The 70,414-nt window shown below is 43.6% G+C and overlaps 8 protein-coding genes across 9 annotated transcripts; 6 read left to right on the plus strand and 2 right to left on the minus strand.

Annotated features, from left to right (window-relative positions):
• Positions 1-6,016: 6,016 nt before the first annotated feature.
• LOC127766261 (F-box/kelch-repeat protein At3g23880-like) lies at positions 6,017-7,770 on the minus strand. The gene is made up of 2 exons (XM_052291355.1): positions 7,299-7,770; positions 6,017-6,933 (listed from the first exon to the last, which is right to left on the minus strand). Exons 1-2 carry the CDS (start codon positions 7,768-7,770, stop codon positions 6,017-6,019), a joined length of 1,389 nt encoding a protein of 462 aa, XP_052147315.1.
• A 220-nt stretch (positions 7,771-7,990) lies between these two features.
• Positions 7,991-11,491, plus strand: LOC127765643 (SWR1 complex subunit 6). Its single transcript, XM_052290584.1, has 4 exons — positions 7,991-8,193; positions 9,269-9,374; positions 10,898-11,001; positions 11,151-11,491. Exons 1-4 carry the CDS (start codon positions 8,080-8,082, stop codon positions 11,352-11,354), a joined length of 528 nt encoding a protein of 175 aa, XP_052146544.1. The 5' UTR covers positions 7,991-8,079; the 3' UTR covers positions 11,355-11,491.
• Positions 11,492-16,944: 5,453 nt separating this feature from the next.
• LOC127768579 (uncharacterized) lies at positions 16,945-20,395 on the plus strand. 2 transcript variants are annotated; one of them, XM_052294188.1, is made up of 5 exons: positions 16,945-17,111; positions 18,376-18,693; positions 18,960-19,064; positions 19,163-19,210; positions 19,942-20,395. In XM_052294188.1, exons 2-5 carry the CDS (start codon positions 18,427-18,429, stop codon positions 20,188-20,190), a joined length of 669 nt encoding a protein of 222 aa, XP_052150148.1. In that variant the 5' UTR covers positions 16,945-17,111; positions 18,376-18,426; the 3' UTR covers positions 20,191-20,395. The 2 variants fall into 2 exon arrangements, with proteins under 2 accessions (XP_052150148.1, XP_052150146.1); XM_052294186.1 differs by lacking the exon at positions 16,945-17,111 and adding an exon at positions 17,174-17,342.
• Positions 20,396-21,354: 959 nt separating this feature from the next.
• LOC127768006 (peroxidase 2-like) lies at positions 21,355-22,639 on the minus strand. The gene is made up of 2 exons (XM_052293507.1): positions 22,376-22,639; positions 21,355-22,270 (listed from the first exon to the last, which is right to left on the minus strand). The coding sequence occupies exons 1-2, from the start codon at positions 22,583-22,585 to the stop codon at positions 21,509-21,511; spliced, it is 972 nt and encodes a 323-aa protein (XP_052149467.1). The 5' UTR covers positions 22,586-22,639; the 3' UTR covers positions 21,355-21,508.
• Positions 22,640-30,427: 7,788 nt separating this feature from the next.
• Positions 30,428-31,789, plus strand: LOC127765820 (peroxidase 2-like). The gene is made up of 2 exons (XM_052290779.1): positions 30,428-30,695; positions 30,801-31,789. The coding sequence occupies exons 1-2, from the start codon at positions 30,486-30,488 to the stop codon at positions 31,560-31,562; spliced, it is 972 nt and encodes a 323-aa protein (XP_052146739.1). The 5' UTR covers positions 30,428-30,485; the 3' UTR covers positions 31,563-31,789.
• A 7,737-nt stretch (positions 31,790-39,526) lies between these two features.
• Positions 39,527-41,613, plus strand: LOC127765822 (peroxidase 2-like). Its single transcript, XM_052290781.1, has 2 exons — positions 39,527-39,807; positions 40,597-41,613. The coding sequence occupies exons 1-2, from the start codon at positions 39,598-39,600 to the stop codon at positions 41,356-41,358; spliced, it is 972 nt and encodes a 323-aa protein (XP_052146741.1). The 5' UTR covers positions 39,527-39,597; the 3' UTR covers positions 41,359-41,613.
• A 10,693-nt stretch (positions 41,614-52,306) lies between these two features.
• LOC127767682 (peroxidase 2-like) lies at positions 52,307-53,836 on the plus strand. Its single transcript, XM_052293095.1, has 2 exons — positions 52,307-52,643; positions 52,736-53,836. Exons 1-2 carry the CDS (start codon positions 52,422-52,424, stop codon positions 53,507-53,509), a joined length of 996 nt encoding a protein of 331 aa, XP_052149055.1. The 5' UTR covers positions 52,307-52,421; the 3' UTR covers positions 53,510-53,836.
• A 9,279-nt stretch (positions 53,837-63,115) lies between these two features.
• LOC127767764 (peroxidase 2-like) lies at positions 63,116-64,975 on the plus strand. Its single transcript, XM_052293202.1, has 2 exons — positions 63,116-63,514; positions 64,024-64,975. The coding sequence occupies exons 1-2, from the start codon at positions 63,257-63,259 to the stop codon at positions 64,786-64,788; spliced, it is 1,023 nt and encodes a 340-aa protein (XP_052149162.1). The 5' UTR covers positions 63,116-63,256; the 3' UTR covers positions 64,789-64,975.
• Positions 64,976-70,414: the final 5,439 nt, after the last annotated feature.

Genomic DNA, 70,414 nt, shown 5'->3' on the forward strand with positions numbered 1-70,414 from the left:
GGAGATCGAAACAGTTGCTTCGTCGTCGTCTTGGTCTGATTGATGGGCCGAACCGAGCCAGCAGACCAGCCCAATTGCTTCACATGAGCTGGCAGAGAGCTGGGCCACGGCCTTCTGGGCCGGCGTAGGGAGGAGTCTTGGGCTGGTTGGTTACGCGAGTTAGCCCGAGTATGATTCCTTCAACTATCGCCCGAGTATACTTTGATTCCTTCAACTATTGTCCGAGTATGATTCATATCCTCTAACCATAAAACCGGGTATATTGACTCCTTCAACTATCAAAACCGGTGCAAATAATACCCCTAGGTAGTTTTGGGCTGGTTGGTTACGCGAAGCGCAGGTTACAATCTGTCCCATCTCGTATTGTACGCGCAGTTCTACTCCGTACTACTACTTGCTAGATGGAATAAGTTCACCTGAGGTCCCTCAACTTAACAGCGAGATTTTTTAAGGTCCACAAAACCAGAAATGTACACCCCTAAACTTACTCAAACCATTCAAAGGAGGACCCATAGCAGTATATATGGATGGTTTTGCTGACGTGGCATCCTAGTCAACAAAATAAAAACTAAAAAAGTAATGGGGCCCACATGTAAGTGAGAAGGGAAAAAATATGGGACCCACGTATCTTCTTTTTCTCTTTCTTATCGTTTCTTTCCTCTCTTCTCTTTTTGTTCTTCTCTTTGCCACAGAGGGGAGCGACAGCGGGCTGCGACGAGCGGGCGGAGTAGGTGGGCGGCGACCAGCAAAGTGGAGTGGGGTGGCGGCGGCGGGCGAACGCGCATCCGAAGCAGCGCGGCGGCGAGCACGCGGCTGGCAGAGCGGAATGGTCGTGTTCAGAGGCACATGTGCATCAGGCACCTGTGTAGCTGTGCTGTGGATGAGCTGTCTGTCACCATCCCTTCCATTTTCCCCGTCTTCAGCGACCTCGCTCCCCAAGCGGCAGTGACCGGATCGATCCCTCAGCAGACACATGGCTCGAGTAGTTGGTGGGGAGTTCCTTGGTGGCCGCGTCTAGGGGTCAGCGTCGGCGCTCGCCTCTCCATCTGCCTCCACCACCACTGCCCCTCCTCCTCGCAAGAGCTCGTTGGGGTCCGTCCTCTCCTACTCCCCTAGCTGGTGCCCACTCTCATCGAACGGCGAGCTCGATGGTGCCAGCGCGGATCTGGGTGAGAGTTCATCGAGGCCCCTCCTCAAGCCTAGATTGGGCGCTGGTGACACGGATCGAGCGCAGCCACTGCCTGTCGGCCTCTACCCCAGCTAAAGATGACAACAATTTCCCCCTCTGCCGGATCGATTGTATATTTGATTTTTGTTCTTCTCCGACTTGATTTCTCTTCATTTTCTGCTCAGATGCAATTGGTCTTATACCATAAAGTCGATTTCTCTTTATTTTCTCCTCGGATGCAATTAGTCTTATACCATAAAGTTGCCTTTTTAGACCGGCGTTTTTTTTCTTCTGAGGTTGATCTTCTTTTTTTTTTTGTTTTTGCTTTGACCGGCGTACGCGATGAACACATTGCGCGTGGGGGATCAAGGGCGCCGCTCAATCAAACTTACGGACGAAAACTGTATGACGAAAGGAAAGTTACTAATATTTTAATTAATATATATTTTAATTAGTTAAGATTTCGTGGAGGTGGAAAACGGCCAACGGTCCCTGTAGGATTTTTGCAGTAGTCAAAGTTTCCCCTTGTGGATAAGCCAACAATAGTCATGATTGTTAACTATAGTGAATAGCTATACACAAATATCGTCCTGCGAGCATACTAGTTTCACTTCTTTAATTTGTTCTTACTTACTCCCTCAGTAAAAAAAAGAAAAGCAACCTAGCAGCGGATGCGACCCCTCCTAGTATAACGAATCTAAACAAATCTTCATCCGGATTTATTGTACTAGGAGGAGTCATATCCCATTCTAAGTTACCTTTTTTTAAGAATTGAGGGAGTAGATTTGTATTAAGTCAAACCATCGTTTAAGTCTGGCTAAATTTATAATATCAAAATCTAAAACAAAAAACAAATATATTCAATGATCGATTTAATAAAACTAATTTGATATTTTAGATGTTGATATATTTTTCTATAAACTTGGTCAAACTTAAATAGATTTGACTTAGGACAACTAAACCAAAGTAAACTTGAATACTTCTAAATTATTTCATACAAACACAACTAAGAAGGAACTCCATTCTAAATTAATAATGGGTGCTTTCCTTTGGGATTGGTTTGGAATGATTAATTTGATCTTTAGGCACCAATTGGTTGACATCCGTCAGAAACATATTAACTGGTGCTGACACCCTGACGAATCAACGATCATCTACTGTTCTGCACTGCACTGTATGTGAAAGAGGAGCTGAGCGGCAGCTACACCCCTACGTTCCAGCCCTTGGTCATTGCCAATTTTACTATCTATTGTCGTCAGCACCTTTTGGTTTTTATAGGATAATAGATTATTGGTTGATTTATGTTTCTTGTTATCGTTCAGACTTCGTGGTTGACGTCGGCGCGGTTGGACAGTCAGACGAAGACTGCTGCACAACCCATCTTTACCACCGGTTGGCAACCGTATGTTGTTATACAACCGGGACGACAAATCCAGGATTAAAGATGGATATCTTTAGTCCCGGTTGAAATAACCGAGACTAAAGATGCATCATTACCAACCAGGACTAAAGAGAGTGATCTTTAATAAAGAGAGAATAATGGTAGTCTATATGGTCCCCTTTTCTTTTTTTTTTTTCTTCCGAATCGAGTGCCATGCATATCCCCAAATCAAATCCCAAATCCCCAAATCAAAGTAACATTACAAATCCACATCACAAATCTTAAAGTTACTTATATACACAAATCAAATACATCACAAATCCTAAAAGAAATTACACACAAATTAAATACATACAGATTATACATCTTAGATCCATAAAATGAATCACAAAAATATACATATCAGTGAATCACAAATTATCAAAAAAAAAAAAAGAGAAAACGCCAGCCGCCTGCCCGCTGCCGCCGGGCATGGTCGCCGCCTGTGGCCCCGCCGGCCGCCTGCTGGATGGGAAGAGAGGAGGGGGATGAGAGGGGAGGGGAGGAGGAAGGAGAGGAGGCCGTATGCCCGCCGCCCAGCACGGCCGTCGCCGGGCATGGCCCCGCTAGGCGCCGGCCGCCTGCCGGATGGGAAGGGAGGGGGGTAGGAGAGGGGAGGCGAGGAGGAAGGGGAGGAGGGGGAGGAGAGGAGAGGGAGGCCTGCCGGATGGAGGGGGGGATAGATCTGTACATGTGAGGAAGTGGTTGCGATTGTGAAGGAGAGGATAAGTCCACCTATCAACGTCCCACAACAAGATTTCCACCACTCTTTTCATTGGTAAACAACCAATTGCCGCATACCATTACTGCATCCCCATCCAACATGCACGCACCAATGCTGAGACCCATCAAATTCAACCCATTTTGCTGCTGCCTTGATCACAAGGAAAACGAGATGGCGGCCTCTCCTCAATTGAGCATTTGTGCTGACGTTTGCTCTCTGTAAAATGGATTAAATGGCGTCCATATTATGACCAGCATAGCTGTTGAGGAGCCATACAGTTTAGCAATCTCTCCAATCTCCACTATCAAGTTGTGCCCATATATAACTCACCTGAAGGGAATAGTCTTCGTTTGTCATGTTTCGTTTATGCGTTTTAGAAGTTCTTCTATGAGATATGCATGGCACCAGGTAAGATAGATCAAAATACAATGTAATTGGTAGCTAGCGAGATAACGAGAGAGGTGGTTGATGTCTCTCGCATACGCCGGCCTAGATCGATCCTTGGGTCTGTATCACTACTTGCTGACACTTCTACAAATAAAAGGTGGCCCATGTTCTTTCTTATTTCTACTCAGATATGCAGTATCACTTCCTGTTCTTTTCATTAGTTCTTTTTCATTTGGTTGCTACTTGCTACACAGATACTATGTACTCAATCCCCACTATATGCACCTAAAGTCCAGCTAGCAACACCGTAGAATCACGGTTGCTGTGCAAACTTTTGGAATACTTGCCACTCATGTTGGCGAGGTAATGTAAGTACCGTGACAACTCAAAAGTTATGTCAACGTAGATTGATTTTTCATTATATTTTAACACCGTTGTTGTATTGATTAACCTGGAGATTTTCTGCAATTTGCAAGTGTGTTACCTTGCAAACTATAGCTTTTCTTTTTTCTATTTGAACTGTCATCCAATTTCATTGACGTGATGATCGATAATTCATGAACAGTGTGGGTCTACTCAGCTGCATCCAGCCTAATTCGTTCACCAAGAAGCAATCACCCATAGCTACTTGATTACTGTATCTTTTTTATTTCAGACCCTGCCAAGCGTGCCATTTTTGTACTTTATTCATGTATCCCGCAGCAATGCGCGGGGTACCATCTAGTTTAAAAAATAGTAATACACTCGTGCTAATCTAATATTCTCTTCGGATTGATAATACTTGTCATTTTAGACAAGTGCATGGTCTCCAAAAAAACAACTTTGGCCATTATTTTACATTATAATATGTATAAAAGTGTTAACAAATATATGATCTTATTAAAGCACTTTTTAAGACTAAACTATACATATAGTCACCATATTTGAAAGACAAATATTTTAAAAATGATTCATAATCAAAGATTCTAATGTTTAACCTTATATTTGTCCAAAACGATACTCCCTCCATCTACTTTTGATAGTCATATTTTCAAATCTAAAAAATGTATTTTTAATAGACATATTTCAATTCAACAACCTATCATCTTAATAACTTTTTTTGGATTTAATGCATGACTTTCTATTCTTCTACACAAGATTGGCTACATAGGCATTGAGAAATATAAACATTAATGAATCATTTGTTTACTAGGAATGACTAGTACTCCCTCCGATTTCGATTCTATTGACGTTTTGGACATGATCTCATTTACCAAGAAGTGATTAATTAGGTTACCTATTTCCTGTTTTACCCCTATTAAAAACTTTCGTGTAGTTCTTTTATCAAAAACTCCCATGCGCGTGGCTATGGCCTTTTTTCAAAGCTGGAGTTAATGTGCTGTTGATGAGCTACTGAAGACAAGCGTTGCATGCATGCAAGGGTATAGCAGTCCAAAGTGACAATCAAATACCAAAACGTCAATAATTTGCATTCAAAGGGCACAACCCTCAAACATCAATATATTTGATACCGGAGGGAGTAGTATGTTTAAATGGATGATAATTAGAATTACTTTTATCCTTGTTCTATGTGCCAAGATAAAATATTACTATCAAAAGTAGATGGAGAGAGTAAGTATTATCAGCCTGGAGGGACTAGTGCAAATCATGCTATATATATTTTGGCAATCTAACATATGATATTAGCATGCCCGTATTCCGCGCTAAAGCTGCAATTATATTTGGTTATATAAATATTGTACATCCAAGTCATTGATTTTCGTTTGCACCGTTCGTATAAAATGTTATACTCTCTCCGTCGTTTAGATTTTTTAAGTAAACCTTATTTAATTACGACCCTTTGTCAAAGAAGGAAATAGATCGGTAATACTTTCCATGTACTCTTAATCTCATTCTCTACCAAACCTAAACAATAATCAAGCACATCTTAGAACCAGGCTTAAAACAAGGAAGCCCAAAGCCCCAAACCCAGCTACTGCTATACTACCACAAGCAAACAATTTTGCTATATATTTATCGCAAATTTACTCCTAAAAATTTAACAGATATAATATAGTACAATCGTAGCGTAATTACACTGTAACTTGTATGTAATTACAATGTAACTTGTATATAACTTTCACGTAATTTTGAACCGTTAGATTTGTTTCAAAATTTGTACAAGTGAAGAAGGAAAAAAAGTCATTCCACACACATATATGTGAGAGTATTTGTTCCTACGACCTCCGTTTCACCGAAATAGCATGTTATGGAGAGATTTTTGAAAGTTACGACGCAATTACGTTATGATTGTATTATAATTACATATGTTGAATTTTTAGGAAAAAATTCGTTCGCAAATGTATTGGCGATCCCTCAAACAAAAGCAACGGTAGCCGCAGATGACACTCTCCTCCACAAAATGCGCCGCCCCACCGAAGCTCACCTCACGCGGCAACATGCACTCCTTGTGCGTCATCACGCGCCTCGGTGACAAAATCCTACGCCACCGCCACGCACCGTGCCCAACGTTGTACACAGCCTCCCTCATGTCGAACTGGTTGAAGAACTGGAACATGATCTCCTCCTCGCCGTCGCCACCGCCGTCGACGCCATCGGGTAGCACCTCCACCGCGGTGGTGGCCGCCGAGAACTTGTTGCGGAACGTGCGCGCGACGTTCCGGCTGCCCGGCGCCGTGGCGCGAGTAGTCGATCCTCGCTCCAGCCGCCAGCTGCTCGGGTCGGAGTAGTCCTCGAGCGTCCACATCCCCAACGCGCAGGCGCTCGGCTCGTTGACGAACGCGCACAGCTTGCCGGAGCGCCGAGCGATCTGCACGCTCTTAATGTCCAGCGGGTTGGCGTGGCGAGCCCATTGTTCGGGGGCGTCCATCAGCCGGAACTCCTCCCGTTCCATGTCGAACACCGACAGGAGAGGCCGTGCCGACAACGAGTCGACCAGCCAGTGCAGGCAGCCGTGGAGGATGACGGGTGGAGCGCCGCCGAATCGAATGTAGTTCCTCGACTCCACGCCAGCTGGGTGGCGGATGACGATCCTGCGGCACGCGTTGTTGTCGTCCCCGACTCGCAGGATCCGGACGGTCGCCGCCGCCGCCGTATGGTTGTAGGGATAGGCGTCGTCGGCGTGGAGGAGGTGGTAGCGCGACGTGGTCGGGTGGGCGTAACCGCAGAAGACGATGCCGCGTGTTTCCGGCGCAAGCACGGTGGTGCAGGCCTTGGTGAGCGGGTTGACGAGAAACAATATATGATTTATTGAATCATTGATTTGTCACATATATCAAGTGAGATATCTTTTATGAATTAAGTTAGTAAAGAAGACATAATACTAAAAACTTTGATGGCTAAGATATTGGCGTTGTGATTTTCTATTTGTGCCCAAGATCTTTTATATTTGCAATATTTATGTTGTAATATTTGCACGTGTGAGCTTGCTTGTTAAATTAGTCAAATATTGACAATATAAGACAATATTGTTACATTTTCTATTACTTTTTCATTAAATTTGTACTCGTATATGGGATTTACGACGTTTGAAAATTTAGCTATGTGATATGTATTTATGAGTAGGACTACCCAGCGAAAAATTCCTGGCTACGCCACTGCGTATCGGTCGATGCCAGGGCGAACGAAGCTGGCGCTAGGACGGGGCACCAGGCACACGACGCCGTCCCAGGAGCCGAGGACAAAAGGACAGGTAACGAACCACATTGTTGCGGACGACGACGACGACACGACGCGGGGAGGATCAGCCGCCCCCGAGCTGTCGCCGTCGTTGTCGCCGTCGCTGTCGCTGAGAGGTCTGATGCTGACGGTGGTGCGGAATTGGGCGAGGGAAAATGCAGCAGTGTACACCACGGCGGCGGCGATTATCCTGGAACGGGCGGCGTGGGCTCGGAGGAAGTAGGGGTGGGAGGTGCGGGAGCGCCAAGCCTTGCAGACGGCGCGGCACCGGAGGATGGAACGCGCCGGCAGGCGGAGGAGGATCTCGTCGAGCAGGTCGTCCGGTAGCGCCCCCGCCGTGGCCATCTCCTTCCCCGCCGCTCCAGATGACGGCGGCGCCGCCGCGTTGTCCATTGGTGTGGAGACGACGGTCACGACTCACGAAGTCACGATCTTGTGTGCAGCGCAGGTAGTTGCGATGCGAGATTTATGGAGATCGAAACAGTTTGTTTCGTCGTCGTCTTGGACTGGTTGATGGGCCGGGCCGAAGCAGCAGACCAGCCCAATCGCTTCACATGAGCGGGCGGTTAGTTAATGGGCCGAAGCAGCAGACCAGCCCAAGTACGCACGCGAAGCTCCCCACGGCCTCTCCGCTCGAGGATCTCCACCTCTCTCGCCATCCGCCGCCGCCGCCGCCGCCGCTCTTCGCTCGCCGTTGCCGGGATGGAGGGGGAGGAGGAGGAGAACGTGGGGCCGTTCCGCCGCACCAGCGCGCGGACTCGGCGGATGGCCACGCGCATGGCCTCCGCGCTCGCCAGCTCCGACAACCGCGCGCAGGTTCGTTCCGGTCCGGTCGATGCCTTGCTTTCTTCCTCCCCCTCCTTCCTTCGATTCGACAAGCTCGATTTGCTGTCTGAGCTTCGCTTCGCTTCCGGCATTAACAGCTGCTTAGTAGTAGTAATTATCTCCGGATTAAAGCTCTTGCCCTCGTTTTTCTCTTCCGTACTTGCACTTGATTTAGTCGACTTTGGAATCCAAAGATACTATTACAGCCATTTCATTCTATATCTTGCTGTATTCAATACTATCTCTTGATTTAGCACTTCAGTAGTCGACTTGTCTTGTAACTTCTCACGGCCGTCCAGAAGGTGTGGTACCAATATTAGATAGAGATTAAGAGAAGAAAAGGAATTAGTTTGTACAGTTTGAAATGTACCTCTGTGGTTTTGTGTCAACTCTTTATTGGGGCGTTCTCTGAACATTGTGGTTCTCTTATTGCAATGAAAGCTTGTAATGGACTTTTTTTAGAGAGGTAGAGACGTGTTAATTATATCCAGGCCAGTGGCCACCGCTAATTTCTCCATATTATTTTTCTTTTTTGTGAAATCCCTCCAAATACACTTGATTATTGTTGTGAATTATAGTTGCAAAGTGGGCTTGTGTACTGAACCTTCAAAGATAACAAACGCCTGCTCCAGACTTCGCTTGATTATTGCTCCAATGTTAAGGGCCACACATTGCAGATTTTGTTTATGTGTTAAAATAGAGCAATTGAAGGCATTGGGCCATCTTGACTGGTAGGTTTGGTAAATGACCTCTGCAGATGTTTACATGAAGAGTTTTGTGTAGAATTTCTACTGCTCATATATGTGGCGAATATGCTCTGCCTTAATTATACCAGCACTAATGTTTTGCTTATGACCCTTTGTCAAAGAAGGAACTCTACAGGATATAGAGCTTTAATTCTTTCCATGTACTCTTAATTTCATTTTTACTCGTCTTCTGTTGAGGATTCAGAGTTTTCAGTACAAAAGAATTTTGCCTTCTTGTTTATCCATGGATATTTGAAATTTGCTGATTCTCAGTTATTTAGTTCTCTAATTTCTGTCGACATTTATGTGATGGCATGTAGGCTGCACTAGCTCGTCTTGAAGCGCTTGAGAGTGATAATGCTGGCCCTGAGGTCGTAGATCTTAACGATGATGATGAATATGGATCTGCAGATGAGGAAGACCATGGTCAGTTCCTTTCTCATGTCCTTATTTTCATGTAAAACAGTTACATTTTTTTGGTTATTTCAGGGAACCTATGAATGTCATATTGATCTTGAAGACATTATCTGTCATCACAATGTGAGAATGATTAGTCAATACAATGTCTAGATACATATTGTTAACAACTTTCAGCTGAATCGGTTAATCTTACATAATACTTGAACATAAAATGGCGATAAGGTGGCATTGCTCCTTCAAGTACTAATATTGCAGAAACAACCATCATTATCTCTTTTGTTTATTGCAAACAAATTAATTATCTAATTATCTCTTTTGTTTATTGCAAACAAATTAATGAATGAGATCTAGCTGATATTTCGTATAGCAGTCTTTTGAAAGTAATTTGTTCATCTCTATTACTTAAGACAAATTCTAGGTGAGGTAATGTGGTGTGAGCATCTGTAGTCATTCTTTCCTGCCTTTGTAGTGAAGTCCTAAAAAAATTATTGCAGATTAGGCGATTAGCAACTGTCTTAATTGTCAGAAAAGCTACCATACATGGATATTTTATTGTTTTAAAAATTTTTAATAAGAAAGTTCGGTGTTACATAAAGCTTCAAATGACTACAGCTGCAGTTACTCTTAAAGCTTAAAAATTGGATATAAGTATAACAACATTAGAGTGATAAAATTTGGGAAAGAATCACATACCAAAAAATAAGCACCATTTTGACCAAGTATGAAAAAAGATCATTTAACTCGATAGATTACAGAATAAAATAAGTTCTATAATAAGCTACGGCTCCCATCGGTTGCCATTTTACCCAAAATGGCTTATTTGGCTTATTAGAAAATTAAAATTAATTTATAAGTAAAACTTTTGTAGATTTGTTCGTAGCGACTTAAAAGCCAACATTAACAAAAATTACGTTAAAAGCATTCCAAAATCAACTTCAAAATCAAGTTCAAAAATTCAAATTTTGGCTTATTCTTTGGCTGTTTAGGCCAAACGATGGGGCTGTACAACTCAATGATAAAAATATATAGAAGTCCATAGGCTTCTTATGTGCAAATATTGGATAGCCAATCAACTCTACACTGTTTGAATGGAAAATGATTCATTTCAAACATGATTCTGTCTCACAGAAATGCAAAACAATGGAAAAGTTTGAGATTTAGCAAAGGCAAGCTATTACAGCACAACTTTTTAGCCCTAGCGCTAAAACATCTTAGTCTTTCGCAGGTGCTTCTATAATATTCCCACCATTTTTTTGGTTTTGGTCAAGGATTCACTTTTTGTGGTCTCATGTAGCCTATAGCAGTCTAGGTTTGACCATTTCGTCAAACAATGCACTCATTTTCCTTTAGGATAATATTGACAAATTGGAAGGTTGCAGAAGTGTTAAGCCGTTTGGACTGTGTTTGTGTGTGCAATTAGAATGCACTGTTGTCTAGAGAGCTTAAGTTTCCCAAAAAAAAGTTGATAATGTATTGATCTAGTGTTAATGTGGTAATCTTCTTTTCTCTTGTCATCTGCCTTTATACAGTTCTCATGCAGAGGAAGCAGTCAAAGAATATGAAGCGCAAGACAAGGCAAGGGAAGGCATTGGAGAAGAAGGCGGCGAGATCTTTCATGGACGTGTTACAGGAGGTACACGGAACAGCTCGTTATAGCTCATATCCTCGATGAAGATTAATAATCTTTTTGTTTCTGCAAATTTCTCATCCACGGTGTGCTGGTCGCGTCAGTAGTATGACTAAAGTAAGAGATCTCTTACTCCTGAACTGTGTGTTCGACAGGCAAACCTGGAGTCGCTGCCTCCCCATGTCCCAACGTATTCCAGGGCCGCCGTCGGTCCCCCGAGCACCTCGTCCCGGCGCCATTACTGCTCGGTCTGCGGCAGCACGGCGAACTACACGTGCGTCAGGTGCGGGACGAGGTTCTGCTCGTGCCGCTGCCAGGTCATTCACAACGATACCCGCTGCCTGAAATTCGTGGCCTGATCGATCTGCTTGCATCTCCATATGCATGTGTACTCGTGTAGCTGTAGCTATGTTCAGTGAAATACTGCTTCTGCTTGTGATGGCTGACTACAAATCTACAGTCTTTGCTGGTCAAAGATGGAGATGCTTGCTGTACATATATCGTGTAGGAGGAATGGGAAACGGGCTTGTCTGAAGATTGTTGCAGGTGAAGTTAGAATGGCAAACCGCTCAGGCTTGTTTGAATGGGCCCTAATGCTGGTCCATCCATGTATTTGGATATGGCTTAATCCTGGATTATCCATGTGGATGGGGTAGGATAGGATGAGGCCCATACAAACAAGCTCTTGGAGAGGAAAACCTGGACAATCCAACAAACTTTAAATAATGATAGGCTGCTGAATCTGACACGTACTTTGGCCCAGGAGAGTAGGAACTATGGGCGAAACGGCCATACTTGTGGGCGCTGTTCTCCCTTTGGAGCGTTGCTGTGTTTTCCTCCTCTCCTAATGGGGCCTTCAGGGGAAAACCACGTCGTTTTTCTTGTTAGAGGTGTTGTTTAGAAGACCCATTTCTTAGGGGTGTTGTGTGCTTGTTTTGTTTTTAGCAGTAGGATCAGACGTATACGCATGGTGTGGCTGTAATTTTTCCTTTTTCTGACTATAGTCTCCCAGCATTATAGACTTATTTTTTTTTCTGCTCTATCAGTAGAAACGTCGCACTATCTTGTGCAAGTTGTTTTAAAAAAAATAAATAATGATAGGGGTCTCTAACAGGACATTATTGTTGTGTTAAATATGGATGTAACAGTTCACCAATCACCACAGGAGTACTAGATAACTAGGATATGTGCGTCTATGGAAGCAGCTCATGTCAATTCACTTGCAACCCGACCAGGGCGAGGCGATGAACTCGCCTGGGTTCACCGGGCCGGACAATCCTCAGAAGCAATCAGCACAAACTTTTAACCATTAGTCTGGGAGCCTTGAGAAATATATATAAGCTATTTGTCTGAATTCCCATTTAGGGCTATTTTGAAACAAAGGAAGAGTGAAGGAATTTTGAAGGATTCAAATCCATCGGAAAATTTTCCTGCATGGTCTTTTAGAACATAGGAATGACTCTTCCAAAATCCTTCGAAATCACTATGCATGCAATTGCTTATTTTATAGGAATTTTGGAAGCAAATTAACATGAGGGTAGACTTCATGTTTTCTCTTGACTCAAAATTTCGTTGCTTTTCCTAAGGTGCTACTAAATAAATTTTTTTTAAAATCCTAAGAATTTATATTTCTTGTACGATTCATTGTGGCATGATATCTTTATTCTTGTGATTTATCTGCCCCCGTGTTTTCGGAATCCTGCGTTTGAAAGGAACACTTAATTAAATTTTAAAATACGAGGGCAAATTGTTGTACAATAACATGACATGTTATGTTGATTTAGTTCTTTCTTTTTCTTCTTTTATGGCTATAATCCCTACACATAGAACCCGAACGTGATTTCATTGTTAAATGAATTGTCAATTGTCAAAATAGACATGGACAACACAGGCTCACTAGACGCTACAAGATGCTGATCCTACTAGTACTACATGTACCTTGTGTAGTCAAGGACGGAGAAAAATGTATCTTATGTTAAGGACAGAAAACAATGATACATGTCATTAGGGCAAGTACAAAGGTAGAGACCGGTATGATCTCTACGTTAATTAGAGGCTATCACGTTACAATAGTTAAGCCAGTACAGTCTCTAACCATTAATGTACCAAAATACTTTATTACTAGTCATCTTTCCTTTAGGCAAAATTTGCCACTGGACACTCAAAAAACGTGTAATTAGCTGGTAGACATCGTAAGAACACGAATTTGCTGTCGGACACCACAAAAAACTGGTAATTAGCTATCAGACACTCGCTGTCTTATTTTATTATTTCCGAAGAAATTGGAGAGAGAAACACTTATTAAAGACAATTTTGCCCTTGGTCAACATTGTAAATGCCACAAACTTAATTTGAATGTCCCATAGCAAATTTTGTCTAGATTATGATATGATTATTGCTTCACACAAACCAGTGGATTAGATTTGAAACAAACATTAGGGACACTTTGGCCACTCGAAATATTTACTGTACTTCAATTAGCCAGATTAATCACTTCCTCTCTACTCCAGATGTTAATCCCCTTAAAGTTCGATTAAGCAATAATGATGTGCTTTCCCGGTTACACTCCATCCATCTCCTCTCTACATGTACAAACTATCTGAAGTCACCACTCCCACCTGTTCGACGTCGTACGACGTCGTCGTCCTCGTCGTACGCGCTAGCTATGGCCGCGGCGCCGCTCGCGAGCCACCGCGTCACGGGCCATGGCGCCACCCGACTGTCGTGTCCAACTCCGGCGACCACCACCACCACCAGCAGCAGCAACCTTTGCAGCTTCCTCAGTAGAGTCGTCTCCGCTTGGCTCGTTTGCGCCGTGCTCAGCTTGTTTCTCTTCAACCTCCTCTGGTTTAGTGGTTTTACCCTGTCAACGCGCCGTGGAACGCCGCGTTCTGGTCCGTCGTCACTTCCGGCGAATTAGGTAAGCATCCATCAATGGCAGGAAGAGGGGCGGAGGCTAGATGAGACTACTCGGAAGGGCGGTGGGTGGCGCCCATCGTCCTGGCGTTCCTCCTCCTCGCTGCTCGCCTCGTGCTGCCCAAGAACGCTGCCAAGGAAGTGGCTTACTCGGACCTCTTGACTGGCCTCCACGCGGGCGCCGTCACCGCCTTCGCGTTCGAGGAGGACTCCCGCCGCATCTACTTCCGCAGGGCCACGGACGACGGGGGCTGCGGCGAGGACACCGACGCCGGCGCGGGCGAGCCCCGCAGAAGCGCCTCGGCGGCGAGGTGGCCGTGCTACACAAGGAGGGTGCCGCACGATGAAGGGTTCTTGTTGGGGTTGATGCAGGACGGCGGGGTGGACTACCGGTCGGCGCCACGGCCGGCGGGGAGGCTACTGGTGTACATACTGAGCACGCTGCTCGCGCTGTGGGTGGAGCGGCGGTGTCGGGCGAGTGCTGCGATGACGGGCGAAGCGGCGGTGAGGTTGAAGGAGGCGGACCGGTTGAGAGCAGTGAGAGAAAGAGAGAAGGATAAGGAAGAAAAAAGAAAATGAAAAAAAAAATCAAAGGGTAGAACCGTACTTACACAGCTATTTCTCTCGAGATATTTAACCATTTGCTACATTTAGATGTGTTAATTAACTTTTTACCACTGGACCCACATGTCATAGATACATGTGGACCCACATGTCATTGAGATAGGGATGGCAAATAGTTATTTGCCAAATCTAAAAGTGGCAAATAGTTAAAAGCCCCATTTCTCTCTCCAATTCTTCGAAATATAATAAAATAATCCTGCGGGTGTCTAGTAGCTAATTACCAGTTTTTTGCGGTGCCCTACAGTATAAACGCATTCTTACGATGTCTCCTAGCTAATTACACGTTTTTTGAATGTCCTGCAGTAAATTTTGCCTTTCCTTTATTAGACTCAATGCAACAAAAAATTTCCTAATAAATGCTAAGAGTCGACTCTACACTGTTGTCATACGTAGCAACCATCTTTCTCTTTCCTTCTTCCTCTCTCTTCCACGTCACCAAATATGCTTGCATGACAATAAAGAGAGACCGCTAATAAAGACCATTGTACATGCCCTTAGGGGCAGACGCAAGCCTCGGCCTATCTGGAATATGGCCCAAGGTCTAGAACCAAAAGTCTATTAAACCATTCATTTTTCTTTATCGTGCAATTCAAATTTTGGCATAATTCATAGTAGGCCAAGACCAAGACCAAGTTCATTATGCCGACACCAAATCTAAAACCACTCACAAGCATTATCTTTGGATTTCACAGAATCCATTGATAAACCGACAAAAATTAATGAAATTTGCAATTCTTGTAAAAAATTAAAATTCAGTTTGATTTTTTTTAACTTGACAAAAAAATATTGGTTTGTGTTTTTTTACTCAGTCCAAAAAATCCGTGAAATCCAGACTAGTTTCCACTGGTGTTGTAAACCCTGCATCACAATCAGGTTGGGTTGCTTGCTACCCACATTAAACAACACCAGCTCTTTTGTAAAGCATTGGCAGGAAAGATCAGTGTTAAGGCCTCCTTTGAAACATAGAAAACTCAAACACACAAGAGTAGAAAAAAAATAGGAATCAAGTGACATGGATTCTCAATTCCTACGAGAATTGAATTATAGAAAAACTTGAAAAGAGATGTTTGATTGCAATGCAGTAAAAACATAGGATTGTAAGAGACAAATGATTAAAAACATCAGCTATGACCTCTTGATTGTCTTCCGCCAAAACTATCGTAGAATTATCCATTCCATAGAAATTATAAAGGAGAAAATAATATTCAATCCTTTATTTTTTTTAAAAAAAAGTTTTCATACGAATGTTTCCATATAAGTAGAATCCTCCAATTTTCCTACGTTAATCATCCAATTTAAAAGAACCGAGAAATGGGACAACATCCTTGATTATTCTCATGACTTAGGGAAATTTTTAAAAGAGATGAACATGAGAGCTCCCTAATATGTCTAAACTCTAAACAACGCTATTGTTACTTCATAAAATTAAGGAAGAAACGCATACCGGATATCGGTAGAGACGGTCTCTTCGTATATAGTTCATAATATAACGATACTCCATAAAATTAAGGACCAAACGCATACCTGGATACCGGTAGAAACAACCTCTTCATATATAGTCCCTAATATAACATTACTCCATAAAAATAAGGACGTAACGCATACCTAGATACCGGTAGAAATTGTCTCTTCATATATAGTCCTAATATGATGTTACTCCATAAAAATAAGGATGAAACGCATACCTGGATACCGATAGAAACAATTGCTTCATATATAGTCTCTAATAGTTGGCATCTAATACACGCCACGATAAAAGGGGTACCACGGATGCAAATCCTCTACTTTACTGTACCTGTAGTAGGTGTAACTGATATGTGGGTCTCACATGCTCCGGGCCCACATACCAGTGACACCTACTACATGTATAGTACAACAAATTAAAGGATTCCTCTCGGGTACAACGGACCCATAACCATTTTATTTTATTTTTACTTGCTTCTATGTATGGCAACTTTTCTACATTGCAATCAATTAATTTAGCTCTACAATGAAAGTTTTTTTAAAAAAGAATTAGTTTAATTGGTTAGATCCATTACAAATAGATACGTCCATCTCACAAGAAATACTACTATATGTGTCTATGTGATTAATTGGTTCAGTATAATATCACCATCTACTACACATAATGAGGGACAAATCTTTCACCATTATAACATGAGAAATGGAACAAAACTTGCCCTCTATCAGCACAACACTTCGAAGGAGAGAAAGACGCGGCGGCGGTGCATCACCAAAACAGAGAGACCGAAACCGCAGGAGCATCCGGTTCCAGAGAGACTTCACCCAAAAACCTGCAACAAAACCAACCAACCATCCCAAACCAAAATACCAAAGCCGGAGGCGCCGCGGCGCAACCCCGCAAACGTTAAAGATAAAAAAGACTTGTGAGAGACTTTGGTTTCGCGACGCAACGCAACGCAGCGCAGCCGTTTCCTCTTCCCCTTCCCCTCCGGCTTATCTCCTCGCGAGCCACGAGGCACCTGCTCGGGGCGCCTACAGGTGGGCCCACGCCCCGGGGTCGCTGTCAAGCGGGGCCCACCTCCCCCCCCTAATCGTCTCTCTCGGCCGATGAGGTAAGCCGCCTCGCCGCGGCGATCGATCCCATTTCAGATTGCGTCTTTAAGAGGGGGGGGCGGGGGGGGGGGGGGGGGGGGGGGTCGGATGGACAGTTGCTAACCTCACCTCACCTCACCTCGCTTTCGATTCTCCGGTCTTCTCTTCTCTTCCGTTCCATCCACTTCTTCTGCTGGAGCGCGCAAAGGAGCTTGCTTTGCTTCCGCCGTCGCCGTGGTTGCCGCGCCAAGGTGAGAGAGCTCAGGGGGCCAAGCTCCGGGGGACGAGGGGTTCTTGCTCGGTTTGGTTGATTCCTGGAACGATTTGGAGGGGCTATGAGGGGATTTTGACTTTTTGAGGCACAAAGGTGCCGATTTTTTTTTGGGGGATGTTGTTCTTACTGTGGCGATTCCATGGCTGCTGCTACAATAATCGAGCGCCTAACCTTGCGCGATGAAGGCTTTCTTCTTGATGCTGCTCCTGCTACGAATTTGGCTAGTGTTGTTGTGTCTACTGTGCTTTTGATTGTGCTACATTCGTTGTATGCTCGTGTCATGTCTGCAAGTCATTTCATAGCTTATGATTCTTTTAATCACTTCTCAGCTTATTTGTCGACAGAAATCTTGTTAGGTCGTTAGATTCTAGAACGCCGAAGAACGCATGTTTCGGTTGTTTTCCTTTACTAGCGAACCATTTTCCTTCAGATAGATTTTCTGTACTTGGGAGCTGTCTGTAACAAGACAGACATGCCTTTCCTTTCAGAATTTTATTATATCGGTGTTCCTGTTCGAACCTACTGCTTGCGTGCTAGTGTTTTTTTACACTGATTTAATTAAGAGTTTGATTATCCTGTAGATGCGATTGATCGTTTGCTTGCCCAAGTTTTGCTTTTCCTGCTAAGTGCTGAGGGCGACGTCTCTGCTTCAATCGGTTTCAGACGGTCTAAAAACGTGGCTCTGCTGCTTCGCGGCGTTCTGCTGATCACACAATTAAACAACTACTCGAAAGCACCTGTTTATTTTTAGACAATGACATTTGCTAAATCGTCAGCGTTACTAACTGCTCAAAAGTAGTACTACTTGCATGTTGTATGTGTCGATATCTCATTCTTGGGAGGTCGGCACTGTCAGCAATCAGCAGTACATTTTTGTTTAAAAGCAACATTCTCCCATAGCTGGTTTTAAGGCTCTATTTATTGTCCTTAACTCCTTATGCATTGCTGAATTTTCAGGGAACTGCTTGCCTTTTTACTGATAATCTGATGCTTCCTCTATCTCTATGCAGATTGTGGGACTACATATTTTCCTTGGTCAACTTTGTTTCATAACCGGATAGATGGGTTCTGAAGGACCTTCTGGCGTTACCGTTCACGTTACTGGATTTAAGAAGTTCCATGGAGTTGCTGAGAATCCGACGGAGAAGATTGTGCGCAATCTTGAGTCATTTATGGAAAAGAGAGGGTTGCCTAAAGGTTTAACACTTGGAAGTTGCACTGTTCTTGAGACTGCTGGGCAGGGTGGGCTTGGTCCGTTGTATGAAGTGTTTGAATCAGCCATCGTAGACAAAGAGTATGGATTGAATGATCAGGGGCAAGTGATTCTGGTCAGTTCTCATCTTTACAGATTACTCAATTGTACATTATTAGACAAGTTTCATTTGCCCTTAAATGTAATTGGATGCTATAGTGAAAACTTATTTTGCAGCCAAATTTACTGTTTGATAAGAAAATATGAAGCGCTTTTATATTCTAGTTTTAAAGGTCCGTCAAGGTTCTATTTGTCTAACATTTGTGCGTTGGAAAGAATTGTTTCTCTTTACCTTTTATTATTTTGATTGAAACCAATTACTTCTATGGATTTTTTTTTCAGCTCCATTTTGGAGTCAACAGTGGCACAACAAGGTTTGCCCTTGAGAATCAAGCTATAAATGAAGCTACCTTCCGTTGCCCTGATGAGCTGGGATGGAAACCACAGGTTACCTTAATTGTCCTTTTTACCTTTATGGTTTCATGTGCATATATAAAAAGCCCTTCCATTCTTATCTGTTCCTTTTCCCTTTTTCAACTTTGCAGAGGGCCCCTATTGTGTCATCTGATGGAAGCATCTCAAATTTAAGAAAGGTAGAATTTTGCTGTTGTTTCCTGAAAGTATTTCATCATCGAGTTAATGTACCCGTCCTGAAATATAACTTCAATCTACCTTCAAATACTCCCTCAACCCATAATATAAGTCTGTTTTGGCTTTTATTAACTTAACATTTGACTGATTTTGTATCATGATGTATTACTAAAAAATTAAAATTATATAACATGAAAATATTCTGCAAGAAAAATCCCATTTCAATTTATATACTTTAAGCATGTATTAATGATCAACATTTTTACATGCACATGGATCCTAGATGAACTTTTATAGTGGGATAGAGCAGTGCGCCAGTGCCTCTGTTGTTAGGTTACGCCTTGCCATGCCACAACATTTGCATTCGAGGATTTTCAATTACTGTGTCATCGTAGGTTAGGTTTGGTTCATAGTTCATCGTTCCATGCCAAATTGTTTTAGGTGTTTATTTTCAAACAAATTTGGTGGTCGGTTAAAATCTTTTTAACTTGAACTGAAGAGTTCAGTGGCAAAGTCTATTGCACACAAAGTATGTGGAAAGAATTGCTAATTGTGGGTGGCTTCTGTAAGCATGTGACATGTATTAACAGCACCTCATCAGTCCACGCTATGCTGTGATGGTCACAATTGTTTCTTGTCTAAACTCCTTTTGTTTCGTACTATTTTTTTGGGTAGTCTTTACCATCTTAAGTCCTTAACCACAACTTGTCCTTATTTTTGTATGATCAAGCAGACCACTGTGCCTGTGAATGAAGTGAACAAGTCCCTACAACAGATGGGCTTCGATGTGGCGCCTTCGGATGACGCTGGTCGATTCGTATGCAACTATGTCTATTACCAATCTCTTAGGTTCGCAGAACAGCGCGGTATCAAGTCTTTGTTCGTCCATTTCCCCCTCTTCACGACGATTAGTGAGGAAGTTCAGATGAACTTCGTCGCTTCCCTCCTCAAAGTTCTTGCTTCCCAGAACTATGCACAGTAACCTGATGGGGGGCAGGGTAAGGTTTCTTCTTCCAATTTTATTAGGAAGTTGCCAAGTGACAAAACCTCTCTAGTGCTCTGTTTATTGTCCGACTGTAGGCCGTCGTCGCCTTTGCTGTGAAGATAAAGTGGAGTGAATAAGATTGTAAAATCATTCATGACATTGCCTGTGCTCCAAATTGTGTATAAAAAGGCTGGTTAGAGCTGTTCTTGTGGTGATGTGGTCCGCTTGTCCAAATACCTATTGCTGCTTTATTTGTGGTGGATGTTGCACTTAGAACATGGATAATACTAATCTGGATCACTGAATACAGCTGATACCTTAGTTGGCTCTTTCCACTTGTGAAATCAAATTCTTTTTGCTTTTGTTTAAATGCATGCCAGTTCTAGAATCACAAGGAACAGGAATAATTCTCAATATCACTACATACAGCTGCTAGGAGTTGGCTCTTTACAGAAATGAATTTCTTTTAGCATGAAAAGTTTGCTGCATGTCAGTTCTGTAAGATGTGATTCTTGTCAACACTCTCCTGTACCTTCTTCTCTTTGTTAAGTAGGAGTAGTTTGCAGTAAAGTTCTTCCGACAATTTCCTGTAAACTGGAGTATATTTTAAGCCGACCGAGTACACGGGATTTCATCTGAATTAACGAATAACTCCTAAACTTTGATAAAAGAACGTCTAGCATATCTTTCATATTGGAGAAAATTTCACAAAATCCAGGTTTTACAATTTATTTTAAGGAATCCTGGATTTTGAGATTTTTTTTTTCACAAAACTCTACATTAGAGGCTGAAAATACACATTGATATATCTACTCTATTTCCTTCCCGCTTCTACAATTCATGATGGAAAAAGATGAAAAATACAAACCTTAGTGGCAGCATCAGTGCATCACACAAACGAATTACATGAAGCCAAACTTAATATAATTTGTAACCCGATGTTTTGTTGAGAAAGTGACAAATGTGTGCTATGTATAAGTATAATAGCCAAACGAAAGATTTATGCATGAATTTAGGGTTGTTATGAAACATTTTTGGCTTAATACCTGAGGTTTCTTGAAACAGCTTGCAAACACATGAGGAGGTTTTAGGTTACGGATGCCTTAAACATATAGTTCTGTGAAATATACTTCAAAAATATATTCCAATGTTATTGCATGATAAAGTGCCGTATTACACAATTACATAATCGGAGGACATATATAATAATGAACACAAAATACACTACACAAAAGAATGAACGAATAAATACAAAAACAAAACGTAGCAATGAGAAAATTTGATGGAACACACGTTGAATTCAATATATAGATGATTAGTTGACGACCCTGCAGTGCCTCCTGATCTCGCCGGGGTAGCCGGTCTTGACACCGACGGATGCCATCTTGACGAACGCCTTGGCGAACTTGTCCTCCCACCACCCGGGGATGTTGGCGTTATCCGACACCATCTTCGCCGTCGCCGGCGACGTCAGCAGCGCCGCGTCCGACGCGAAGAGCACCTTGTGCGCCTCGACGTTCTTGTAGTACTGGTTGTCGAACGCGTTCGGGGTCACGGCGTCCTGGTTCACCGTCGGGTCGTTGCTGGAGGTCGGGTTGGCCGGGCACCTCTGCTTGAGGAAGTTGGCGAAGCCGCCATTGATGTCGGAGGGCGCGGCGACGCGGTCGGAGACGAAGGAGGAGCAGTGGGAGCGGCCGACGGTGTGGGCGCCGGAGAGCACCACCATGTCCTCGGCGTCGAGGCCCTTGGCGGCGAACGCGCCGATGAGCTGGTTCACGTTGAAGTTGGGCGGCGGCAGGTTGTTGAGGGCGTCGGAGTCGAGGGAGCGGCGGCCGTCGAGGCGTCCACCTGGGACGTTGATCTTCACCTTGAATCTGCTGAGGAAGTAGGCGGCGTCGCGGGCGGCGAAGGCGACGATGTCGGCGCAGGAGACCACTCCTGGGCAGACCTTCTCGACGGCGTCCTTGGCGGCGTCGATCACCTCGAAGCCGCGGAGGCTGGGGAAGTTGGGCGGGCTCAGCTTCTCCGGCTTCGGGTTCGCCGGAGTTGGGTCCAGGAGCACGGAGCCATCACATCCCTATCAACAAACACATACATGCATATGATGATCTGTCACGCTCACATTGATCTCACTGCCGCCATGGATTGCAAATTTGCAATGCAGAAATGCAATGCGACATACCTCGACGAAGCAGTCGTGGAAGACGAGGCGGATGAGTCCCGCGCCGACGCCGGCGTCCTTGTAGACGAACTTCTTCACCTCGTCCCTGACGATGGCCTCCACGCGGGGGCACGACTGCTTGTAGTAGCCCAGCTGCAGGCCGTGGCACGCCGACGCGAGCGCCAGCGCGCACGCCACCGCCACGGCGAGCTTCATGGCCGATGCTGCCATTGCTCGTTTCAGCTCCTGCTGCTTTTGCTCTGAGATGATGATGTGATTGTTGGTGTGAGATCGATGGATGAAGTGACACGCTAAATCGAATGGATATTTATAGATAGAGAGATTGATTTAATTATGTGGCGTAGCTAAGGAAGGATGGCGGATTCGATGTTGCTACTGCGATTCGTTAGATTGGCACACGGCGTATGGAGAAAAATCGATCAATCATTATGAGAAATCTTAGCTGGCATGAACATGGCTGTGCCCACAGTTAACGAACTACTAGCTAGCTGAGCGCGCGCGGCTTCTTGATTTGATATTCTGCATGGATGGAGTTTCCTTTGTGAACTGTACTGATTTTCCTTTGCCTCTTCCAGAGAAAGTGCCATCGCATGATTTGTTGCAGGTAAGTCCACTTGCTTGTTGTTTTCTTAGAATTGAGCTGTGTAGCATTGCTCATTATTTGATTTGATTTATAAATTGAGTCAAAATAGTCATATACTCTTTAATTTTTTTTAGAATGGAGCTGTAGCATTGCTCATTGTTCGATCCATAAAATCAAAATATCCATATGAATAGCTTTCTTTTGCCATCTCTCAGTCCATATTAGATTTAGAGTTTGTAAGTTTAACTAGGCCATGTTTGGGAGGAGAGATTCCCCATGCACGAAAATGGGGTTACTTATTAACATATAATTAATTAAATATTAGCTAAACAAACTTAAAAATAAAAATAGATTAATTAATACGATTTTTTACGACAACTTTCTCATAGAATTTTTTTTTAAAAAAACACATCATTTACTAGTTCTAAAAGTGTGCACGCAAAACACTAAGGTGCGGGGGTTGGGAACCTTGAGTTAATTAAGAACAAAACTTTATAGTAGTTTATAATTCTATATTTTCTCTAAAATAACTCAAGAACAAAACTTTATAGTAGTTTATAATTCTATATTTTCTCTAAAATATAAACAAACCGATTCATCTAACTGTCATCTTTGTAATCACCTATCCAGATCTCTATGGATTTTTAGAGCTAGGAATAGTCAGTTCACTACTATAAAAACTCTCATAGAGAACGGCTCATAGGTACCGGTTCATTTAAAACCGACACCTATGAAGCTTTTCCCACCTCTGTACAATGGAAAAACATAGAACCGACACCTATAAATTTTATAGGTACCGATTCTAGTGAAAAAACTAGCACTTATACTATAGATGCCGGTTTTTATAAAAGAACCGACACCTATAATATATTTATAGGTACCAGTTTTTTTAAAAAAACTGGCACCTATAGCTTTGAGCCGAGCCGGCGAGCCGACCCTACAAGCACTGCACCACCGCGCGTCCTTATCAACTCATCTATCGGCCTTATCCATCTATTCCTACCTCTCTCCTCTCTCTCAGCTCTCGCGTCTCTCTCCCTCCCCCCTCTCTCTCACATCTCGACAGTGGCCGAGCGGCGAAGACGGCGAGCCCCCTTTGCTGGCAACTGGCGGCGGCAGCCACGCCCTCCCCTCCCACCGGGAGGCGGCGGGCACCTGATGGGCGGAGGCGGCGGCGTGGAGGGGAGCCTGTGGGGGAGGGCATTTGGGAGGCGGTGGGCTTCGGCGGTGGCCAGGTGGAGGATGCGGCAGCGGCCGCGCCCTCCCCTCCGCCGGATCCGGCCGGAGGGGAGGTGGTGGACCTTCGGGGACGGCCAGCGGCAGTCTGGCGGCGGCGGCAGCCACGCCCTCCCCTCCCACCGGGAGGCGGCGGGCACCTGATGGGCGGAGGCGGCGGCGTGGAGGGGAGCCTGTGGGGGAGGGCATTTGGGAGGCGGTGGGCTTCGGCGGTGGCCAGGTGGAGGATGCGGCAGCGGCCGCGCCCTCCCCTCCGCCGGATCCGGCCGGAGGGGAGGTGGTGGACCTTCGGGGACGGCCAGCGGCAGTCTGGCGGCGGCGGCAGCCGCCACCGCCGCGCCCTCCCTTCCGCTAGATCCGACCGGAGGGGAGACGGCGGACCTCAGGGACGGCAACGGCGGCGGCCGCGCACTCTCCTCCGTCGGATCCGGTGGGAGGGGAGGCGGCGGGCGGCGGTGGCGCCCAAGGAAGTTTTTTGCAATGATTTGTGGATTCTTTTAAGATGTTTTTTGATTTGTGGATGATTTTCTTGTTGAATATATTTCGATCCGTAATTTGTGGATGATCTGTGATGTGGGGATTTGGGGATTTCGAATGTGATTTGTGGATGATCTGTGATGTGGGGATTTGGGGAAAGTGGGGGCATGGCGCAGTGGAGGCGACTGTGAGTTCGGCTCGATTCAAGCCGGCTCTTTTTTTTTTTTTTGGCTCGTGCAAATCTATGGGTGCCGGTTCTATTTTTGGTATAGGTGCCGATTGCTTGTATTGGTGCCGACCAATAGGTATAGCGGGTTGGGAACCGGCACTTATCATGGTTTTTGTACTTAGTGTTAAAAGAATTTTGGATGTGAAGTTGTTTCAAGCAGGCCAGTGTAAAAGAACCTTGGATGAGAAGTTGGTTCAGACCAGTCTGGCACTGAGCTTAGTTGTTAAAAGGCTTATTTCCCGGGAAAAGTCATAAAAAATAAAATGACTAATAAAATTTAGTTTCAAAAATAAAAAATTGAAACCAATTTAACTAGTTCCCCGTTTGATCGAGTTAACATTGTTTGGTCCAAACCGCTAAATTAGATCTACGACGACCCCAGTTTCTGGAATGTTTCATTTATTATGGTCAGATAGGGATTAATTATTAGCTAATGCCGAGTACGATTAAGATAAGAGCAGATTTCACTATATATATCTAAAAAAAAGAGGAAAAGACGAGAGAGCAGGTCGTCGAAGCTTGTGTGCTCTATTCTACTTTATACCTGGCATTGCACACCAACATTCATTCCAAGCTGGGATTCGATCATTCATTTCTTGGGCCGTACGCAGGGCAGTCTCTCCTACCCCTCCTTCGCATGTGGTCTTGTAAATCAGGAGATTGATAGTTAGCTAATCCTTGCTTAAAATAATTCTGCATGTACCTAGGGAACGTGTCCTCCACAAGCTAATTTTTTAAAAGAGAAATTAAGTACGCCCCTCGATTTTTTTTTCGCGAAACTCAATTTGGTTCTTCACATTTTGGTTACCTTCTTACTCTGTCCGTCTCATTTTAAGTGAATTTATGGATTTTCGTGTTTAACGTTTGACCGCTCATCTTAATTAATTTTTTTATAATTAGTATTTTTTTGTTGATATTAGATGATAAAACATGAATATTATTTTATGCGTAACATATTTTTAAAAGAATTTTATAAGTTTTTCAAATAAGTTAAACGGTCAAATTTAGACATAAAAACCTACAACGACACTGTGAATATGTGATGAAGGGGAGTAAGTTGTAGGTCGAAATCTTCATCGTATTCACCAAACCACCACGTGGACAAGCGGAGGCTAAGCACATGCACGCCAGGACAAGATTGAATGAAGGATTCATTTAATGCAAAGATATAGTACTTCTCACATTTTGCAGTCTTTTTTGGAAACGGGCCGACCGGATACAGTAGGGGTTCATTTTTCTCACTTGAACCGTAATCGGTAATCCGGCAACAAATATAAGAAAGATTTGCTGGGAAAAAATATTAATAATAAAGATTAGATTTCACAAAATCATTCGAGTTAAGAAAACCATGGAAAATTTGACGTGTGCCACAATCCGACAGGTAGCGTAACTACCCAAAATCCCACTCTCTCTACAGATTTTAGTTTATGCTAACATGCATGTTGGACCACTTTGCAAATTGACGTGGTCTATCCAACCTTGTCATCCAAGCTGCGTAGGCCAGCAAGCGGTCTCACATGTCAGTATAGCTAAGATCTGTATAGGGTGAGGTTTAGTGAAACTGTGATTGTAATATACATATGGTTGTGTGACTTAAAATACTCGTAGATTTCTGCAACTCGGATAATAAAATCCGGGGTTTTGCGGAATTTATTTTTTTTTCTAATTGCTAGCTATATTCTAGTATATATATGACAAGAATTATCTACTTAGTATCATTGCATTCACGACGTGCTGTCTAGTTTTGTACTGGTATGTGTGATCCAAAACTGCTTTTTTACATGCAGTTTCTAAGGAAGATCACATGTGAAAATAGATCGATTTTAGTAGACATTCATCTTAAGCCACCAAATCTGAAAACTGTTGTTTTTGGATGCAAACTGTGTGTGTGTGGGGGGGGGGGGGGGGGGGGGGGGCATGCACCACTGAAAAATATAGGGCCGACCCACCTACCCGCGAACAATAAATTAATATAAGTATAGTCAGTGGCGGACACAGATGGGGCGGAGAACGGAGATGTTCACTTGATAAGAGCAGTCAAACACAACATATATCGTATTAATAGTTCATTCATATAAGTGTCTCAATCTGTTGGGTGTTTATACCTTGTTATACTTAATTTTGATAGTTCATGACTACTATAAGGGGATAAGGGGGTCGTGAGAGTGTGGGGCGACACGAGTCGTAGCTGAGTCGGTCGACCCACCCCACCTAATGGGTAGATTCACCCCTGAGTATACACTACTGGAAAAATGATCTGTCCTGGGTCGATCCAAAACCACAATAGTCCCGGTTCCAAAAGAACCGGGACTAAAAATGATCTTTAGTCCCGGTTGAAAACCCCACAGCCATTATATGATCTTTAGTCCCGGTTGTTGTTACCAATCGGGATTAAAGATGGTTTTTAGTCCCGGTTCATTCCCTGTCAGAGGCATGTCAGGGGGCGAGGATCTTTACTCCCGGTTGGTGACACCAACCGGGACTACCGGGATTATAGATCGCCACTTTAGTCCCGGTTGGTATATTACCAACCGGGACTAAAGATCATCTAGATCTTTACTCTCGGTTGGTATTACTAACCGGGAGTAAAATTCAACACATAGTATATAATCCCTATCCCTTATCCTCTCCTCCACAATCACAACCACACAGATCCTCCCCTTCCTCCTCCCCTCCCCTCCTCCTCTCCCCTGGAGACGGACGCCAGCCGCGCCGCACGGACGCGCGGTGGATGGACGGACGCGTGACGTGCGGTTGCAGGGTGCGCGCGGCTGTGACACGGTGTGCTGAGTAGTAGTAGTAGTAGTGGCGTCGTGATTGGAGCTTGTTTTCTCTCTTTTTATATATATATTTTGTGATTCACTAATATGTATAATTTTGTGATTGATTGTACGGGTCTGAGATGTATAATCTGTGATGTATTTGATTTGTGTGTAATTTTTTTAGGTTTTGTGATGTATTTGATTTGTGTATATTAGTAACTTTAAGATTTGTGATGTGGATTAGGATGTTACTTTGATTTGGGATGTGCATGCCACTCGATTCGGGAGAAAATAAAAAAGAAACAAAAAACAAAAGGGACCATCTAGACTGCCGCTATCCCCTCTTTAAAGATCTTTCTCTTTAGTCCCGGTTTTTGCTACCAACCGGGACTAAAGATCCATCTTTAGTCCCGGTTATTTCAACCGGGACTAAACATGGGCATCTTTGGTCCCGGATTCCTACTCCCGGTTGGAAACCCAGGACTAAAGGGGCATCTTTAGTCCCGGATTCCTACTCCCGGTTGGAAACCCGGGACTAAAGGGGGGTTATCAACCGGGAGTAAAAAAAGGTTTCTCCACCAGTGATAGTACTTACACCCCTCTCCTTTATCCTGTCCTACCACCCTCGCCTGCGTGCTCTCTCTCTCTTCTCTACTCAAGACACATATTCAATACTCACCAAAATAACCACACCGATCATAGGTTGTTCGTTTTAGTGCTCCGCATGTGAAAAATAATTTTCTCAAAGGACCTTCTAATTTTTAAAGAGCCATATATAAAAATTGATTTTCGTTGGCCGGTGTATTATCAACCAAATGACACCACACTAAAAGATTCATTAAAACTGCCAACATATTTTATGCTTTAGGAGTGTTTAGATTTTAGGTGGGTGTCACTTTTCTAATCTCTTGAATTCTCTTGGATGCACTATAGAATAACGATTTTGTGGATGCTTCTCCTTTTATTTTACAAGCGAAATATAAGAAATTATGATAATGGTGAGAGGGCCTTATATAGTTTAAAACAACCTATGAAAATTAATTTTCACTAGAGATCACTAGAACCGCCTATGAAAATAGGACGGCTTTTACGGACGCTTCTCTTAAGAAAACACATAATAGAACCGCCCTTGGAAATACAAGCAATACTTTTTTGTTTTAGAAAAAATCGTAACTCTTTCATATGGAGTTGAATGATGATAAATTTATAACAACAAAACTGTAGTTTTAATAACTAAAAGTTACACATTGCATAGCACTATAATTTTAGAATTAGTGATGTGCAATTTTAGGTGACTGGAACATAGAAAATATGTCTAAAAATGAAATGTAGAAAATATCTTTCTGTTTAATTATTATTGCCGAAGTATATTTCACTGCAAAGAACCCGTCAATTGAAAGATCGCATTGCTCTAGAGGAACATGGCAACATGCCAAAGTAGTTGATTAGGCAACCGCCTGGATTAAGATGCTAAAACCATTTGCGCGACGGCGCAACAAGAAGCAAAACAGCATCACCAAGCCCAAGAATCCCAGCCAGTAATGTTATCGTTGGAGTCTTTGCCAGCTAAATACAGTGTTTCTAGCACTTACAGCCTTTCACGACTTATTGATCATACATATATGTTAATCCATTATGTAAAAGAAATATATGTTAATCCCAACTTGGTACTAATAATCCCAATTGGACCATACCTAGGAGGAAACAGCAATGCAGCTGCCTGTAGAAACAATAGTTTTCCATTGTCCCATGACAAATAAATAATAAATAGTTTATTAAAGGAACAAAGTGAAGTCAGAAAATCAGAATACGAGGCGAATGTTGGCTGGCGATAGCCGTTACCGGGTTTGGTTATTAGGACATTCCCAACCCAATGACTAGAATGATGTCTATAGTATTAAATAAGTTGTCAACTAGAAAAAAAAATAATGTGGCAAGTGAATAAATGAGAAAAGAGAAGGAAACCATGTCTTGCATGAAACATAGTTTCTACATAACATCCAAGACATCATGTGAGATAAGAGGCATTAAATTTAAGTATGAAATAGTAGTGTTTGCATTGGAAAAGTAGTGTCTAGTACTAGTTTCTTGATGATGTGGAGTTTATAGAAATCATGTCTAGTGTTTTGGGTTGGGAATGGCCTTAGCAATTTGGCAGGTGTCAAACACTGATGTGTCACACACATGGTTTTCTTATAGATTAGTACCGTGTGGTTTACTCAGTAAAATTTGGTCATATACAATTTTTCTTTTAGCTGTGTGACCACGGATAGAGGCCGGAGATATAATCCAGTTTTATTATCTAAAAAAAATACAATTTTCGTTTGCAGCGGTCAACATTTTTCTTCGGTAATCAAAACCGGGGAACAAAAATGGTTCAGTTTTTGTTTGTTTCAGCATGAGCAGACTGAAGCTAAGTTGATCACTTCACGAATCCAATAGAGATGGCATGCAGATGGTCAGCATTCAGCAAGCACAGCAAGTAGCAACTGATTCGTCACGAGGTAGTTACCAACGACTGAAATCATGGAAGCTTCTGCAGAGGAGAGATAAGAACTGAGCAAAGTCAAATGCTAGCACACACATAATTGCGTCGTCGACCATGTTCCATCTTCCATGACAGCTAGATTAATTTCTGAGCCCCTGATTAGTTGCTCGTTCTCCATGATGATCGTTAGTTCGAATCCACCATGGATCAGCCCATGCATCAACATAATCTCAATCTCTATAAATAGCCATCTCTGTATTCGATCAACAGACAGCAGAAGCAGGCAGTCCATCGATCATCTCTTCTCTTCCAGCAAGGAAGCAGCAGAAAAGACAATGGCAGCATCGGGCATGAAGCTCGCCATGGCGGTGGCGTGCGCGCTGGCGCTCGCGTCGGCGTGCCACGGCCTGCAGCTGGGCTACTACAAGCAGTCGTGCCCTCGCGTTGAGGCCATCGTGAGGGACGAGGTGAAGAAGTTCGTCTACAAGGACGCCGGCATCGGCGCCGGACTCATCCGCCTCGTGTTCCACGACTGCTTCGTCGAGGTATGTCACATTGCATTTCTGCATTGCAAATTTGCAATCCATGGCGGCAGTGAGATCAATGTGAGCGTGACAGATCATCATATGCATGTATGTGTTTGTTGATAGGGATGTGATGGCTCGGTGCTCCTGGACCCAACTCCGGCGAACCCGAAGCCGGAGAAGCTGAGCCCGCCCAACTTCCCCAGCCTCCGCGGCTTCGAGGTGATCGACGCCGCCAAGGACGCCGTCGAGAAGGTCTGCCCAGGAGTGGTCTCCTGCGCCGACATCGTCGCCTTCGCCGCCCGCGACGCCGCCTACTTCCTCAGCAGATTCAAGGTGAAGATCAACGTCCCAGGTGGACGCCTCGACGGCCGCCGCTCCCTCGACTCCGACGCCCTCAACAACCTGCCGCCGCCCAACTTCAACGTGAACCAGCTCATCGGCGCGTTCGCCGCCAAGGGCCTCGACGCCGAGGACATGGTGGTGCTCTCCGGCGCCCACACCGTCGGCCGCTCCCACTGCTCCTCCTTCGTCTCCGACCGCGTCGCCGCGCCCTCCGACATCAATGGCGGCTTCGCCAACTTCCTCAAGCAGAGGTGCCCGGCCAACCCGACCTCCAGCAACGACCCGACGGTGAACCAGGACGCCGTGACCCCGAACGCGTTCGACAACCAGTACTACAAGAACGTCGAGGCGCACAAGGTGCTCTTCGCGTCGGACGCGGCGCTGCTGACGTCGCCGGCGACGGCGAAGATGGTGTCGGACAACGCCAACATCCCGGGGTGGTGGGAGGACAAGTTCGCCAAGGCGTTCGTCAAGATGGCATCCGTCGGTGTCAAGACCGGCTACCCCGGCGAGATCAGGAGGCACTGCAGGGTCGTCAACTAAGCATCGGATCAATCTGACTGATGCGAATTGCAAACCATCTATACGTTCATTCGTTTGTTTTCCAGGACTTTGTTCTTTTGATCGATTCGACATGACGTACTACATTTCTTGGTTCTTTTGGCCGTTGGTGCGCAGTATCCCTCTAAAACCACCATGACAATGAACTGTACTTGAATAAAATCATCTCCCATAATTAATAAAAGCCTCATCTCTTTTTGATTGGTAAACCTAGTGTTAGATTTGTGTGTGTTTGCTATGCCTTGAGTAATCAGAATACTAGTCGGAGTCGGCCGGACATTTGAATTTGGCGCGCAGAGTGGCATTTTTTTGGGTGAAGAAGAAACGAATGAAGACTCCGAGTCGGATCATGTAACAATCACCATAAGTAGTAGCGTGCGTCGCTCCGAATTCTGTCATTTCCACCCATCGATCGATCAGCAACCGGCAACGGAGAAGAAGATCGACGTCATCGCGATGGAGTTGCAAGGCTTGGAGCAAGAAGCAGCAGTGCAACCTCCCGCCTCGGCCGCTTTCCCTTCTTCCGCGGAGGAGGCGGCGGCGGCGGCGAGCCCGACGAGCGGCGGGAAGCGCATCGTCCTCCGCATCAGGCTCCCGCCGGCGTGGACGCCCGAGGAGGACGCGTGCCTGGCGCGCCTCGCCGCGGAGAACGGCTTCCGCCACTGGCGCCGCGTCGCCGAGGGCATGGCGGCGGCGCGCTCGGGGCGCCGGCCCCGCCGCTCGCCCGGGCAGTGCCGCGACAGGTGGCGCGACCACCTCGCCCGCGACGTGTACCACCGCCCCTTCACCGCCGACGACGACGCCGAGCTCGCCCGCCTCCTCCTCAAGCGCGACGGCGACGGCGAGCGGTCGTGGAAGGACATCAGCAGGGCGGCCTACTGCCGCACGTCGCGCGGCATGAGGCGGCGGTGGGGGGAGCTCCGCGACAGCGACGCGTTCCTCAGGAAGCTGTGGTGTCCTCCTCCGCCGCCGATGCAGCCGTCCTGCTGAACAAAGGGCGGCGCGCCGCCGCACGCCGACATCCTCGCCACCACCGTGCATGGGCAGGGCACTGATTGGCAAGATTTTTCAGTTGCTACGCAGAGTCAGTGTGTTGTAGGAACTTTGTCTCTCTTGTAAATTTTGTGAATCTTCTCTTTGTGGGGGATTAGTCTTGTAAATCATTACTACTCCATTGAGAGAAATATCTGCTGGAATCGTTGTTACATCAGTTCATCTTCGTCCTAAAACACAGGCTTACAGGCTAACAGAGACAGTGACTTCCAAACATTTTAGCTGTAACATGTCAGATGATGCACAGGGCTTCTGCTTCAGTGATTTCTGATTTTTTTTGAACGACTCGCAGGAGACGGTACGAAGATCTATTGATAGAGCAGGAAAAAATTACAATATTACAACCTGGAGGGTCGTAACCAGGAAAAAAGAAAAAAATAAACCACCACCCACACGCTGACAGCGCCAACACACAAGCCCGGGAGAAGACTACACCGGACCGGCCGCCGCTAAGCGTGACCGACCGCCGCTCGACCAGCAATCCACCACCCCTCAACCTTTGCCGCCATGTGGAACCACTGCACCGGCGCCCCCCGCGGGCCAGCCTTCGTGCGCCAAAGACCACCCACATCCATCAGCAGCTCCTCGCGCCGAGGTCGCCTCCTCCACCGCCGGCCGCGCCTCTCGCGTCAAGCCGGCCTCCTCCACCCGACGCACCTCTCGCGTCAATCCGGCCTCCCTCCATCGGCCACGCCTCTCGCGCCAAGCCAGCCTCCATCTCCACCGCTCGCGCCTCTCGCGCCGAGCCGGCCTCCGCTGCCATCGGCTGCGCCTCTCTGCGCCAAGCCGGCCTCCAACCCCTCCTCCAAACACTACTGCGCCGGCCGGATGCGGCCGTCTGCCACGCCCCTGGCTAGCCGTCTGAGATTGCCATGCCCTCCCTACCATTGTGACGGTCGCCACCACCATAGCCACTGCTGCCCTTCCATCCCCGCCGCCATCTCACCATCCTCTCGCCCTTTCTCGCCGTCGTCGAGCTTCGACAGCACACGACGCAGACCACCCACCATGGTAGCCCGAGCCACCGTTGCCGCGAACTCGTCGCCACCATCATCGCGACCACCAGACTCCTCCGGCGCTGGATCCGCCACCGGCGTAACCAGGTTCGCCTCACCGACACCATCCCCTCGCCACCTCCACCGCCACAACCACAGCCACTGCTGCCCTTCCATCCCTGCCGCCATCTCGCCATCCTCCCGCACCTTGTCGCCGTCGTCGAGCTCCGACGACACACGGCACAGACGGCCCGCCGTGGTAGCCCGCGCTGCCGTCGCCGCGTACTTGTCGCCACCACCGTCGCGACCACCAGACCTCTGGGAGCTAGATCTGCCGCCGGCGCGGCCAGGTTCACCTCACCGACGCCATCCCCTCGCTGCCCTCGCCGTCATCGCCATCCCTGCCACTAGACGACGCCGCCGCCGGCCACCGTCCCGCCAGCCGCCGTCCAGGCGCAGATCCGGCGGTTTCCTCCACCGCCGCCAACGCCTCGACGCCGCTGCCACCACCACCAGACATCGCCGCCACACCGCTCAGCCCCGCCGCCGGCTGCTCCACCGCCAGATCCGGCTGGGCGGCACGAATCTGGCCGGTTCCAACGCCCCCGAGCAGGTCCTCCTCCCATGCCCGAGCGCGAGGACGAAGCCCCGCCGCCGTCCCCCTTCCCTCCTCGTCCTCGCAGGTCCTCCTCCCATGCTGGGCGGCGGCGAGGCAAAGGAGGAGGGAAGGGGGAGACGAGCGCCGGCGAGGTCGTCGCCTCCCGGTCACCCGTGGGGGAGGGGTGACACGAGAAGGCTCGATAAGTTGGAATTTTTTTGACGCAATGATGCGCGTGGGTGATTTCTGATTGAACACTTGGATTTCATCGATTAATAAGCAGACAATTATTTGAAACTGAACCAACTGATTTAACCTGCCCCATGGTTGGTCCTTTCATCTGTTGCAGAAGAGCCTCTGTTTTTCCCCTGCTTCTGAAACAAAGTGGCTGCAGGGCAGGCTCGATCCTGGAATTGCCTTAAATGGCTAAATTGGTGCGTTTTTTTTTTCCAAGCTCAGTCTGCATCCACCATAGTCCGTACAGTATAGCCCAGCATTGTGAACCAGCCCAGTACATTAGTCATTCTGCTTTTCTATTTGGAATAAGTCTATTTTGCGTCCCTCATATCTTGCTCCAGATTGAATCGCCTCCCTTTAGGGGTGGGCGTTCGGTCTAACTGAAAATTTCGGTCTCGGTTTTTGGTCTTTCGGTCATTTCAGTTTTTGAAAAGTCAGGATCGAATTTCATCCAAAAAAAGTCAGGACCGGTAAATTCGGTCTTGGCTTTTTCGTTCTCGGTCTTGGTCTGACCGAATTTGGATGAGCCGAGGTGGAGGTGCGCTGGCTGGAGACGGAGGCGCCAAGGTGGGGTCGGCTGGAGGCAGCACACGCTAATGCGGCGATGGTCGGTGGGAGTACGGTGGTGCCGACGCGTCATGGCGGAGGTGGAGGATGGATCCGGTGGCCGGCGCGACCGGCGAGGCTGTGTGGCACGATGCAGGCGGAAGGCGGAGATGGCGCCGACGAGATGGAGGCGAAGGGCGGAGGCCGGTGGCCGGGGTGGAGGCGGCGGCGCGGCGCAATGGAGGCGGAGGTGGAGGCGCCGCGGGATGGATGTGGAGGGTGGAGGGTGGAGGGCGGAGGGCGGAGGCTGCGGCGCGGCGTGATGGAGGCGGAGGCAGCAGCATGGCGCGATGGAGGCGGAGGCAGAGGCGGAGGCGGTGCGGGATGGATGGGGATGTGGAGGGCGGCGCGATGAGGATGGATGGGGATGTGGGTTGGAGCGGGTGACCTCTAAGGTTCAGTGGTGTATTGGACTTATTGAGCCTCCTGTACCTATTGGGGCACAATTCGGTTTTCTCAGTTAATTCGGTTAACCGAGCCCAATGACCGAATTACCCGAACAAATTTCGGTCTTTGACAGGCGGAGACCGAATTACTAACCGAATTTCTCGGTCTCGGTCTTTTCTGTTCGGTTCTTTGGTTCAGTCTTATTCTACCCACCCTTACCTCCCTTAACCATAAAACTGGGTATAACATCACCCCTATCTTTAAAAACCAGTGTAAATTGACTTTTCCGGTGGTTTAGGAAGTGGTTTCTACAGATATTACTGGTTGACTCGCTCATTCAGCAGGTGGGGCCCATATATCAATGACTTCCTCCTCATTTCATTTTCTTCCTCACCACCCCCTCCCTATCTCTCCTTCTCCATATCTCTCTCGCCAGGCAATGGTGGGAGCTTAGCAAGGCCGAGGCCCCAAGCAACAAGACGCCGACGGCAACCACGCCATCCCTCTCCTCCCTTCCTTTTCCCCTCCCTCTGCATGACTAAATCAACCACTGGCAAGACCTCGTCACCCCGTTAGTTGGCAACGGTGGAACACGTGCGGAGGGTATCCCATGGGAGGAGCAAGGTGGTGCCCGCAACTGGTGAGGGCATTGGCAGAGCTTCGGGAAGAAGAGAGCTTCGGCCGGGATGTCTCCCATTGCAATGTGGCTAGAAGATCTTCGGTCGGCGTTTGATGGAGTGGTGGTGGTAGCGGGGTGAGTGACAACAACAGCAACATCTTCGTCACTCCTACCGTCCGTGGCAAGGCTTAGCTCTCCCTCTTCTTTCCCTCTTTTTCTTGTCAAGCAATGAGACACGAGATGGACGAGCTCCCATGGGTGGCGGCGATGGAATCATGGTGGTCAGCAGCAGCGGCTGGTGGTGGAGCCCAAGTTCCACCATAGCGACGGTAGTGCAAGCCGTATGAAACCATCGCCATCCACGACGCGGAGCGCCGCCTAGGTCGTCAGCCTCAGGTCCGACTCGCCAAGCCGCCCTCCTCAGGTCCGACTGGCCACCGCCACCACCCTCCCTGCCTCTACTACTGCTGGAAGGTGAAAGAGGAGGAAGAGCAAAGAGAGGAAAGAGATAGAGAGAAGGAAGAGGGGTGAGGAAGAAGATGAGATGAGAAGTCGATGATAAGTTGGTTCCTCCTGCTAACTCAGCAAGTCAACATCAGTCAACCTATCACGTCAACAGAAACCACTTCCCAAACTATTAAAGAAGTCGATTTACACCAGTTTTCGAAGATGAGAGGTGTTATAGCTAATTTTGTGGGTGAGAGAGGTGACTCAATCAGGAGAAAGATATGAGAGAAGGCAAAATAGACTCCCCTACCCAAGAAGGCCTTCCTTTTCCAGAGAAGATGAGAAAGCAGGCTGAGTTCTAGTCCCATTTCATTGACCCGATCTTGTACCGTTGTTCTACTGCAATTTGGAGCCACTTGTTCTTTCAAAAAAGAGAAAAAAAATGGAGCTGCTTCTTATGCTCACTGAGAGAAACTCTTCAAAGTCAACTGGATTATAACTTCTATTCACTGATTATTTATATGTGCTTGTCCTTGCATTGTAACATCCAGGCAGATGATATATGTCTTGCCATATTTAAAGTAGACTTGTTATTTTTCTTATGGATTAAAATATATATTTTTCCACATATTTAGCATTTCGGTACATGGGGTTATCATCTAGTTTTATGTTAATTGTGTCTTGACTCTTGACATGGAAACTACTTTTCTTATCATTCTAAATATATAAAGTGATTCTCATCTGTTTTCCTTCGTTTATGCCATATTGGAACAATGAGTTATTCATTTTGAGACCAAACATCTTAGCGAAGGTTAGGAAGGACGAAATGGGTATCATGTCATTATTCAAAAGTGAAGGGGCCACTACGTGAAAACTAAAGCACCCAATTTTCTATAGCACCCTACTCCCTCCGTTCCTAAAAAGCTGTTGTCTCATAAAGTGTCAAAGGCATCTAATTAAGCAAGCAATTAAAAGACTTTCATAATCTTCGTTATGTGGAGAGAAAATGAGAGAGGACGGAGCCCTACTCGTTTGATGGCTACGAATCTAAAATACAGAGTTCGTGAGAGAAAATTTTAAGATAAAAAGACAGGACGAATCGAGAAGGGAGTACTATACGCCACAAGCTTTGGCACTAGCTAATTAATATCGGAACATGAATGTTGCCAAGTCAGAAAGCTAAGCTAGGGTATGTTGGTGACAACCACGACCTGCCGCAAATTGACTTGCAAGAGATCAAATTAACAATGTGTATAATATGCTTCTACTATTAATTATATGCAAGTTGCCACAACTTAGGTTGAGTTTCTTTTGTCTACTTTCTCATCACTTCCCTCCTTTTCCACGCGCATGCTTTTCAAACTACTAAACGATATTTTTTTTAAAAAAAATTTTATACGAAAGTTGCTTTAAAAATCATATTAATCCATTTTCGAATATTAATAAACCATCATGTTTTTCGTGCGGGGATATAAAGTTCCAAACTCTACCTCCCGAATGCGGCCTTATTACTTTTATTTCTCACTACTAGATACTACCAAGTACCAAGAGACAACGTTCTTAGCTTATAGGAATATACTCGCTCCATTTACAAATAGATCGCTTTTGATTTTGAGTTATCTTGCTTAATTTGACCAACTATTTTTAAAATAATCTAACTATTTAGCCTCAAATATAATTGAAACTAACTTACTAATGCATATTATGTTGAAATCTATTCACTTTCATATGACTTAAAAAGTAGCGCTCAAAGTTTGTCTACCTCTTATCAAAACCAACAATTATAAGTGATGAAAGGGATCGGAGTGAAAAATCTTAGCTACATTGTAACATTATTATTTCCAGTAGTTATTCTTTATCATCCCGTTGCCATTAATTATAATTCAGTATTATTTTATCTATCACATCCACCCCTCACAATCCTCATTGCTGTATGTTGACTTTTTTTTGCCCGGGTCGTCTCTTGTATAATTGATGGTACATTCTCTCTTTACCCTCTATATGCCATCTAGGATCTTATATGATATGGCAATTTGCAAAGTGACAGCCTAGCTATGTATATATTGTTGAACATGCCCTAACATTCAGCTAAGAACAATAAACTGACCTGCTCTGCGTACAGATCGATTAATTGAACCTCATATCAGCCCAGCAACTCATGCAATGACCACCGAAAAAAAAAACAAAAAAAACTCATGCAATGAAACTTTATAATCATTTAGTTAACTAGATAAGAATGTGCATTGTGGGAGGTATGTATATATGTGAAGGGTTAATTGTAGAGTATTCCCGCAGAAAGCCTGGTAGAGTATTTTCAGCTAAATATCTTGAGTGAAGTACTCACTTTGTCTAAAATATAAGGGATTTTGAGTGGATATGACATATCCTAATACAATAAATCTGGACAGACTCCCTGTCCAGATTCATTGCGCTAGGAAGTAGGAAGTGTCACATACACCAAAAATCTTTTATATTTAGGGACAGAAGGAGTATTAAAGAATTCATCAGCAGTTTTGTTGATTGTTTTACTGGAGTATTTATGCCCATAAAGAATATTGTAGTATCTAGCTGCACAATCACTGTTCAAAGCAGGACACAATTAAAATGGAGTAGCTGGCTTAATTAGTCTGTTGATTTCTTTTAAACTGTCTTAAAAAAAAGGTTCTACTCCTCCACATATTTATGTAGTGACGGACCTCCAGAAGAAAAAGAAAATAAAACAGTAGGGGAGAGCAATATCTAGCTAGGTACACTTTACTCCAAAGCATATATACTCTGCTCAATGCTTTACCCAGTTTGTAGTTGGATTATGGCTTCCATGTTCATAAACACAGCTATTATCGCCCATATAATAATTATACTCCATCATTCATTGATGAGTTCAATTAAGTAACTATGAATGCCCCAAGACTTAGTCCGGATAATGCATATAACCATCATGCACATGCATCACACCTATAAATACCCATCATTACTACATACTAACACACCATCACCGTCATCTTAGCGAGCTAGCTCTTTAATTAGCAGATTAAGCAGCAGCAGCAAGAACTGATTACCAAGAGCTGCGCGCTAATGGCTGCACACACAATTAAGCTCGCCGTCGCGGTGACTTGCACGCTGCTCCTTGCAGCCGCGTGCAGTGGCTTGGAGGTTGGCTACTACAAGAAGTCGTGCCCCCGCGTTGAGACCATCGTGAGGGAGGAGGTGAAGAAGTTCGTCTACAAGAACGCCGGCATCGGCGCCGGCCTCATCCGCTTGCTCTTCCATGACTGCTTCGTCGAGGTACATACATGGCTGAACCTATAGCAAGATATATGGGCAGCTGCATTTATATTTTTTTGAAATTTACGGTTCGAGTACCAGAAATATTTTTGTTCTATAAATGTGAATTGTCATGCCACCCCTCTGGTACCCGAGTTATTATGAAATGACAATTTTTTTATATTAATGTGATAATTCCCAAAATTTTCTTACGGTTCATTAAAAATACTCGTATCTTTTTGAGTAAAAATAATTTTATGATTGTTGAGGAGGTACTGAAAGATATAATATTTGGTTAATTAATTTGAGATACCTCTGGCCAACTTTTCTATTTTGGAAAACCCCTTCAAAAAAAAATTTTAAGCAGCGGTAGACTTAAGCTTTCGGTAACGTAGGACCAATTGAAATTTAAACAAATTTTATTTAAATTAGTTTTGGTAATTAACTTAGTACCTAAACACTGAAAAGTTACTCCCTTCGTATTTTAATGTATGACGCCGTTGACTTTTTGATAGACGTTTGACCTTCCGTCTTATTCAAAAAATTTATGTAATTATAATTTATTTTATTGTGACTTGATTTATCATCAAATGTTCTTTAAGCATGACATAAGTATTTTTATATTTGCATAAAAATTTTGAATAATACGAGTGGTTAAACGTTGTTCGAAAAGTCAACGGTGTCATACATTAAAATACGGAGGGAGTACTAAATTTTGCACTACAAAATGTATTAACAAACCATAGAAAAATTGTACATATTTGCATATCAGTGAGCTTGACGCGCCACATCTGCATGTATATTTTACAGGGATGTGATGGCTCGGTGCTCCTGGACCCAACTCCGGCGAACCCAGCCCCGGAGAAGCTGAGCCCGCCCAACTTCCCCAGCCTCCGCGGCTTCGAGGTGATCGACGCCGCCAAGGACGCCGTCGAGAAGGCCTGCCCGGACGTCGTCTCCTGCGCCGACATCGTCGCCTTCGCCGCCCGCGACGCCGCCTACTTCCTCAGCAGGATGAGGGTCAAGATCAACATGCCGGCGGGCCGCTTCGACGGCCGCCACTCCAACTCCTCCGACGCCCTCGACAACCTCCCCCCGCCCTTCTTCAACGTCACCGAGCTCGTCGACATCTTCGCCACCAAGGGCCTCGACGCCGAGGACATGGTGGTGCTCTCCGGCGCCCACACCGTCGGCCGCTCCCACTGCTCCTCCTTCGTCCCCGACCGCCTCGCCGTCGCCTCCGACATCGACGGCGGCTTCGCCGGGCTCCTCAGGAGGAGGTGCCCCGCCAACCCGACCACGGCGCACGACCCCACCGTGAACCAGGATGTCGTCACCCCCAACGCGTTCGACAACCAGTACTACAAGAACGTCATTGCCCACAAGGTGCTCTTCACGTCGGACGCGGCGCTGCTGACCTCGCCGGCGACGGCGAAGATGGTGTCGGACAACGCCAACATCCCCGGGTGGTGGGAGGACAGGTTCAAGAAGGCGTTCGTCAAGATGGCCGCCGTCGACGTCAAAAACGGCTACCAGGGCGAGATCAGGAAGAACTGCAGGGTGGTCAACTAATTAAAATGATGATTCAGAAGTATCAGAATTCAGAACAACTTTAACTTTTTGTTCAATCGGATGCAACCATCCACATTATTGCTTGTTTTGATTTATGGGACTTGGGTTTTATCTTCTAGAAATGGTGTGGTTAGTGGGGATTGATTATGCGGTGGAATAATTTCTTACCGTTTTGTTGTTTCGATTTGTTGATTTATTTTGCTGTGGTTCTACGTGTGGCTTGTACGATCATTTCATGTTTCTGATGAATAAAACTGTGAGCAGTACTACTATATTTTGTTTGTTGATTTTACGTTGTGCATCTATTTCAAAATGTTGATGGTGATGAGTGATGACCGGCGTATCTGCGTATGAATATGATCGCTAGCGTGCAAAGCAATTCAGATTTACTACAAGTTTTCTCAAAAAAAAAAAGAAAAAAAATCAGATTTAAGAGTGAATTCGCGCGCACTCTGCTCTGACTCCGAGCTGTCCCGGCCTGGGCTGGGCTGTCTGCTCCTTGATCCAGGTTGCTCCCCCGGATGGGCCGTGGACCGTCTCTCTTCTGGGCCACTTCTTCTATCGCGCCCAACCATGGGGTGAAGGCCTGCCCCTTCATCTTTTTTCTATTTTTTTTATTTTTTGCAATTTCATTATTCTGTCCTTCCATAATAATCTCTTTGCGAACTTCAAATTCCGTAAATATTAATTTCTTCCTGATCTTGGTCCTGCTCCTAACTTCTAACCAGACAAAGCTAACTCCAGTCACTCTGGACATCAGAAAATCACACATATACCAACACTCCCATCTCAAACGTGGAATATAAGGATTGGTTTGGTTTGAGGTCTAAATTGGTCTTACCAATATTTGATAATTTCAATAGTGTTTAGTGTCTATTTAATTTGGAGCCAAATTTTAGTATGCCTAAGAAAATAGGCCATTTCAATAGTTAACTTAGACTATTTTGACTTTAATCCAAACATAACTTTGCCTTGCTAAAATTAACCATGCCAAAATTTGACATTGATAAAATTTGTAAGGCCAATTTAGACGATAAACCAAACCAGCCATAAGTGAATTGGCTGTGTTTGAAACTAAGGGTTCGGAACCCATTTCCCTTGACAGCTTCTAAAACTATATATAAGCAAAGCCACGATATAATGGTAAGATTTGATTTTATAATGTGCCTAAAGAAGAGTAACGGTGAACAATCGAGTTGAGGGGTGGTAAAGGGGTAGGGAAGTACAACGGTATTGCAAGGCGATTTGAGAGGCAACAATAGAAATAAAGATGGAGGACATGGTACAGGTGAGTAGAAAGATGGTGGCGGCCGGTCAGGATTTCTAAAAACTATACACATATAGGAATGATTTTTTTTATAAAATCGTAATTCAGTGGTATAGCATAATGAGTCTGTCGTAGATACTCGATCATTATAGAGTCAAAACAGGAAAATTGTTAGTCACTTTATGGTATAAAAGTTAGTCGATATAGCGGAACGACGACTAACCTTCCTGATCGCTTCACTCATTGATCACCCAAGATATGACATATGATGACACAGAAACACACGATATTTGTTAACGAGGTTCAGCTGAAGCCTACATCCCCGGGGCTCTGGTTATGGGCGCTCCTCCCTAACCAATATAGCTCCTAGCCGCTACGAGTCCATGGCCACGCCGCTATCATCTCCCTGCCTGTCTACGCTACATTGTAGTCGCCATGATTACATTGTGGTGCCTCCCTCTCTATATAAGAGTGTTATCGGGTTACAAAGTCCCGACTCTAACTCTACCCCCTAACACTTATTACAACTCCAAGTCCAATTGTAACCAAATAGAATAAGTATATTTGACACCTATTTTAACAAATTCCATCTTGGCGAATATACGCCACCTAGAAGTCGTAGAATCACCATGCCGATCCACCTATCCTCCAGACTTGGGTTGTCTTCTTTTGCAGCTTCACCGTAAGCCGCCCGACGAGCCTGCACCAAACCCGCCACCTTTAAGAGACTTTGCTATCCCTGTAATTTCTTCCTCTGGACTCCAGCTACAATAGTGCTCCACCTTCTCTCATATCATTACAGTCGTCTTGCCAAGCGAAATTGAACTCCTCCTTAGCTGTCACATCACAGACTCCTCGAAGACCATGTTCACCTTCATCTTCCATCTTTGATTTGACTTGATCTAATCCATAGCCAGATAACCGATGTCATCACCAAATAGATAAATCAAAAACTCGCTAGACATGAAAAGAACCTTTTCTTCCTTGTCGTCTTATGAACCGAGCTAACGAATTCAACATCCTCGCTTTCCCGCATCCGTAGACTGAATATCCGATAATTTGAGAAAATCACTGTTGCTTTGAATCATCCGAAGAAATTACCACCATAGCGCTTGCTCTTACTCTTCAGTGACGCAGATTCCATATATCCCTATTATGCAATCCCGGCAGATCCTGGATATATCCTGTACTGCCAAACAGCCCGTTGACGCCCTTAACGATTTTCACCCGCTGTTGCCCGGGACTTTTCTTCAGTTCTGGACTAACTCCATATATCTCAACTCCTCATCAAGTTCCAGATATATCATGTTTTCACCAGATAATTTCATATGCGACCTGACTAGCCTGTTGCCGCTAGTCTACTCGCCCTTTACACCTGTAAACTATCCATATGTAGAACCTTCTTGTCCTTCTTCTAGATCTGTTAATAAGTTCCAGCAACGAACCACTATCCGTTGAACCCGGTCTAACCGTACAAGCTCCGCAGTCTAACCAGTCCATTGGTCTGACCACCCTATCGGCCCAGTTTAACTGTCATACACACGCCTTGCTGCATTCTCAAACTGAGCCGCACCTTTGTTGCTGTTTGCTACATACATTGATGTACTACCTCCATATTTTAATGTATGACGCCGTTGACTTTTTTTTCCAACGTTTGACCATTAGTCTTATTCAAAAAATTTATGTAATTATCATTTATTTTATTATGACTTGATTTATCATCAAATGTTCTTTAAGCATGACATAAATATTTTTATATTTACACAAAAATTTTAAATAAAACGAATGTTCAAACGTTGGTCGAAAAGTTAACGGCTTCGTACATTTACGGAGGGAGTACTTGTTTAATGGCCTCACATGTACTACATGCTGACTGTGCATGCATGTGTCCACTCAACGTACAACCTTCATGCATGCCTACGAACTCAACCACGTGGGCCCATCCAAACCAAGCGGCATGGATCAAGCCTTACTGTCACGAATCGCTTGTTCACCGAGACTTCACTGAAGCTTGAGTCTTGCCGTGCCGATTACCGTTGCCGATTCAACCAGTAACCAGTGCTAGATGAGTCCAATCCATAATGGACACGCCATACTGGCCGAGATCAATTGCCCCGCTCCTAAAACCCGTGTCCGAGTCGAGTCCAACCTGGCCATCTCCCTGCTTCTGCCTTCGTCTCTGCATCTGAACACCAATCGTGCTCCCTGTGGTTATTTTCTTGCCCGTCGTACGTGTGCATATGTGCGTGTATAGCACGTACTCCATACATGCTGTTCGTGCCCTCGCACGCACTGCGATCGCAGCCTTCGTATTCACCATCCACGATTTCATCGTCTCGGCCTTCCACGTCCGCCGTGCCGCGCCACGCTCGTCAGCTTCACCCTTTCGTCACTGGCCTCCCTGTTGCCGCAGATCCGCGATCGCCGCGTGCGTCGGGCGCACTGTCCATGGCGCTACCCCTCCGATCTCACCGAACGTCTTCGGCCACGCTCGGCCTCGTCTTCCAGTCACGTTCCGCCATCGATCTCATCGCCACGACTGACGATCTCCTATCGATGCACGATCCCCCCTCGTGTTTCCTCTACCACATGTCTTCGTAATCCAATGCTGAAACCTTCTACTCTGATACCACATGTTATAAAAGTTAGTCGATATAGCGGAACGACGACTAACCTTCCCGATTGCTTCAGTCATTGATCACCCAAGACATGCCAGATGACGACACAGGAACACACGATATTGGTTAACGATGTTCAGCCGAAGCTTACATCCTTGGGGCTCTGATTATGGGCGCTCCTCCCCAACCAATATAGCTCCTAACCGCTACAAGTCCATGGCCACGCCGCCATCATCTCCCTGCGTGTCTACGCTACATTGTAGTCGTCATGGTTACATTGTGGTGCCTCCCTCTTTATTTAAGAGAGTTACCGGGTTACATAGTCCGATTCTAACTCTACCCACTAACATCTGTTACAACTCTAGGTCCAACTGTAATCAAATAGGACTAGTATATTCAACACCTATTCTAACACTTTATTTATTATTTTTCATAGCAAGCATATCATTTATTTAATCAATATAAGCTCACTTTGTCCTATAGAAATATGTCTATATATATGCAGTATGATACGGAGTATGATTGATGATATGGGGTATATAGAAAAATGTCTATATATAGCCAACGACTCGAATATTCTAATTTGTGTTTTTTAAAAAAAATCAAGTTAAAACAATGTACTCCCTCCGTTTCAAAATGTAAGTCATTCTAACATTTTCCAAATTCTTATTGATATTAATAAATCTAGACATATATATCTATCTAGATTCATTAACATCAATATTAATATGAGAAATGTTAAAATGACTTATATTGTGAAACAGAGGAGGTAGATAATTTTACATCATGATATAGTTTAACTTCGGTGCTAGCCACGTAACTACGTGGGCCACCCTACTACTCCCCCTATATTATAAGTTGTTCTAACCTTCTTTTAGTTAAACTTCTTTTAACTAAGTTCATAAAAATTATAGCAACACTTATAACATCATGTTAGTTTCATCACATCTAACATTCAATATATTTTGATAGTTTCTTTATTTTGTGTTGAAGATATTGTATATTTTTTATAAATTTAGTCAATTATAAAGAAGTTGACTTAGAAAAAAAAATCAAAACAACTTATATAATATTAAATTGGAGATAATAGTTATTTAATTATATGTCAACTAGGATTCAATCATGAAACCTCTCTCTCTCTTATATATACTAATTGAGTTGTGCACACTAACTATATCAACCCGAAAGTTTAAGCAGAAGAGCAAAGACGAACAATTTTCACTTATATTCCAATACTTGATAACCTTCAAAACCAAACACAACCACACAATTCATCGATCAAACACGCACAAATAGTTCGCACAAGTATACAATGCATGCCTGTAAACGGAATAGAGAGGCTAATAACAAGCTAGCTAAGCTAGCCTGAAAGCCACATTATTATTGTCTTCATTCATCTCCGATGCTGCAAACTTACATTAATTTATTTTTTTTGCCCCCTGAGAACTCAAATGGTGATGCTGTTGGGGATGCCCTTCATCTCAAGTTCCTCTGAACATTGCTAATTCCTCCACTCCCTTCTGAAACTTGCCGGATTGGCAACAGTGCCTTAGAGTGTGATCGCGGGTGCTCCGAGTCGCCGGCTAACAGCAAAGCTGTAGATTAATTGTCGCCATCACTCCTCTGTAGCCCGATGAACTCTGCATTTCCCAAGCTAAGCTATCTTTGACTTGGGCTCTCTTCTTCCTTAAGGCCCAAGCTGCTGTCGTAGCCTCATCTCCAGCCAATGTTGTTGCAGATCAGAGGGGATAACGAAGCCGCCATTGCTGCTTGCTTCTGTCCAGCATCTTTGTCCCAGATTGAGATCCTCTGTAGTTAAATGTACAGTATATTTGTCACTGACATATAGACCCGATGACCGAGATCGGATCCACATGTTTTGTCACTTGACTTCGACTAGAGAGTATCTTAACCCCTTTGCCTCAAAGGCTGACAGCGAGCAGGCCTCCGCCGCTACCACATGCCACGGCATCAGCAAAACCCACGACCCGGAAGGCCTCCAATGCGACCCAGCACTGCGTTGCGTGTGAATACTGTAAAGCACGGCCCATCTACGCTAACTGAAGTTTCAGGCCGAAATGAAAGATGGGCCAAATATGCATCGGAGAAATCCATCGAATTATATAGCCTCTGCTACGTCTTCAACGCCCATGCAGCAACCTTGTTCAAGTATCTGCATCAATCAAAATTAGTAAATTAAAACAAGAACAAGAACACATGATATTGATTGGCCGCCTACATTATCGAAAACATATAATTGTTAGTACCCCACATCAGTTCTTTTCTTATTTAACCCTGACCAACCTTCTAGCTAGTAGCCCGTAGAGGCCGGGTTTTAATTTTTTTTTTCTGAAAAAAAGTAATTAGCTGCGTAGTGCATGTTTACGCACATAATTAAGGTTTAAAAACACACGTATTATATTGTTCCAGATAGCATAGTTTGGATCATTCGTACGTTTGTTCTCGAAGGAAGCGATAAGAATGAACGCAACACCAGCTACTTTATATCATCATCATCACATGCGTTGTTAGTGCATATAGTTTACGAGCGCCGGTACACGCCTGATTAGTTAACTCTAACATGTTCAGCTAACTCAAAAGTGACAAATGATTAGGTCAAAGACGACGCAAATACTAGTAGCAGCTTTGTGACGCTTTCTGACAGTACGTTACACCTGCGGATGGCTGCTAATAACAAGTTGCCCAAAAACTTAATTATATTCCAAAGTATATTCTTGTAAGAACGAATTTCACCATTTAATTTTGGGCTAGCAGTATCTACGTACCAAACTAACTTTACAGTGAATCATGCAAATGTTGATCCATTAATTCAATCAACTAAGAGGATAGCCTGTGTATTCGTGCAAGCATGCATGCTACGTACTCGTTCCATTCACTTTTAATCGTCATATTTTAAATTAAAAACATTCAGATCGTCGCATTAGCGTGCTCCATTCAATTTCTTTTCGGGTGGGATGGAGTGGTCGTTTGTTTCCATGCAGCATTTACTCCTCCACATGCAAAGACTGCTTGTCATTGGTTCGAATGAAAACGTACTCTATAGATCCACATGCAAGGAGTATTTAACAGACTTGTGCATGAAAATTGCTATGGCCAATAGGGCACAAAACGGTATGGAAACTTTCCGGATTCCGGACCTATTTTTAAAAACGAAATCTGTCGGTCAGAATTTTTTCAGAAACGGAAACAAATTCGGAAATATTTTCTCGAAAACGGAATCGAAAATGATAAGGGCAGTTTTCGCCGGAACTCGGAATCGGTCGGAAACTTTCTCGGAATTTCCGGAAATTTTTTCGGAATTTCCAGAAATTTTGTAACTGAAATACCCTGGATTCTTTTTTTAAGAACTTAATAGTGAATACCATGGTGTTTTGCTGTATTTTTTAGAAAAATATTTGTTATGCAAATCTAAAATTACATAAATTTTTTTCTGTATTGGGATTTATCAACAGCACTACTCTCTTAAACATAGATAATTTATTCCATAGATTGTGTTTTGTGATGTACTCTTAATACTTAACAATTGGACTTATATAACCGTGTTTTATGATGAATCATTGATCATTGAGACTTGAGAATTGTATTTATCAGTTTGAGGGGTTTTTTATTCTGATAAAATTTTCGTTACCGTATTTGCGCTGGTTCGTTTTCGCTCCGTTTTCGGTTTCGATAATATTTGATTCCGTTTTCGTATCCAGGGTTTCCGATTCTGATTCCGATTCCGAAAAATATGAAAACGAAAACGATAAAGATGGTTTCCGTCCGTTTCCGTACCGTTTTCACCCCTAATCGCCAACCACAGCCTATAGATTCAGCAACGCAAAGGGCAGGTGGGGCCAGCAGGCACATGCGACATGCACAGTAAACGAAACGTTAATGGGTTTTTTGGTATCGCTGCACAACCAAAATATGACTATCAAAAATGAATGGAGGGAGTAATTTATTTTAAAAATAATTCTAACAACATAAACTGAAATTAAAGTAAGGTGTTTTCTATTTCGATTTGAGTGTTCATTGTATCTCTTTTTTCTCAAAACATCTCAATAAACTTTTATTGATAATAAATGTTCTTTTACCACTCTACCAACCCCCTCTCTTTAATTGATTCATATATATGCAATTCTTTATGCACTTGAATCAATAAAGATATATAGAAAATTTCTTTTAAAAATATGTATTGTATTTTAAATTTACTGATTGAGTGATTCTAATTTCGAATTTGTATTCAAATCAAATTATTGTTTTATTCTCAATTGTCTTTTTAAGGATTTTAAATTGTAATTAATTTCGTATCATATTGTATTTGGACTCATCTTTTAATACTTATTTTTATTATTCCAAATTTCAGATATTTGTAAATTAAACTTTTTATACTTTTATATAGACTATATGGACTCTTGATATTTTATATTCTACATGGAATCTAGCTTGTTACATTTTTTATAGTTTTATTATTTTTTTAATGTGTTTTTTTATTTAAATTGCTTGTTTTATTTTTTCTAAATTGAATAACGAACTCCCTCGTAGTTGATTTGCTTGTCACCATCGCGGCCTCACGGAACATCTCATCGACCTCCTCATCAGTGAGGCTCTCCTGATGCAAATGACATGATGTGGCAGGGCTTGGCGACAAAGATGAAGGTGTTTCCTTGTCCTTGTCGAAGACACGGAACATCTTCTTTTGCCCCTTCTCTCAATCATATTCAACTAATCATCTAGCATGTTATTAGGCTCAAGAAGTCATGGAAACTTGGAAAGTCGATGTTGGTGCTTCCGTCGGTGTCCACCTCGCTAAGGCTGTGTTCTTCCCCCTTCTTCCCAACTTAGCTCCCTCGTTTTTCGTGCGCACGTTTTACAAACTACTAAACAGTTCTTTTTCCAAAAGTTTTCTATGAAAAATTGCTTTTAAAAAACATATTAATACATTTTTTAAACCATTAACTAATACTTAATTAATCATACGCTAATGTATTGAGTCGTTTCGTTTTACGTGCGTGGGAGATTAGCTCCCGACCCCATCTAACGAACACATCCTAATATTATCTTGCAGCTTCGCCTCCATCGGGTTCAGCCCCAGAGTATGCATCATGGTTCCAAGCTCATTGGTGGTGATTGAATCTTAACTTTAGACTCACATATTTGAATTCATTCATCTTTTCGCAGTGCAAATTTTGCTCAAATATTTGTAGTCAGAACGGCTAGATTATCTAAATTTTATATAGTAAATATGGACAATATGTATCCTGAATTATGTATTTAATTATAAATAACACAACAAATGAAATAAATTTAGAAACTATCTGATTATTATTTATATTATATGTGTTAGCTAAAAAAGGAAACGTTCGCTAGAAAACAGAAGAGGAGAGTGGGATCCCAAGGAGATCGAGTAGGAGGGTTCAGGGAGTACGTACGTTACGTATATACCCACACACGGTGGAGGGTACCGGATTTTTCTTTTTGAGTGATCTGATTGTTAAAATTAGTGGGTACACCTCTTTAAAGGAATATTTAGGATTTTTTCTAATTTATTAGATAGCCACATGGTGTCTTAGGAGCATTTGTAGAATGCCACGTGATAGCTTGAGAGTATTTGTAGGGAGTTTAATGGATTTTTAATTTAATATATAAAGGAATATTTAGGATTTTTTCTAATTTATTAGATAGCCACATGGTGTCTTAGGAGCATTTGTAGAATGCCACGTGATAGCTTGAGAGTATTTGTAGGGAGTTTAATGGATTTTTAATTTAATATATAATATATAATAGATAGATAGATGAACCAATATATAAAATATAACCAGCATACGATGAAGTGGGTTAATTCCTCGAGCGCGTGCTCTGATGATGTCTGTCAGACGAAACGTTCTAATTAACGATCCTGACATCTTAACGACCGTGAGAAGATCCATCCCCATCTGCAACCGGTAGACTGAAGTGCACATATCAAATAAAAAAGTAAAGGGAGAAGAAACACGGGACATCTATCTCTTCTAATTGTTAATTAACTCTTTTTCTTAATTAAGAACTACTAGTAGCTGGAATATACGAGTATACGACCTCTTCATGTATGCACCGAACCAGCATAGTCAACGTGCTACCCCATATCTCTGTCAAGGGTCAGTGAACCTGCACTGTCCCTATTGGTGCAATGTATATAATTAACAACAGCCTTAACTACTTCAAATTTAGGTGCTGTTCAATCGTTTGGATTTCAGATTTTAGCAAAACTTAATTTGAGGTTGTTCTGTTTGTCACTTAATGCCTTATTTATTTTTCCTGAATTTTCTATTATCGAAGAAGAAGATATTTTGACCGAAAGGTTTGGATGAAATTAAGGCCCTGTTTCTTTCAGCTTGGGATTATTATAATCTAGATTATTGAGCCAGATTACTATAAGCTATATTGTTATAACCTGTAGTAGAATAAGCGGTTAGTTGTTTCTTTCCTAGATTATTAGAGCCTAGATTATTGGGTTTGCAAGTCTAAAAAAGGAGTGGGGTGGCATGGTGGGTAATTTTTCACCCAATAATCTGGAAAAAGCTCACCTAAATGAGCTTATCAGATTATAATAAGCTGGACTCTAGATTATAATAAGCTATTTCAATAAGTTGTCTGTTTCTTTCAGCTTACTCCCAATAATCTAGATTATAATAATCCCAAGCTGAAAGAAACAGGGCCTAAATTGGCTGGACATGTGTGGCGTGTGAAGAAGAGTACTGATTCACCTAAAAGAGATAACACCAACATGTGACAACATTTTGTGTCTAACAAAAAATCCCAATCGTTTAGCTTCACATTGGAAAACAATAGAACACCAAACTAAAAGGTAAACGATAAAAATAAAAAAAAATGAAAATAGCTAGTGTTCAAACATGTAGCTATTAACACGCTAAAAATATCGCAGCTAACAGGGAATCGTTGTACACTATGCATAATTTATGTACAACCATGTAAACTGAATCCTTGTTTGATACTTTTGAAGTGGTCAATGCATGCACATATGTGGCTATGGGTCTCCTATAAATACCACATACTTAGACATCGAAGTATCATCGGCCTGATCATCGAGCACTTCTCTCTTCCTGTTATTAGCTATAGCAGCTTAATTAGCTTAAGCACAAAAGGTACAGTAAGCCTAAGCTAGCTTATTAGCCATGGCTTCACCTAGTCTGCCGTTGGTGACGTGTGCCCTGCTGCTGCTGCTCGCCGCGACATGCCAAGCTCACCCTTACTGGCCACTGGAGTTGGCCTACTACCGCGACAAGTGCCCCCAGGCCGAGGCCGTCGTCAAGGCCGTCATCGGGGAGGCCGTCCGCCAGAACCCCGGCAATGGCGCCGCCGTCATCCGCATGCTCTTCCACGACTGCTTCGTCGAGGTGCGTACGTTAGCTTCTTCCTCTTCTCCGGCGAGATCGATTGATCGACTTGAGCTATGTGTACTTAGATGTGCATGGTGTTTTGTTGTTAGGGTTGTGATGCTTCGATCCTCCTGGACCCGACGCCGTTCAACCCGACGCCGGAGAAGCTGAGCGCGCCGAACAACCCATCCATGCGGGGCTTCGACCTCATCGACGCGATCAAGCACGCCGTGGAGGCGGCGTGCCCGGGCGTCGTCTCGTGCGCCGACATCATCGCCTTCGCGGCGCGCGACGCCACCTACTTCCTCAGCGGCGGGAAGGTCTACTTCGACATGCCGTCGGGCCGCCGCGACGGGACCTTCTCCAACGACTCCGGCCCGATCGACTTCCTCCCGCCGCCGACGTCCAACCTCAGCGACCTCGTCTCCAGCTTCGCCGTCAAGGGCCTCTCCGTGGAGGACATGGTGGTGCTCTCGGGCGCCCACACCGTCGGCCGCTCCCACTGCTCCTCCTTCGTCCCCGACCGCCTCAACGCCTCCGTCTTCTCCGACATCGACGGCGGCTTCGCCTGGTTCCTCAGGTCGCAGTGCCCGCTCGACGCGACGCCCGGCGGCAACGATCCCACTGTGATGCTGGACTTCGTGACGCCCAACACGCTGGACAACCAGTACTACAAGAACGTGCTCGACCACAAGGTGCTCTTCACCTCCGACGCGGCGCTCCTGACGTCGCCGGAGACGGCGAAGATGGTGGTGGACAACGCCGTCATCCCCGGGTGGTGGGAGGACAGGTTCAAGGCGGCCATGGTGAAGTTGGCGAGCATCCAGGTGAAGACCGGGTACCAGGGGCAGATCAGGAAGAACTGCAGGGTCATCAACTACTGATTAATCTACAAGTTTAGCTGCGTGATTCAATTACCTGGTGAAGTACGTGCTCAACGATGACGACGTACACGGTTTGATAGTTTCACACCCTCCTTGATCAAGTCGCAAGCGTACGTGTTGATGATGTTATGATTGGATGTGACTTTTGCTTCACATTTATGTTCTCCCTCTTTTGTTACCATTCCTTAATTCCTCATTTGTGAACCCCAAGGTTTACATGCTATGGATTTCTTTGTTTTGACCTAATTGTGTAATAAGGTCATATGTACTTGGAATAATTGTAAGTTAAGTTTTTTGCAACAAGTGCCCGCTATATATTGATGTTTATCTGAAATTTGAAAAGAGAAAAATCTAGGATGGCTCGAGATACCCATGGATGTAATGATATAGATGTGTGAGTGCATGACTTTCATTTATTCTCTTATTCAAACTAGCTGGGTGGCCCGCACAATTGCGCGGCTAGCACCCAAACAAAATCATATATTTTTCAGTATGATTTTACTTAAAATTTATTAAATAGCTATACCCGTATTCCTAATTATGTAGTTTTTAAAAGTCACACTAGCTGCTACCCCTTACTTCTATCATATCCTTCTTTATTTGCTTGCTTGGTCTACCACTATTTCTATTCATTCTTCTTGAAACGTTTCAAAATTGGATCTTATAGTTTTTTGAGTTTATTATCTCATTGGGTTTCGTTTTTATAATATCTGGAAGTCCCGTCAAACGCTGCCATTATACTCCTCTACGGCCCGTCCACTGTCTTTTCTCTTTTGTCATTGGGATTTTACAAATCGAATATAATTATCGTTCGAGTTCATCTTTTACTTTCTATAAGTCCCGCCAAACCGTCAGCGGCTTTTCCATTGTACTTTATGACTCGTCCGCTGTCTACCTTCTTTATTGTCATTGAGATTTTAAAATCGAACATGATTATCATTGGGTTTCTTTTTTTACTTTTTAGAAGTTCCGAACCTTTAAAAATTGGACCTTGTAGTTTTTAGAATTTATTATCTTATTGGGTTTTATTTCTTATAATTTTTAGAAGTCACGTCAAACGATGCCACTATACTCCTTTACGACCCATCCGCCGTCTACTCTTTATTGCCATTGGGATTCTACAAATCGAATATAACTATCATTGGAATTCATTTTTTATTTTCTAGAAGTCTCGCCAACCGTCGGCAGCTCTGCAACTATACTCCTATACACCCCACCCGCTGCTTCTCCTTTTTATTGTCATTGAGATTTTAAAAATCAAATATGATTATCAATAGGGTTTATTTTTTTTACTTTCTAGAAGTCCCGGCAACCGCCTTGCCCGTTTGCTTCACGGCTTGCCTGTCGTCCCTCCTTTTAATCATCATTAGGATTCTATCTGGTGTTTTACTAATAGTTTTTATATGTCGTATCAACCGCCACCACTCTACTCTTTTATAGGCTTGTTATTTAATTTATCTCATCGTGTGTTTTAGACAGTCTTTTTTTTTCAATAGTCTTTATTTTTATCACCAATTTTAGTTGTTTATAAATTGTATTCCTAATTGAAATCTTTTTTCTTTTTCTAATTTCAGAATTTAATTTTTTAAACTTTTATTTAATACCGTATAGTATTCTTTTAATATTTTTATTTTTTATTTTTGAATTTCGGTTGTTTCAAAATTGTATTTCTACTTGAACTCTCTTTTAGTTTTTCTAATTTTTGATATTTTTTATTTTTTGATTCTGAATTTTAATTAATTTCGTATTGGGTTGTTATATGGATTCTTCATTCAATATTGCTTATTTTTAATTCCGAATTTCAGTTAATTTTAAATTGTATTCCTACTTGAACTCTTTTTTTTCTTTTTGCTAATTTTGGATTTTATTTTTATTTTTATTCCGAATAGTAACTAATCTCGTATTGGGTTCTTATATGGACTCTTCTCTCAATATTCCTTTTTCTAATTTCGAATTTCAGTTATTTTTAAATTATATTCCTACTTGGACTCTCTCGTTTTATTTTCTAATTTTGGATTTTATTTTATTTTTATTTTGAATTTTGATTAATCTCGTATTGGGTTCTTATATGGACATTTCTTTCAATATTGCTTATTTTTAATTCCGAATTTCAGCTATTTTTAATTGTATTTCTACTTGGACTCTCCTTTTCTTTTTCTCCGATTAATGTGGGAATTTCTAGACCTCACAGCGAACGTGACGACTTCTTTCAAAACTGTTTTAATAATATAATAGATTATTATAACACACAATTCATATAGTTGTATGTTAGGGGAAAGCCGATCATGCATACACACTCTTTTTATGCATATCAACTAAATACTCATAAAAAATAGTAAAATAGATCAATATATCATATATCATTTCACAAACATGCATGTTTAAATTTGACCTACACAACAAACAGAAACAAAAATAACAAAAAATGATGATAATTAAGAAATTGTGTACTATTTACGGTTGAGATTTGTTATTTTTGTTTCTACTTGTATGTGTCGAATTTTAACTTGAATATTTGTCGAATTTTAACTTGAATATTTGTAGATAGTGAAATATCATATTTTGATCTATTTTACCATTTTTCAACAAAATTTTGATGGCTTTGCAGTTGGCATCTATGAAATGGGTATATGTCATCATATCCTTTTAAAAGAAAAACAGCTTACTAGAACTACCATATATAGGGTCAGTTGGCTGGCTACTTACCGTCAACCCAAGTACTCCCTCTCTATTTTTTACTGTATTTTTTAAATGTGTTACTGTTTACTTTTAAGCATACGACCATTCATCTTATTAATTTACTATGTAAATAAAGATGAATGGTTATTATTTCTTCTATTATTATTTAACTTTTTTGTGATATGTTCATCTAGTAAAGGTACTTTAAGTATGGCATATAGTTTTGTATATTTACATTGAATAAAAGAATGGTACGGTCAAATATATATATATTAAAAGTCAATGATATTCTATATTTGAAAACAAAGGGAGTAGTTATTTCATTTTGCGACTATCTTAAAAATTATCGAGAGTTTTTTTGGTTGTAAAACTTTAAAATATAACTATAGTGTAACTACATTACAACTCATATATGTAACTACAATATAACTAGATGCATATATAATTTATATGTAACTAGAATAAAACATGTATGGCGCGATTGCAGTGCACTCCCTCCACAAACTGAAGGCCGCGAGGTCAAATCCCAACAATTGTGCTTACCAATTTATTTTTTCTCATCCTTGCTAGCACGAATCTTAGAGCAAATATGACGGTCTAAAAGTCGAAAGTTTCCCTAAAAATCCGTCGAAAGTAATCTAGCAATTCCGTTTCATTTTCACTTCCTTGAGGAAATATCTATACCGCTTGAAGGAAAGCAAGTTTAATTTGTTAGCACTAATTAAAGCAGTAATACCTTAAGCCTCTTCAAGAACTAAAGAAAACTTCAAATTATTTTTTAGCACAGTATTATTGTAGCCATAGGGAGTACGTACAAGCATATCTAACAAACTTACGGTGTCGGTGAAATTAAGTTTGACGCTGTAAACCCAAAAACTCCACTAAGCTTTATTAATTTGTTGATTACCTTATATAAACAAATGCTCGAGCACTATAAAAAATTGATATGGCATCACCCTATTATTTTTATTGATGGACTAATGAAATAAATGCTTGTAAAAATGTATTGGCGGATTCTGGGTCACAAGCCGTCAGCGAAAAACTCACTTAGGAGGTCCCACTAAAAAAATAGCTCTATTTTTTTGGGCGAACCTCATGAGAGCCCAACGAAAATCGGTTTTCATTGGCAGTATCTAAGAGCACCACTCGCGAAATCTTTTTTGCGGTATTCAAAAGTCCCACCGCCAACCAAACCCTCGCTCCCTTGGCTCCCTCGATCACCTCGTCTACCTCCTTCCATGCCCCTCTGCCTCTCTCACTCCCTTCATCTGACACTTCCTCCATCGTCACCGAGATGCGTTGCACTGCTGTCGCGAACCGCTAACGCATCAGCCAACGAGGAGGCCAAGGCCGCTAGATTTGGTGACCCCGACCTCCTCGCTGGTGAATCCAGTTGGCCCGAGCGGATGACGCCCGAGAGGATGACAAGGAGTTACATGACGACACAGGGAAGGTTACTGTTGGTGGGATTCATGACCGCCAGATCTAGCGGCGGCAATAACAAGGGTTGCTTTTCGACGACACCGGCTGTCCTCAGCGATGGCTCTGCGACCCCGACTCTTGGTTGTGATGGTAGCTAGGTTTGTGGCTCTGAGATGGTGGTGGCGATGACAACCAACGCTCGGTGATGGCATCTACGACGTCGATCTTGAGCAAACGTCCATATCTAGGCGGTGGTTGACAAGGGACGACGACAACACGAGCTCCTCCTTGTTAGGATTTGTGGCCTCATCAACGGTGTCGTGGGCCAGCGGCTCGATCGTCATGGACAGGGTGAACCCAAGGAGACCGAGATGCAGCATGGCGATGACTTCTCCCTCTTGATCTACACGTGGAAGTCATAATGACAGTGGCATTGTTCCACTTGGTAACATTATTCAACATTGTTCTTGTGCAATTTGAGCCTCGAGGGATCAAATTGATCTTGGATTACAGTAGTAGCAAAATGCCAAGTGAAGTCCCTGCGGCAACGCGTCTCCGGGTACCGCCGCGGGTTGCACATGACGTACTAAAAGTGTGACGGTGCGATTTGATGTCAAGACACCTTTCCACATTACCAACAAAACAACTACTCAAAGCGGATAGCAATAGAAAATAATTTTAAATTAGTTAACATACTCTATGTATTAATGGATGTAATGGGAGAGGTTAATGCTGCCAAGTGGCAGCTAGCTTGTTTCGTTGGTTGAGTTGGAGGTATTTGGCTACCGGGCACGAATAGCTAGTTTGATAACAAAAGAATTGCTCTAGCATTACTAGTTTGAGCCTTTAATTTGATGCATCCCTCTAATGAAAAGTCGTTTTCAAGATTTCTGTTGCTGCTTAATTAATTAGATATATAGTTGCTTATACTTTTGTCCTGTGGCCAGTCCTAACGGTGCTTACATTTTCGTCTAAAGTTGTTCATATTACTATATTTTGTGCACCGTCGTCCTGTCGTCCATGATGGTGGCATGTGCCAATTTGCCAAACTGCAGCTAGTGAGAGCCGTGTTTCTTTTTTGCATTGTGAACTGTTAGTTTGAGTCTTCTATCCTTGTTGCAGAACATGAGCCAATTGTATCATATCCTTATCTTCCCACTATATATATAGGTGTTTATAATGTAGTTGTACTACTACGCGATTGGAAAGAAGCATTGTAGATATTCTAGTCCCATCATATTGTGGGCACCCTTACTCCTTCCTGAGCCACTGATGTAGCTTTTTGTTTTTTCCTTTGGCACTCTATGTGTATTTCTCAATCTTATCCTTGAAATCTCCCTTACATTTCTACAATGACATTTGATAGATTTTATTATGAAAAAAATACCTTTCCCTTCCCGTCGTTAACATACGGTGTTGGAAGTCCTAAACTTAAAAACTATGTATTAATAGTGAGGTTTTCTCCTATCTTAGGATAGTTGTATTTGTATACCTCCTCATACAGAAGATACCTCTAAATAAAGGGAGTTACCAAAACTAATCTAATCCGATTAGAATAATATTGAAAACTCATCTTTTATATATGATCTTAACTTTCCCCTTTTTGTGGGGGAGTAGGTATATCCCTTCAGGGGCAGATATAAACACCTTCTAACTTAACTAACACTGTGAGGTATGTATAGCTATATACTCCCTCCATTTCAAAATGTTTGACACCGTTGACTTTTTAGTACGTATTTGATCATTCATCTTATTCAAAAAATTTAAGTAATTATTTATTCTTTTCATATCATTTGATTCACAAATTTTTTATGTACACATATAGTTTTACATATTTCACAAATTTTTTTAATAAGACGAACGGTCAAATATATGCTAAAAAGCCAACGGTGTCAAATATTTTGAAACGGAGGGAGTATCTCTTAAGTACTAAAAAATCTCTCTATTGCCAATTGTGAATTTATCTTCTAATGATGTCAAGCGGTTTAGTTTAATTTTCCACCTTTCAAATATAGGAATTATATATACTTTTCCAAGAATAGGAGGAAACCTCACAAATGATAGGATGGGTGATTTTATTTGACTAGAGTACAATGAGCTTTTAGGTGATATATCTCTATCTGTATATATACCAATTTTTATCCAGCATTTGTCAATTATGCATTTAACGTGGCAAGGGTAACTATATTTATGGCGTCATATTTTTCACAAAAAATAGTGGGCATGTATTTATATTGTGTATTTACAATGTAAGTCCTAAATTTACATACGTAAGTCTCAAAATTACATATGTAAGTCCCAAATTTACATATGTAATCAGTATGTAATTATAGTGTAAGTATAATATAATTAGTATGAATAATTTATCCACCAGTGATATAGTTTAATCTCCAAGTGAAAGCAAATACTAGAACAAATCTTGAAGATAATCGACTGCAAAATATTAGCAAAACATGGATGGTCGTATGAGATCTGACTATAAAACTAACAAATTTGTGGCGACACAAATATAGCAATTCTGAATTAAAATGCAGGCTTGAACGACGCTTCCGCCATGCACAGATTCTCGATATGCTGCCAAAAAAATGTTGACTTACATATAAAAATAAAGTAGCAACACCATTGTACTCCCTCCTTTATACTCCCTCCGTTTCGTTTTATTTGATACCGTTGACTTTTTAGCACATGTTTGACCGCTCGTCTTATTAAAAAAATTTAAATAATTATTAATTCTTTTCCTATCATTTGATTTATTGTTAAATATACTTTTATGCATACGTATAGTTTTACATATTTCACAAAAGTTTTTGAATAAAACGAACGGTCAAACATGTGATAAAAAGTCAACGGTGTCAAATAAAACGAAACGGAGGGAGTATATATATGATGTTAAAAAAAAGAGGGAGTATATATTGGTGGACTGGATGATGAAGCTATTTCAATCAATCTAATACAATGAACTTTTTAGTTTGATATGCGCACCAGCTAGTTGGTAGATTTTTCCTTTTTTTAGCAGTTGCTTGAACAAGAGCTAGTGCTGTTATTAATCAGTAATAAAACCTGCTGTATTTGTTAATTACTTAAGAGCTAGTCAAGGTTTTCACTCCTTCTACATATTCTGAAAAGAATTTGTTAATTTCTGCCCACTTGCCGAGAGAACTTTTCATCACGTAACCCTGACCTATCATAATTAATCCAGCTGCAACTAGGGATGAAAACGGATCGGAAACGGACGGAAACTAGTTTTATCATATTCGTTTTCATATTTTTTTTGAATCGGAATCGGAATCGAAAACTCGGATACAGAAATGAAATCGAATATTATCGAATACAGATACGGAGCGAATACGAGACAGAACAAATACGGTAGCGAATATTTACCGGTATATAAAAAACCCCTCAAATTGAGTTTCTTGATAAATGAAGAGATATCGCTTATTATTTTAGTTCAACATCTCCAACATTTATATCGTCAATTTTGTAGACGGTCCCACAACTATATGTGAAAATCGATTTTCATGGCTGTTCCTCTAAGAGATCCATATGCAAATATGATTATCATTTTCTATTCTCAAGACCGTTTATTAGATGTATAACTTACTTACCAGTGTATAAATTGGAGATGTTATTTATTTTACTTCACGTCTTCGAAACTTGTAATATTTGTATTATACTTTAAATGCTTTTAAATACAAATGTTATAAACTACAAAGTGGTAGATCCCGTTGTGCTCTACAATTTTGATATGGAACACATCTCCATCAGATATCGTTTGAATTGTAGATCTGAGATTTTGTAAAAATTAATATGGTATATTATAATGAATATTTAGACCCTTAAATGACCTCAAATAATAAAATAGTCAATAATAAAGTTATAGATCTCATCGAGCTCTATAATGTTGATATAAAGTTTGTCTTCATCTGATTCCGTATGAAAAAATTATACATATATATGTATATACATGTTTTTTCTAAAATTTGCTCAATGTCTGCGGATATCCGGAAAAAAATTCGGATAGTTTCCAACCGTTTTCCGATTCCGACGGATAGTACTCTTACTGTATTCATTTTCGTTTCCGAGAAAAAATATCCGAATTCGTTTCCAAATCCGAAAATTTCCAGATAATTCCGACCGAAACTATCTGAACCCGAAAAATGGTCCGGACGGACGGAAACTATCCGAACCAGTTTCATCCCTAGTTGCAACGCATAATCAACTGCTTAAGAGACATTGTCTGACACTAGCTAGTACCTGCCGTGCATAAGTATACGCGCATATGCTTTATTTCAATAATGCTTGCTGAGTACTCCCTCCGTTTTTTCTTCGGGGACTATACTTTTTATATGGCGTTATTAAATTTGGTATTTGTCCATTTGATATACAACGATGTTGATATTTAGATATGATAGTTTGTTATTTGTCTTATTCAAATAAAGGATTAAGTCCGATTTACCCCTCAACTAACGTGATACAAGGATTTACCCCTTGAACTGTAATATCAAACATTTGATGCTCCTAAAATAATTGATTAAGTTTGTGAATTATTTTTATTTAATGAAGTAAGTATATAATTAATTATATATTAGTGAAAGATAAATTCACTACTTCAATTGTCAACCCGTTGTGCGATGATTTTGTCAACCCCATGCAATTATATCATAGAGGATTTAACTAGAATATTATGTGTTAGCTTGTCCTTGATTGCTATCTATCTTATATTCGAAGGAAGTTATCGATCTTTTTGTTTGACCTCGTCGTTCAAGAAATATATTGGTTTTTAATAGAGATGTTAATTTGATCCGTTGTGCAAAATGCATGGATGTGCAACTAGCTAGAGGTAAAAAAAAATATCAGTGAAAAGGAGGAGGAAGAAGAACTACGGTGACCCATCATCCGGTTATTGCTCTGTACAAGTAGCTACTTTTTATAACCATACTCTATACAATCTTGTGTATGGAGCTAGCTAAATACTAGATAATTTAAGGCCATTTGTAGGTTGATTGATCCGCCACGCAAGCTTTGCTACCTAACCATTTCAATGAAATAATAATAATTAAACTCACATCTTAACTGCAGAGCACAAAAGGTGTTTGGGAGAGACTTAGTTTGACTTGCATTCCCTGACTAGCTAGCTAGCTCGGTCGCTCTGGAAAGCATGCTTATGTCCATCACTACGCTTTTTGTCCAGTTAATTGCTCGTTATAAGCTCGGATTAGAGGAACGATTCCGAATAGCACGTGGTTTAGCGAGCCAACCAACGTCGCGGGTCAAACCGCAGAGTTGTACACACTTGTGCTGCAACAAACAAACGTACGCGCATATTGCGCGGTCTCCTGCCACCACCAGGTCCACCACCTTACCCTTTGCCAACATGCATCCGCTCCAAGATTAAAAAAGCTTGCGATCCAGAAGCTATCTATCAACCGAACGCTCCCCTGATCTCATCTTACCTGGAGGCTGGAGCTCATCTTCACCTATAAATACTCGTGCACATCAGCATCACTTCATCGCCTCAACCATCGCAATCCATCAAGCAAATCTCACTAGCTAGCTAGCTATCTCAGCTCACTCTCTCAGTAGCCACTGATCAGAAGAAGAGCAAGAGAAGCCAATTAAGCTAGCTAGCTAAGCTGGTTAATTGCCATGGGTAGTGGTAATAAGCTCGCTGCCACCGTGGTCGTCGTCACCTTCGCGGTGCTCATGGCGGCGGTGACGACGACGTGCCAAGCAGCTTACGGGCCACCCAACCCTGCTTCGTGCGGGCTCAAGGTCGGTTACTACTACGCCAAGTGCCCGCACGCCGAGGAAATCGTCAAGAACGTCGTCGGCGCCGCCATCCTCCACAACCCCGGCGTCGGCGCTGGCCTCATCCGCATGCTCTTTCATGACTGCTTCGTCGAGGTACATTCCTATATATATATATATATGCATGTGTACTATACTTGTTCTATTTTATATTATAATTTATAAAAAAAATCGACAATATGTAAAGCACGAAAGTACTAACCATCGAATATATTTTAATAATATATTTGTTTTATATTAAAAATAGTACTACATTTTTCTATAAATTTGATAAACTTTTAAGAATATTTAATTTATAAAATTAAAACGGATTATAATAGTATGAAACGGGCGGAGTGGTATACAATTAAGGCTTCGACATTTCGAACTGAAATTTTCGAAATTTCGGTCATTTCGTACCCTCCAATATGATATTATTTCCCATGAAATTTTTATTATTTTTTTATTTTTTCTTGAATTCTGATAATATTTGTTTAAATTTGACTACATTTTGTTTCGAATTTTGGACCGAAAACGGGATTGAACCCACATATAATTACGAGTTTCTCAGCTTTGTGGCCGTGGATGCATGACACGTTTACACCGCCAATGCCGAAAATGTGCAGGGATGTGATGCGTCCGTGCTGCTCGACCCGACGCCGGCGAACCCGCAGCCGGAGAAGCTCAGCCCGCCCAACATGCCCAGCCTCCGCGGCTACGAGGTGATCGACGCCGCCAAGGCGGCCGTCGAGGCGGCCTGCCCGGGCGTCGTCTCCTGCGCCGACATCGTCGCCTTCGCCGCGCGCGACGCCTCCTTCTTCCTCAGCAACAGCAGGGTCGCGTTCCAGATGCCCGCGGGGCGCCTCGACGGGCGCTACTCCAACGCGTCGCGCGCCCTCGACTTCCTCCCGCCGCCCAAGTTCAACCTCGGCCAGCTCGTCGCCAACTTCGCCGCCAAGGGGCTCGGCGTGGAGGACATGGTGGTGCTCTCCGGCGCCCACACCGTCGGCGACTCCCACTGCTCGTCCTTCGTCCCCGACCGCCTCGCCGTCCCCTCCGACATGGAGCCCCCGCTCGCCGCCATGCTGAGGACGCAGTGCCCGGCGAAGCCGAGCTCAGGCAACGACCCCACGGTGGTGCAGGACGTCGTGACGCCCAACAAGCTGGACAGCCAGTACTACAAGAACGTGCTCGCGCACAGGGTGCTCTTCACCTCCGACGCGTCGCTCCTGGCGTCGCCGGCGACGGCGAAGATGGTGGTGGACAATGCCAACATCCCCGGGTGGTGGGAGGATAGGTTCACGAAGGCCATGGTGAAGATGGCCAGCATCGAGGTGAAGACCGGCGGCAATGGCGAGATCAGGAGGAACTGCCGGGCTGTCAATCACTAGCTCATACAAATTTACGAGCATGCATGTTTAATTAATTTATTCATGCATATCTATGTTCTATCGTTAACTGCTGCATCTTGTCTGTTTATTCTTTCTTTTCCACTGATTTCATTTCAAGTCAAATGAGGCTTATGTACCATTATATTGTATCATGTTTGAATATAATAAAATAACTTTCTTACGGACACTACGGAGATACCACAAGGATCACACTTGTTATTAATGTTAGGAGAAATTCTGACTGATATGTAAACTTTTCCATTAATTGTTAAAGGGACAGCATTAGCTTTGACAACAAATTAAACTAACTAATAAAATGGGAGCACTTATATTTATGGTGCCACATTTTATTTTTTTAAAAAATAATCAAATCGTTTTTACACTTTAAATTACCTACACTCACGTTATAATTACAATATAAAGTTAAAAACTTACACTGTAATTTCTAATATATATACATTAGAGTTTTTCTAATATACAATGTATAATTAAGAGAATTCATGATTAGGATTAAAAGTGATTTATTATATATTTGGAAGAGAAGATACAAGAGATATAAGCATAGTTACATATCGGAGAGAGCGCAATCACATAGAGAAAAAGTGACTGAAATTATGTGAAAATGTGGCATCATAGTTTTAACAAACCCGATTAAAAGTTTAGGGATGAAAGATAGTGTGTTTTCCCAATATTTCCAAATTCCCATCCACATATTTAATCTAAGTAAGGCCATAGAAGGCACTGAAATATTTCATTATACATCAATATAAAAAATAGAGTAAATTCTCTTTATACTCTTGAAAACTCATCCAATCCCTTTCAACCTCCTGAAATTTATCCGATCCCTTCTGTACCTTTGAAATTTCAATTTGATCCTTTCCAGGTGTCACACCCCAATCTGGCACCGCCGTACAACGGCACCTGACAGGAGCGTGTCGTAGGAATAACGGCGCGAACCGCTTCCTACGAAACCGCGATCTCGGTACCAGTCCCAGGACATAGTGCTGGTACCCACGGTGACAAATATGAATCATTGCAAATCGTTAAAATAAATAGAGGACTTATTTACCTTAACTTAGATTGCAGCTCAGAACAGCCCGAGAATGCAACCGACGACACGGACGAGGAAACACCAACAACAGCAGCAGCAGCGGAACCAACGGACTAACACCCAACACCACAGGCGACGGCTGGGAACCAGGACGAAACCCTAATCTTCACTTCACTTCATCTTCACTTCAAGGCGGAGGAACTATATATATTTATATAGAGCAAGGGTGAGTACTTTCGTACTCAGCAAGTCACGGGAACTTAGGTGTTAAATGCAAGCTTGGAAGAGGGGCAAGGTTGTTTTGCAAATCCTTTGTTTGAAATCATTTTTGAAATCACTAAGTGATTTCTTTCTTTTTAAGTTTGGGCTGAAAAGAGACTTGCGTCTCAATTCGACTTAAGAGATGCTTTTCAACAACTCAAATGGTAATGTACCGACCTCCCGGGTCAGATCATTACTTATCGGCTCCCAGAGCCATTTCACTTGATTAGGCGGCTCCCAGAGCCTTTTTCATTTTCTCGGACTCCCAGAGTCCAGCTGCCCAGCAGCACAACATTCCGCTTCCACTCGGGAAGCCTAGTCTATGATGCCTGTAGACATCCCGAATCACACAGATTCGTTTCTGACCACTCAGGTCATCCATCTGCCACATAGGCTGATTCTGGTTACGATTCCCACACCGCAATAACTTTTCACAAAGCACAAGCAAACAAATCTACGCAACGGGAACCACCTTACATCCGCCCATGACCGTGGGCACGGCTGTTCGAACAGTTAGTTAACCTCTGCAGAGGGGTACACTTTACCCACAAGATACGAACTTATTCCGAACACCCGTCGGTATCGGAGGTTCGCAACAAGGCCTTTCCCAAGCCGACCCAGGGTTACCTCATGCCACATAGAAGGATCAAATCCTCACATAAATATAGGCCATTTTAGTTTTCACAAATCAAACTCCAACAACCTCGATCGGTAATCTGGCAAGTTTCATGTTCTTGCCTTACCAGGAACCCGGTTTGGCTCCAACCGACCCCGCCCCGGCGTTCCCAACTATTGGCATGCGAGGTTTCCCCGAACCGACTAGTTACTTAGCCAGGGTGTCCCATTCCACCTTGTGGTTGCACTTTGTTATGCTTGATGAGTTTCCCACAGGAATCGGTCCTTATATGCGAATACGGGACAGCGCCACGCAGGCACCACCCCCGCATCGCGAGTTTTCACAATTCATTTTATTTTTAAACACACCGACACCACATGTCGGGTTTTCAAGGCTTCTCAAACCCATTTCCCAATTTTTCGACAATCAACGGTGTATGTGGGATATTTGGTATACGCGCTCAGAGAGCACGGATACCCAAGTATCACAAGGGTGGAGCGACAAGGAATCAGGGTAGTACAACCTACAGGTAAATAGTGCGACTATTGGGTAGGTCCGTCGGTTTGGCAGGCAAACCGAGGCCAAGCAATAAGTGTGTGATTCTAATAATGCAAGTTGCAAACAAAATAATAATGATTTTCCAATTATAGGAGCAATTGATCAAAGGGTGACTTGCCTTGCTCAAGGTCTTCACGAAGCTTCACGATTCTTCGAGAAAACCCGCGATCGACGAAAATCCGGTAACCGCAACTATACGCAAACAATCAAAAACCTAAACAAAAGACCAAAGGAAAGATCCTATTTAGACTAAATAATAGTGCCATTAAATAGATCTCAATTTTACGAAATTACTGGAAGTTGAACGGAGTCAATCGGAGCTACGGATTGTCAGATATGAATTTTTGGAAGCTCGAATGGGATTTTCCGGACAAGGAAATGATTTATCGGACTTTTCCGGAATACGAGAAATGGTTTATGGAATTTATAGAAATAATATTCACAAGAATATTATTGACAGTCACTGACGAGTGGGGCCAAGGGTGTACCGTTCAAGGAGGGGATTTAAATGGACTTTGTTCTTGGGGGATGGACACTCGGCTTGGGAAGAGGGAGGAATAATAGACTTCGTTTGTTTTAATAGGCTGAGGAGGGGGGGTCGGCCGATGGGCCAAGCCCACGAGCCAGAGGAGAGAGGGGGGTGGCTGACTGGGCAGGGGTGGACTCGGTCAAGCGGCCGAGCGGCTGAGGTGGCGTCCACGTGGACAGCCACGGCGGCAAGGCGAGACGGGAGGAGGAGGCGCGCCCGGAGATCGGACGGCCGACGACGCGCGAGGCGTTCCGGCGAGCGGCGGCGAACCGGAGCGAGCGGCGGGCACCGGAAGCGAGAGGGGGCCAAGGGGGTTCCATCCACCGGCTCGGATGTGGGAGGGGAGGCGTGACGGCGGCCGGCGACGGCGGCCGTGCGGCGGCGGGATGGGTGGCACGGCGTGGGCGCGGCCGACGAGGCGGGCGGCCGCGGCGGCGAGCCGGGGAGGTTCGAGGGGGCCCGGGGATGGTGGCGGCGCAAGGAATCGTCGGGCGGGGGACCGACGGCGGCGGATTGCGGCGGCGGCCATCGCCGGCGGAGAAAAGGGGAAAAAAATTCGTCGGGGCAACGGGAGTCCAATTCACCGGGGAAGGAGCTTCTACACGGCTCCGGGAACTCGTTTCAAGCGACGGGCGGCGACGAGCTAGCCTAGGGAGTCATGGCGACGGTGAGCGACCTCCGGGGCAGGGCAAGGCGGCCGGCGAGCTATGGCGAACGGCGACGGGCGCGGCGCGGCGTCTAAGCGCGAGAGCACGAGGGTGACGGCACTGCGTTCATCGAGACGAAGAACACGGTGGGGAGCTCACCGACGAGAGGGGTGCGGCGTTGGCGGCGCGGATGGAGTCGCGGCGAGACGAAGGGAGGGAGAGGTGGCGCCCGGAGCTCCTCGTCACGCGTCCACGCACGCACCGGCTCCCTCGGTGCTCGGCGACAGACGGCGACGGCAAGGACAGCGGGAAGGCAACAATGGCGCGGTGAAGGCGAGGGAAAAACGAGAGGGATATGGGGAGGAGGCTCGGGCTTTATAGGCGCGGGGGATGTCGGTTTGGGGAGGGAGGAAACCGACCTCGTGGGCGGTCAAGGATGCAAGGGCGGCGAGCTGGCGGTCGTTGACGCGTGCAGCCAAGGCGGCGGCAGGTGATGACGCCGGCGGTGTCGGGCAAAAGTGGAAAAGGAGGGGAAAAAGGGAGCTAAAAGGAGGGGAAAAGGGAGCTCTTCTCTTTGCCGAGTTGGGGAGGGAGAGGGATGGGAGCGGGAGCTCGGCCTCACGGTTTTGGCAGGACACGCGTGGAGCGGCTCGGGCACGCGCTGCAGAGCTCGCGGCAGGCAGCGGGGCCGAGCGGCAGCGCGGCGCAGGCGCTGACGGTGGCGGCGACCGGGCGGTCGGCCACGACTGGCGCGTGCGCGGGAACCAAAGGCGGTGGCGGGTTCAAATGGCGGCGACGGTGAGAGAAGAGGGAGAACGAGCGAGAGAGAGAGGGAGAGAGGGAGAGAGCGGCGCTCTCTCTCTCGACTCGATCGCGTGCAACGCATGTGCGAGGGGAGAGGAAGGCTGGGAGGGGAGAGGTGGGCTGGACTGAGAGGGGGAGATGGGCCGGGGAGGAAGAGTCGGCCCACTGAGCCTGAGGGAGGCAAAATAGACTTCTGCAGAGGAATTGAATTGGAGAGAATTGGAGTTTGGATTTGGATTCAAATTCGATATTCGAACTCGAGGGTTCAGGGAGGAAACAAGGAAGGCTCAAGATAGGGTTTGGTATTTTTCGGAATTGGGAGCGAGTGTTTAGCGAGGATTCAAAGGATGCGATTGAATTTCGGAATTTGATTTGGAGACTTGAATCGGAAGAGGAATTTGAGGTGGAGGATTTTGATTTCGATGAGAGGGAACAACGGGATTTGAATTGAGATCCTTGGCACAACTTAGACTCGCACACAAAGAACGAAATTTTCGCATATAGGATTTTGCCGAATTAGTTTTTAACGTCTCACGAGAAGCGGAGCGTTACACCAGGCCCCTGCCGGTACATTTTCCTTCATTTCACTTTTAAGTTTGGTTGAAAATATCTTTTATGCCCTTGATGATTTAGATTTGAATATAAGCTTGAAAAACGATTGAAAATTTTGTTTGAGTGCACAATATGTGCATTTTATGAAACTAATGAGACTAAATAATTAGTGCAAAAAAATTTGACATAAATTTTGAAAGTAAAACAAATTTAATAAATTAAAATTTTTATTTGAAATTTCAATAGGACAATGGATTTTTTTTATCAAGAGCATTCATAAAAATATATGGTGAGCATTGGTAGTCCTATCTTTGTATAAATGCTCCTAAATAAAATAAATACATATTTTTTTATTTCATTATCTAAAAATAATTTTGTCATAAATAATGTATCGCACAACAAACTCATAACTATTATAGTCTCATGCGGCAATCTTTTACATTTTCAATAATGTAATTCATAAATTTGTATGTTCATCCAAAGGGTAACATGGTCATTTTTATAGACATTAGACGGTCAACTGACAAGAGGGATATGGAAGGGATCAAAATCAAATTTTAAGAGCATATAAGGAAGTAAGTAAAATTCAGTGGCATAAAAGGGATTAG

This window comes from Oryza glaberrima, chromosome 3 (assembly GCF_000147395.1).
Source record: "Oryza glaberrima chromosome 3, OglaRS2, whole genome shotgun sequence".
In the NCBI taxonomy this organism is placed as follows: Eukaryota; Viridiplantae; Streptophyta; class Magnoliopsida; order Poales; family Poaceae; genus Oryza; species Oryza glaberrima.

Coding starts and splice junctions, on each gene's coding strand:
- LOC127766261 (XM_052291355.1), bottom strand. CDS start 7,770: ATGGACAACGCGGCGGCGCCGCCGTCATCTGGAGCGGCGGGGAAGGAG. Junction 6,934..7,298: donor CCCTGGCATCGACCGATACG/CAGTGGCGTAGC, acceptor ATCATATATTGT/TTCTCGTCAACCCGCTCACC.
- LOC127765643 (XM_052290584.1), top strand. CDS start 8,080: ATGGAGGGGGAGGAGGAGGAGAACGTGGGGCCGTTCCGCCGCACCAGC. Junction 8,194..9,268: donor GCTCCGACAACCGCGCGCAG/GTTCGTTCCGGT, acceptor GATGGCATGTAG/GCTGCACTAGCTCGTCTTGA. Junction 11,002..11,150: donor TCATGGACGTGTTACAGGAG/GTACACGGAACA, acceptor TGTGTTCGACAG/GCAAACCTGGAGTCGCTGCC.
- LOC127768579 (XM_052294188.1), top strand. CDS start 18,427: ATGGGTTCTGAAGGACCTTCTGGCGTTACCGTTCACGTTACTGGATTT. Junction 19,065..19,162: donor AGCTGGGATGGAAACCACAG/GTTACCTTAATT, acceptor TCAACTTTGCAG/AGGGCCCCTATTGTGTCATC. Junction 19,211..19,941: donor GCATCTCAAATTTAAGAAAG/GTAGAATTTTGC, acceptor ATGATCAAGCAG/ACCACTGTGCCTGTGAATGA.
- LOC127768006 (XM_052293507.1), bottom strand. CDS start 22,585: ATGGCAGCATCGGCCATGAAGCTCGCCGTGGCGGTGGCGTGCGCGCTG. Junction 22,271..22,375: donor TCCACGACTGCTTCGTCGAG/GTATGTCGCATT, acceptor GTTTGTTGATAG/GGATGTGATGGCTCCGTGCT.
- LOC127765820 (XM_052290779.1), top strand. CDS start 30,486: ATGGCAGCATCGGGCATGAAGCTCGCCATGGCGGTGGCGTGCGCGCTG. Junction 30,696..30,800: donor TCCACGACTGCTTCGTCGAG/GTATGTCACATT, acceptor GTTTGTTGATAG/GGATGTGATGGCTCGGTGCT.
- LOC127765822 (XM_052290781.1), top strand. CDS start 39,598: ATGGCTGCACACACAATTAAGCTCGCCGTCGCGGTGACTTGCACGCTG. Junction 39,808..40,596: donor TCCATGACTGCTTCGTCGAG/GTACATACATGG, acceptor TATATTTTACAG/GGATGTGATGGCTCGGTGCT.
- LOC127767682 (XM_052293095.1), top strand. CDS start 52,422: ATGGCTTCACCTAGTCTGCCGTTGGTGACGTGTGCCCTGCTGCTGCTG. Junction 52,644..52,735: donor TCCACGACTGCTTCGTCGAG/GTGCGTACGTTA, acceptor TTTTGTTGTTAG/GGTTGTGATGCTTCGATCCT.
- LOC127767764 (XM_052293202.1), top strand. CDS start 63,257: ATGGGTAGTGGTAATAAGCTCGCTGCCACCGTGGTCGTCGTCACCTTC. Junction 63,515..64,023: donor TTCATGACTGCTTCGTCGAG/GTACATTCCTAT, acceptor GAAAATGTGCAG/GGATGTGATGCGTCCGTGCT.